The sequence below is a fragment of the Neomonachus schauinslandi genome, chromosome 16 (assembly GCF_002201575.2).
Source record: "Neomonachus schauinslandi chromosome 16, ASM220157v2, whole genome shotgun sequence".
Lineage (NCBI taxonomy): Eukaryota > Metazoa > Chordata > Mammalia > Carnivora > Phocidae > Neomonachus > Neomonachus schauinslandi.
In genome coordinates, this window is record NC_058418.1 from 4,858,522 (window position 1) to 4,925,134 (window position 66,613).

General features: G+C 42.9%; 3 protein-coding genes and 1 non-coding gene across 4 annotated transcripts; 2 read left to right on the plus strand and 2 right to left on the minus strand.

Annotated features, from left to right (window-relative positions):
* Window positions 1-26,762: 26,762 nt before the first annotated feature.
* Window positions 26,763-28,291, plus strand: LOC110573711 (protein FRG2-like-1). Its single transcript, XM_021682323.1, has 3 exons — window positions 26,763-26,943; window positions 27,216-27,287; window positions 27,804-28,291. The coding sequence occupies exons 1-3, from the start codon at window positions 26,763-26,765 to the stop codon at window positions 28,289-28,291; spliced, it is 741 nt and encodes a 246-aa protein (XP_021537998.1).
* An 8,430-nt stretch (window positions 28,292-36,721) lies between these two features.
* Window positions 36,722-37,636, minus strand: LOC110573712 (vomeronasal type-1 receptor 2). Its single transcript, XM_021682324.1, has one exon. It carries the CDS (start codon window positions 37,634-37,636, stop codon window positions 36,722-36,724), a length of 915 nt encoding a protein of 304 aa, XP_021537999.1.
* A 4,572-nt stretch (window positions 37,637-42,208) lies between these two features.
* On the plus strand, window positions 42,209-56,316 carry LOC110573778 (zinc finger protein 677). Its single transcript, XM_044921996.1, has 5 exons — window positions 42,209-42,259; window positions 43,843-43,908; window positions 48,976-49,102; window positions 53,810-55,655; window positions 56,202-56,316. The coding sequence occupies exons 2-5, from the start codon at window positions 43,894-43,896 to the stop codon at window positions 56,227-56,229; spliced, it is 2,016 nt and encodes a 671-aa protein (XP_044777931.1). The 5' UTR covers window positions 42,209-42,259; window positions 43,843-43,893; the 3' UTR covers window positions 56,230-56,316.
* LOC123323362 lies at window positions 50,169-50,299 on the minus strand. The gene has a single exon (XR_006539361.1). It is a non-coding gene; the product is annotated as a small nucleolar RNA SNORA63 (small nucleolar RNA).
* Window positions 56,317-66,613: the final 10,297 nt, after the last annotated feature.

Below are 66,613 nucleotides of genomic sequence, written 5' to 3' on the forward strand. Positions count from 1 at the left end.
TTATTTATTTGACAGAGAGATAGAGAGCACAAGTAGGCAGAGCGGCAGGCAGAGGGAGAGGGAGAAGCAGGCTCCCCACTGAGCAGGGAGCCGGACGTGGGGCTCGATCCCAGGACCCCAGGATCATGACCTGAGCCGAAGGCAGCCGCTTAACCGACTGAGCCACCCAGGCGCCCCGAAATAAAAATTTTTTAAATACAGAAAGGGGGACAAAGGTCTTCTTTCAAATGTATTCATCCCCAGGTTGGTCCAATTGACCAGCTGGGTCATAGAAGAAAAGAATATCAAATGCTGGAAATGACAATGCAAAATCAAAATGCCTACCAGGTGGATTTTTTTTTATTTTTTATTTTTTTTATTTTTTATTATTTTTTTTTTTTTAAAGATTTTATTTATTTGAGAGAGAGAATGAGACAGAGAGAGCATGAGAGCGGGGAGGGTCAGAGGGAGAAGCAGGCTCCTCGCCGAGCAGGGAGCCCGACGCGGGACTCGATCCAGGGACTCCAGGATCATGACCTGAGCCGAAGGCAGTCGCCCAACCAACTGAGCCACCCAGGCGCCCCTATTTTTTATTTTTTTTTTAAAGATTTTTATTTATTTATTTGACAGAGAGAGACACAGTGAGAGAGGGAACACAAGCAGGGGGAGTGGGAGAGGGAGAAGCAGGCTTCCCGCAGAGCAGGGAGCCCGATGCGGGACTCGATCCCGGGACTCCAGGATCACGACCTGAGCCGAAGGCAGACGCTTAACAACTGAGCCACCCAGTCGCCCCTACCAGGTGGATCTTTAAGTCAAGATTTGCCAGTGGGTTTTTCGTAGTTCTTGTCTCTAGCTCACCTGCCTCAAAAACACTCAGGACACTAACACAGATCACAGGTTCCTGGATCAACGTAATGAGAATTTCTTTTGTGGAACCTGAATTTCCCATTTATCAAAGCCCTGCTGGTGATTGTAGGACTCACGTTTCCAACTGCTCTTGGCTTTCTCCAACATGCTGAGCAAGCCCAGGGACAGAGGAGCCTGGGGACTCACTGAGACTTGGAAGCTAATGGCTGTATCATATTGTTATTCTGCAGTCCCTGATGGGGGCTCTGGAGGTGTTATTTCTGTTTCAAAGGAACCCTCATTAAAGCAACCTGGGGAGCCCCAAGTTGAAGAACCCGCACGGGTAAAGAGTCTCTTGATTTCCCTCCATCTTTTCCTGGGTTTGGGGCCCCCGACCAGGAGGCAGCCTGGACAGTCCTATCACACTGCCTGTTAGGAATATGGCCCTGGCAAGACAGAGAAGCTCTCCTGAGACAGAATCTCACAGGGAGAAAGGGGACATCTGGTTTGCTCCCCGCCCCACCGGGAAATCCCACGCTGAAGAGAATGTGAAAGTTGAAATGACATGGTGTCACTTATGCCCAGTGGTTTTCAAGTGGAGCCAGGAGGTCATTCAGGAGGCGGGCCTTATGCCCGTCCTCACCCGGTGGAACCATGAACTTTGAATGGGCCAACCCACAAATATCTCAAGGACTATGCACGAACACACCTGCAAGTTCTTACAGTAATGGACTTTAGCAACCAGTTATGGTAAGCCAAGATTCGTTTTCTGCCATCGACACCAATCAAAATTCTTTGTAAGCAACGTATTCAAGCATTCACTTTTGTCCTTAAAAACCCCTGACTTCTGCTCCCTAGTGAGACACTCTTTGGGTTGCCACCCACATCTCTGTACCCTGCATTTCAATTCTTTGATCCCAAATAAATGCTTTTGCTTCGATATTGTCTCCTGACAATTTTAAGTTGACAAGTGTCATTTGCTCTTTTTGATTCAGGACAGAGTGTTCCCCAAAAACAGTTTCATGTAGTGTTCTCTCTGTGCTCTACCTCCAGCTTCCTAACCTTTGCTGTGCATTACAAATAACCACAAAAGGGGGCGCCTGGGTGGCTCAGTCGGTCAAGCATCAAGCATCGGACTCTTGATTTCAGCTCAGGTCATGTTCTCAGGGTTGTGGGATCAAGCCCCGCTTAGGGCTCCACACTCAGTGGGGAATCTGCTTGGAATTCTCTCTCCCTCTCCCTCTGCCCCTCCCCCTGCTCACTCTGTTCTCTCTCTCTCTCCCTAAAATAAAATCTTTAAAAAACAAACAAACAAAAACCCCCAAACCACCACAGAGGGTTTGACACTCAACTTCCACACAGGTAAGGAAACAGTTTCCACCTCCTGTGTCCCCTTTACTGTCACACGGAGTCCTTCTGACACTTTTGCCCCCCCCCCCCCCCCCCGCACCAAAAGCAAGCCTCCAACCAGCTGGGTGTCCAAGAATTCAACTCAATTCTGCCACCGTCTACCCCAAGACACATCAGGTCCCACGGGTGAGGGCTCAAGTCCCCACGAGAACCCCGCCCCACACACACACATTTTGGGCTTCTGAGCGACCAGCTATAGATCAGAGGTTCCAACAACCCCCTCTTTGAGTTTGATTAATTTGCTAGAGCAGCTCACAGAACTCAGGGAAATACTCACGTTTATCAGTCTATTAAAGGACTGAGGTGTGTCACTCTCCTGGTGTGGATGTGTTCGCCAGCCTGGAAGCTCTCCAAATGCCCTGCTACTGGGATCTTATGGAGGCTTCCTCTCGTGGGCATAATTGACCATTGGCTCCATTTCCAGCCCCTCCCCTCTCTAGAGAAGGGGGATGGGGGTGGGTCTGCGAGTTCCCAAGCTTCTGATCATGGCTTGGTCTTTCTGATGACCAGCCCCACCCAGGAGCCCACCCAGAGTTGTCTCATTAGCACAAGAGATGCTCCCAGGGCCCTTATCACTTAAGAAATTGCAGGGATTTTAGGAGCTCTGTATCAGGAACCAGGGGCAGAGACCTATATTTATATTTTTTCTATTATCTCATGCCACGTTTCAAACCAAACCCGACAAATAATATCCCTGGGGGGTAGGAACCACTTGTTATGGTATTTAAAGCTCACCAGGTGATTCTGATGTGCAGACTGAGAACCAGTCTATTTTCGCACTTATCACACTTCAACCTGCATATGAAACACCTGGAATTATTAAGAACCCCAGATACTGGTTCAGTAGGACTGGCTTGTGCCTGAGAGTCTGTATTTCTTAAAAGTTACAGATCCGGGTGCCTGGGTGTCTCAGTTGGTTAAGCGACTGCCTTCCGCTCAGGTCACGATCCCGGAGTCCTGGGATCGAGTCCCACATCGGGCTCCCGGCTCGGCGGGGAGCCTGCTTCTCCCTCTGACCCTCTCCCCTCTCATGCTGTTTCTCTCTCTCTCTCTCTCTCTCTCAAATAAATAAATAAATAAAATCTTTAAAAAAAAGTTACAGATCCTTGGATTAGACTGTATGAACCTCCTCTTTACTCAGGTAAAACTGGATGAAGAAAAAATAAATGGACCCCGAGGTAATAAGGAGGAATAAAAAAAGCCGTAATACATGTTCTGTCTCAGAGAATTTTATTAATCCTGAAAGAAAGTAATCAACCATAACACTGCAACAGTTTTTTAATAACAAAATGTAAAGGTTAAAAGAACATCCCCCATTCCCCAAGGCAAAGAGAATTCCCACTGAAACACTCCCTCAAAGTGGAAAATTCTACACCCAGGAGGGGGCACTGTTCCAGGGGTGCAGCGCTTCTCCACAATCATCTCCCAGTTACCCAAGTTTTCGTCGTCTGCCCACCCGCACAGACGAATTTCATAGCTTTCTATTATTAGGGTATAACACGGTTTCCCCATGTTGACTCAGTTTCTTAAACAATACCTGATTTACAAAGGACAACAAGTGACAACTTCATAAGCTCCATTTTAAATACAACTTAAAGGCACAAAATTTAAAGGCGGTGTCTGCCTGGTGACCCCCAGTGTCACCTCCACAGGTGCCTGACTCACAGGACACAGAAAAGAGGTGCTCCTGCCTCTTTTCCCGTCTTTTAGCTACTTCCAGTGAAGGGACACTGGATGCCCAGTCTTCTCTCCACGGGGCCACCCTCAGGCATTCTCTTCAGTGGGGGAAGAGAAGATCCTCTCACTGGGACCCTGGGACCCTGTCTTTCTGACGCCTCTAAGATGTGAGGGCTCTGACCAGCAGGTGTAGACTTCTCTGGAGGGAGACAGGAGCAGTTGAAAACCTGGAGCTCCGCCATCCCGTGCCCCATCTCATGTCCCATCCTTCCCCACTGGCCTGGAACATGCCTGGGTGGTGGAGGTTAGGGCCGGCACAAGCCTGGACAGGGCTCAGACCAGGTGAGTTGGGTGGGGCTTGGGGGTCAAAGCTGGGCATCTGGGCTGGTGTCTTCCCGGTCACTTGGGGTATCTGTTTGGATCCAAGAGAAGTGTACTGGGGAGAAGCTGAAGAGCCCGGACAGCCCCCAGACCAGGTCACCGGGAACTCAGCTTGGGGGTTTAGAAGAGGCCGAATCTTGCTTTCTTTGGAGGGTTCTGGCAAGTCTGGAGAGCGACCTGAGGAGACGTCTTACCCGGCGCCTGGATGCCGGGTTTGGCCTTCTGGCCACATCTTCCCACGATAGGCTGCGGGTGGGGCCTCGAGGCCACGGGAGGATGCTTGGCTTCTGTCTGGGCCAGTGTCTTCCTGGCAGGCTGGGGAACATCAGGGGAGACAACGTCAGGCCTGCTGGCTGTCAGCTTGGCAATGAGAGGCGGGTCCTGGCAGGAGCTTTTTAGAGCTTGGCAGGGCAAGTCCACCCCACACCTTTGGGCTGGTTCACAAGCACGCACTTCCGGGGCTTTACTGAGAGGCAGTGTAGACCGCATGTCAGGTGTCACGACTGGTGGCTGACCTGTGGGGACGGGGCCCAGGACAGATGGCTTAGTATTTGTTTGGACGGGCAGTGGCCTGGTGGGGCGCTGTGGGAGAAGGAAACTCATGTTAGACCCTCAGGACTCACAACTCAACCATCCGCCACGCAGGACTGACGCATTCAGCCCTATCACAGTAGAAACTGGAAATCAGAAGCAACGGAGGACAAAGGTAAAACAGCAGACTCAGATAATAAATAGGGGGAAGTAAGTAATACTCAGGATTTTCTCTACATCAGAAGGAAAAAAAGGAGCAACCCAATTTAAGCAGACAGCACATACAAAACTAAACGTCACAGCAAAAGACGTGCAAACAGTCATCACACATTTGCAGAGATACGCTCCTCAGAGGTGGGGGGGGGGGGGACAATTACAATACCCGTCTAGTTTTTGTTGCCTATCAGATATGACAATTAAAACTTTTCTTATGCCGTTTGTTGTTAAGATCCAGGGAGCATACAACGCGCAGAGTGTAAATGACAACCATCCTTTTGAAGGGTAATTTGGGAGTATTTACAGAATTTTGAAAGATGCCTCGTCTTGATTAAGATCACAGAAGGCATCTGATAGAACCCTTCGCCTGGGCACAGAGACGCCTCCACAAACACTTGCCGGCCAGACTTGCACAAAATAGAAAAAATACGTGCTTCAAATAAAGAAACTGGAATAGGAAAAATACGGAGTCCTAGGCGGTCCCTCCAGGCCAGCGCGGGTTTGAATGTAACCCCGCACACCCGAGCGGCACAGAATGAAGCGGAACGCAGATGGAGGCCCAGAGCAGGGAAGCAGAGACTCACCCTCAGGTGGGCACCCACGTCCGTGGGCTCCTTCCCGGAGCTCTGCTGCTTCTGTGGCCGTCTGACGGGTGGTCTCAGTGGCCGAGCCTCCCTCTTCTGCTCTCCTGGCCTGCAGAGCAAATCATGTGAACTGTCCGGACACCCCTGACCTTCCTGCCCACACAGAGACCGGGAACCAGGAACACTCCTGGGGCCCAGACCTCGCCCTTGTTTAGGGGAAAGGGGGGCTCCACTGCCCACGAATCGCTCTGACCCTGTGATTCCGCACCTCTGTCTTGGTTCCCTCCTGCTGTCCGTCCTGTGGAAGGACCCTGGGATCTGTAAGTCCTGAGGCCTCTTGGGTTCCAAGTTTTCATTCTTACTGGAGCCCAAGCGCTGGGGGGCAAGGCCCCACGCCCAGCACTTCACGGGGCACCTCCTGCTGCTGGCCAGGTGCCCGAAGGCCCCACAGTTCTTGCACTTCACCTGCGGACGGAGGGAGAGAGTGCTCAGTGAGACAGCAGAAATCAGGGGCGGCTTTCAGAGGTTCATGTCAGGACAGATATTTGGAGTTGGATATTCGTTTGGGGGAGAGGACACAGACCCAGCACCCATGTTCCTGGAACACTCAAGCTCCCACTTACCCTGGTATACGCCTCTTCTGGGGAGGGATTCCTTTGCCCCACTGGTCCCCTCTGTAGCTTCTTCATGTTCTGAGCGATAGGGGGTCTTGGGGGCCGCTGGTATATGCAATCCCCTGCCAGACCCTCGGGCTTCTGGTCTTTCTCCCTCAGGGACGGATTGTTGGATTCTCTACTCACAAGAAAAGGACCAAAAAGAAAAAAAAAAAAATCATGTAGACACAGAGACAGAAGTCCCTCATACCCCTGCTTCTCTGCCTGGATTGGATGGGGGGCTCACTGATCACTAAGTACACCCACAGTGATGTGGTCTCTCATGAACTGATGTCCCATTCTGCGCCATTCTGTGACGTTTTTCCATCATTACTTACTCCCAGGATCGGACACTGCCTGAGAAAAGGCCACTTGGTCTATAAATGGTGAAATTAGATTTGCAACCTGAACGCCTGTCCAGGTCCTCCCTGAAAACATCAGTGTAACACAGGCCGGCGACCTGGGTTTTCGTCCAGCCGCTCCCTCCAAGCTTAAAGCCTTGTCCCGTATTTATCAAAACCAATAAGCTGGGGCGCCTGGGTGGCTCAGTTGGTTAAGCGACTGCCTTCGGATCAGGTCATGATCCTGGAGTCCCGGGATCGAGTCCCGCATCGGGCTCCCTGCTCGGCGGGGAGTCTGCTTCTCCCTCTGACCCTCCCCACTCTCATGTGCTCTCTCTCATTCTCTCTCTCTCTCAAATAAATAAATTAAATCTTTATTAAAAAAAAAAGAAAGATGGGGCGCCTGGGTGGCTCAGTCGGTTAAGCGACTGCCTTCGGCTCAGGTCATGATCCTGGAGTCCCCAGATCGGGTCCCACATCGGGCTCCCTGCTCGGCAGGGGGTCTGCTTCTCCCTCTGACCCTCCTCCCTCTCGTGCTGTCTCTCATTCTCTCTCTCTCTCAAATAAATAAATAAAATCTTTAAAACAAACAAACAAACAAAAACCAATAAGCAGGCCAACAACTAGTGATTCTTTCCCTACCGTTTTCCAGAAAACTCAGTTTCCACAGATCAACATCTCGCCGAGAAAACCTGCCACTTCCTCTGACAAAGGTTTGCAGGGATTTGATGCGGTGCTAAGGAACACCCGTGACACTTCATACGGGACCCCCGTCACCATGACAACAAGCGCGTTTTGCAGCAGGGGCACAAAGCCGCACGGGGACCCGCAACCTGAGGTTGCCGTGTCAGCTCACGAGGACGGGCGAAGCTCGCAAAGAAAAGCCCGGGTGACGGCGAGGGTCACGCAGGGCAGAAGCCTCCCGGCAGGTGGGCGCCCAAGTGCGCAGCCCACACCCGCGCCCCATAGGGAGGCCCCGCCCCCAGGTCCCGCCCCCGCCCCTCCGCGACGTTCGTCCCACCTCTCCTCTTGGTCTTCGTGTCTCCGCACAGCTGTGGGAGGCCGGGCCCCTGAAGGCTGACGTGTCCTGCTGGAGACACAGCGCGCACTAGGGTCCTCTCCCGGCATCAGGGGAAACCGCAGCATTACCTCCAGGGCGGCAACGACGACCCATTTCTCTGTCATCAAGTCAAGCTGACGGAGAGGAGAGAGGATCGAGATACAGTCAGAGGTCTGCACACGGCAGGAAGCCTTAGGTCGTGGAAGATCATAAACAGACTCCCAGGGATGCCTGGGTGGCTCAGTCGGTTAAGCGGCTGCCTTCGGCCCAGGTCATGAGCCCAGGGTCCTGGATCGAGTCCCACATCGGGCTCCTTGCTCAGCAGGGAACCTGCTTCTCCCTCTCTCTCCCTCTCCTTGTGCTCTCTCTGTCAAATAAATAAAATCTTAAAAAAAAAAATTAAAAAAAATAAACAGACTCCCAATTCTTCGTGCGCTCTTTTTTTTTTTTTTTTAAGATTTTATTTATTTATTTGAGAGAGAGAGAATGAGAGACAGAGAGCATGAGAGGGAGGAGGGTCAGAGGGAGAAGCAGACTCCCTGCCGAGCAGGGAGCCCGATGCGGGACTCGATCCCGGGACTCCAGGATCATGACCCGAGCCGAAGGCAGTCGCTTAACCAACTGAGCCACCCAGGCGCCCTTCGTGCGCTCTTGAACGCGGCGCTAATCAGAGAGCAAAGGCTCTTCATCCGGTTCAACAGTGAGTTTGCCGACGGCCTGCACGAGGGGGAGCTGTGGGTATAGGGAACGCCGGTGGTCCCCGGGTGGGAACCAAGGCCGCCACAGTCGCCTCTGCTTGCCATCTGATCACTGCACGTCCCTGTAATTGGCCAGCGCCCAAATATCCACGTTGCTGATCATGGGCTTTCACCCCGGGGCATGGTCATGGGAGGAGAAGCTGCCTCAGCACTAGACGGGGAGGCCACCTCCTTCCTCCTCATGTCGCCTGCCCAACCTCTCCCACACTTACGTCTCTCTGTGGAATCCCAAGCTGCTTTAAGAATTCTTTCCCCTGTTCCATCGAGAGCCTGGTGGGGTCCATCGGGGTTGGTCCGTCCCAGGGACTCTGTTGCCCTGTGGGGGACAGAAAATGAAACCACTGAATTCTGCGCATCCCTGGACTCCCCAATGCACAAGGCGGCCTGCTCCCACCTCTCTGCCCGCCGCCGTCTCCCCTTTTACCTTTTGTTCAAACTACACCTACGTAATCTTCTACTAGTAACACAGTACCAATTTGAATGAGAAATAAGGCAATGGATTTTTAAAAAATTTCTCCACTAGACTTAACATGTTTTATATATATGTGAAATGCAGATTCCATATTTAGGGACCTTATACTGTACCATAAAACACTTGGAAAAAGTGATCATATAATTGGGTTCAAAAAGAAAATTCAATATATTAGAAAACTGGATATCTTACACTCTATAGTTCCCCTTTGTCATAATTAAACAAAAGTAAATATAACTACACTATTTAACTTCTTTATAAGATTAGGTATGGTCAAACTATTCACTACATTTCCAGAAATTCTGAAATCAAATTCCTTAAAATCAAAAATGAAATTCAAATGGAAATTATAGAGAAGGAAATAAAAGATCAAGCACTTTATGCCAAAACTTAGGAGCAGGGCAAAACCTGGTTCAGGGGGAAATTCCTTAGTCTAAATGGCCATATTATATACAAATATAAAATTTATAGGAAGTGTTCATCTTAAGATCTTGTAGTGGGGGGCGCCTGGGTGGCTCAGTCCCTAAGCAGCTGCCTTCGGCTCAGGTCATGATCCCAGGATCCTGGGATCGAGCCCCACATCGGGCTCCCTGCTCAGCAGGGAGTCTGCTTCTCCCTCTCCCACTCCCCCTGCTTGTGTTCCCTCTCTCGCTGTGTCTCTCTGTCAAATAAATAAATAAAATCTTTAAAAAAAAAATATTGTAGTGGGGGGGGAAAAGAAACTGAAGCAGAAAAACAAAAGATTACAAGAGGGGGGCGCCAGGGTGGCTCAGTCATTTAAGCCTCTGCCTTTGGCTCAGTTCATGATCCCAGCCAGGGTCCTGGGATGGAACACTGGTGGGTCGGGCTCCCTGCTCAGCAGGGAGCCTGCTTATCCCTCTCCCCACACCCCACTCATGTGCTCTCTATCTCTCTCAAACAAATAAATGAAATCTTTAAAAAAAAAAAAAAAGACGAAAAAAAATGAAATTAGTTAATCAAAAACTAAATGGGATTAGGAGTACCTGGCTGGCTCAGTTCGTAGAGCATGCAACTCTTGATCTCAGGGTGGTGAATTCAAGCCCCACATTGGGGCAGAGTTTACATACATACATACATACATAAATGGGATCTAATGGGAAAATAGAGTATAATAGGAAAATACATTATTTCTTTGAAAACAGCAATAGAACACATTACCACAGACTGTCATAAAAGGATAGTAAAATTTATCATAATAGATTATATTAGAAGAAATGCCGTATGTAATCTTGAGGCAAACATATTTGAAAATCCAGTGTAAAGTACAATTTCCTCTTCAAATTTTTTTTTTTTTAAGTAAACTCTGCACCCAGTGTGGGGTTGGAACTCTCCACCTCGAGATGAAGAGCCACATACTCCAGCGACTGAGTCAGCCAGGCGCCCCTCCTTCAAACTTCAGCCAGGCGCCCCTCCTTCAAACTTCAAACTCAAAATTGAGTAGCGCGAAGCATTTCCCAAGGACAAATTAAGGTAGGATAATTCTTGCCTCTCCGTTGGACTGGGAGCTGCTCTGTTTCATTTATGGCTTCATGATCAGGGCTCTGAATTTCAACCAGCTCCAAACAAGTTCTCATGAACACACTGGCATAAAAGATAAATTAATATAAGTCACTTACACTTTTTTAAAAGCCCTGGGTCTGGGTGATCATTCTCTGCAATGATCTAAAAGGTAACACTTGTCTAAAAATTAACATTTTTGAAATAGTTTTTGAATCAGGATCTGCCCGAAGAAATTCTATTAAACGATTAATGAATCTTTAACACCTAAAATGGCCCCCTCTCCCTATTTTCTTCTATTTCTGTGAGGGGTACACAGAGGCCCCAAATAGTCGTGGAAACTAACCTGTGGTTTTGTGTCTGTTGGTGGCCACTCAGATATGTAGATCCTGGGCCAACTCCACTGGAGACAGAGGACTTTCTGGGATGACTGAGAAGGCCAGGTCTTCTGCTGGGCTTTTATACAGCTTGGAATCCCCAGGAAATCCCTTCCCACTAATGCAATCAGCCTAATCTAATCTTGTGTGAGCTCATCTTTGTGTGTGAGCTAATCTTTGCCTGCCTGCCCAGGATTGGAAAGGATATTTGCTTTATTGGAAGAAATGTTTTATTGTTTACATCCTCAGCACTTTCATTGTATCTCATGTGTATGTATCTGAAACAATACACTATAATTTGGTTTTTGCCATTCCCAGGGATTTTTAAAAGATACACATATAACTATATATTTTCTAACACTATACACAATGCTAAAAATGTTTATGCACATGTTGCCGGTGGGAGAGGTTGCGCATGCGTCGGGGCACGGGCTATGTGGGAAATCTCTGAACCTCTGCTCAATATTGTTGTGAGCCAGAAACTGCCCCAAAGAATAAAATCTATTTTTATTTATTTGTATTTATTTTAAAGATTTTGTTTATTTATTTGACAGAGAGAGACACAGCGAGAGAGGGAACCCAAGCAGGGGGAGTGGGAGAGGGAGAAGCAGGCTCCCCACTGAGCAGGGAGCCTAATGTGGGGCTCAATCCCAGGACTCCGGGATCATGACCTGAGCTGAAGGCAGAGGCTTAACGACTGAGTCACCCAGGTGCCCCTAAAATCTATTTTTAAAAAATATTTACGACTATGCCAACATACTGGCTGATTCATTCTACATCTTGCTACGGACGGGGTAACTTAGTCTCCCCAAGCCAAGGAGCTCATTGGCAACCAGGGCTTTGAAAACCGAGGTGAAGGGCGCCTGGGTGGCTCAGTTGGTTGAGCGACTGCCTTCGGCTCAGGTCATGATCCTGGAGTCCCGGGATCGAGTCCCCCATCAGGCTCCCTGCTCAGCGGGGAGTCTGCTTCTCCCTCTGACCCTCCTCCCTCTCATGCTCTCTGTCTCTCATTCTCTCTCTCTCAAATAAATAAATAAAATCTTTAAAAAAAAAAAAAAGAAAAGAAAACCGAGGTGAAGAATGGTTCTGTTTATCCACAGAATTAGAGCCCACTTCAGCTGCTGAGAATGCCAGCAGGGCCAGGGTCAGGGCCAGATTCTGTCATAGCGCAGGCAGGATGCTGCTCTTCAACCCCTAGGAGACCTGGAAGCCAGGAGGCATCCCAGGCCTGGGCAGGGAGGGAGATGCTCTGCCATGGAGAAGGATCCCAGGAGGATTTCAGTATGAGGATGGAGTGGATGAAGAAGGAGATAGGTAGAGCTCAGGAGAGTTCTCAGGGAGGGTGTTCCCTGGGTGGGGTCTGCATTCAGGTGGGTTTCTCCACCCACATGCTTCCTGACTCTCTCCTAGGACTGGGGAGAGGGAATGTTTTGCACTTGGGAGTCCTTCTGCCGGTGGGTGGGGGGGTGGCATGGAGAAAGGGTATATTGATGACTGCATTTCTCAAAACTCAGGTGTGATTTCTAAGATAATCTCATCTGAAGACAAAGCTCAGAGAATTTAGGAGGAGAAAGAGAAGGGGTAGGAGGAGGGAATGACTGGCTTTTGGGTAAATGTCCCATCCTGGACATAGAATACTGTGTTCTCTCTTCCTCTACAAACACTGTGTTTTTAGGCCTTGAAAACCTTTACTTCTCTACCTCTGATGTTCCTGCCTAATGAGTTTTTAAAACCACTTTATTCCTTTGATTTTCATTCAAGTGAAGGTCAATTCACTCAAAAAATAAAAATAGATGATTTTTGTGGTTTTATGCATTCTAATGTGAAAAGCATTTAGAATGGTTCCCAGTAAATGGTAAATGGTAAAATTCTTTGTTTTTGCTCTTCTCAAAACCACTTTAAACCCTATTATTTCTCTAAAATTTCTTGATTACAAAGTCAATCGTTAAGTCCTTCCTCAGTCTCTTAATTCCCTGTCACTCAGGGTATGAACCATAGATTGGCAATATTGGAATAATCGGAAATCTTCTGAAAATGGAGAATCTTGGGTCCCACCCAGCATCTTCTACATACATGTCTGCCATTTAACAAAATCTCCAGGTAATTATTTTGTACATGAAAATTTAAAAAGTACATTTCCGAATCACCCTGCTCTCTCCTGAGAAATAGACAACAATTACTCTGTACGATTAAAAAAAATAGCTCTTAGATACACATGTAGGTGGGCAATGAATAGGTAGATAATCTGTGTTGCTTCCATGCCTGTATGGTTTTTTGATCTCCAAAAGTATCGTACTGACAGTTTAACGAATCTCATGTTACCTTCTTTCCATCGGTATCTAAGACTGAATTAAATAATGTTATTTTCCAAAAAAAGTGATTTTTTTTATTAATTAATCAGATCGCTTGTGTCAACTGAAATGGTTCGTACAACCCTCTCCTTTTGTCTTGGGACACATTAAGTAGTCTTCTCTTGCGTCAGTGCCAAAAGTGTTTTCATTTCAGGAAATGTTGCCCTTCAGATTTTTGTGTCTATATGAAATGGAAAGTGGAAATGCCTGGACTCCGTTTAACCTTAAGCTGAGGTGGAAACACTGTGTCCGGATTTCATCCTTGAGCGCTCTGCTATGCATAGATAGATCTGGAGTTTGGGACAGAAGCCTTATCTCTGTTCTCATCGAAACTTCACCCTGCTCACACTGCTTCTTAGAAGGACGATTTTGTAATGTGTCCTGAGATTCCCCGCCTCGGTTGTCTCCTCACTGCAGCATAATTGATTGTAAAGTGGGAAAAGGAAAATTCTGGCAGCTGACAGGAGAATTGTCTTACTCGACTATTCTCCATTTTACCCAAATTCTGGTTTCTTCAAGAAGCCATTCCTCTATAGGCAGTTGGGAAACAGAAGGAGGTGCTCCACCCCACACAGGATCCATCAGGCACAGAGTCCAGCTTCAACTCAGCCATGGGCACAAGTCTCCTCAGAAAAAAAAACATAGCAGTTTTCTGTCGTGAGAAGCACATACCTTTGGGTAGAGATACACTAACAGTGCAGACTGGAAACGAAAGTCTCAGGCTTGCATCACAGAGGGATGGAACCATCATGAAGGAGTCTCAAGTATGGAGGCTGGAGCAAAAAAGAAGTGGACGCTCCCCTCACCCATCCTGGACCCACTTGACTCCTCCTCCTTCTCCAGTCTTGAAGACTCTCCACCTCCCATCTTGTCATATCGTGCATAATATTTTATATTGACTCTATTTATTCCGCATGCAACCCATGACATCACGGGGGTCTACCTTCACTCCATGGAAATCTTGCTTTATGATCTCGTCCTTTCCACAACCTTCAAGTTCAGAAGATTCACCGAGAGTTTTTTGACAATTCTCAGGGATCAACACTCTCATGATTTTCTCTGTTCCCACCTTACAGTTCCCCACAAAACCCATCTTTGCCTTATATCCACGCAGACATAGCCCTCAGCCCCCAGCATCGTCAACCCGAAACAATCCACGTGAAGACAAAATGAGTTAGTTAGCCACGGGGCCTTTATTAAAGACTCTGAAAGTGCGATGGTGGGCGAGGAATGCGGTCACTCCCAGCAGCAAGTTGTGTGATGAGTTCTCACAGAAGTTGTTTCATTCCCAAGGGCCTCCTCACTGCTCTGCCATGAGAGTCCTTCGTTCTTCTCCCCCAACTACCCAGTGCCCTCACTCACGGCCTCCTCTCCTCTATACCGGACACTCTCTTGCCCCGTCATTTTGCACTGGTCTTCCGTTTTTATTTATTTATTTACTTACTTACTTACTTAGTTATTTTTTTTTTAAGATTTTATTTATTTGTCAGAGAGAGAACAAGCAGGGGGAGAGGCAGGCAGAGGGAGAAGCAGACTCCCCACTGAGCAAGGAGCCCGATGTGGGACTTGATCCCAGGATCCTGGGATCATGACCTGAGCTGAAGACAAGACGCTTAACTGACTGAGCCACCCAGGCGTCCCTGGTCTTCCATTTTTAGAGAACAATATTCTCCCAAGGTTTTTCTGCAAACTGCTCACTAAATTCTTCCTGACTTAAGGAATGAGTGTGTTTTTTGCATTATTCAAACACTTAAGACAGCGATTTTTTTTAAAGATTTTATTTATTTATTTGAGAGAGAGGATGAGATAGAGCGAGCATGAGAGGGGGGAGGGTCAGAGGGAGAAGCAGACTCCCTGCTGAGCAGGGAGCCCGATGCGGGACTCGATCCCAGGACTCCAGGATCATGACCCGAGCCGAAGGCAGTCGCTTAACCAACTGAGCCACCCAGGCACCCAACAGCGATTTTTATAAGTTACTATATATATATATATATATATATATATATATATATATATATATACATATATACATATATATACACATCTATATATTTCAATATATACATCTACATATATGTATTTTTTGCTCATATATGTAACTTCTTACAACCTCTGGTAAGTATGAAGAATGTGAAGGGTCTTCGATTTTACCCTGCATGCAAACTAACAGCTTAAGATCCCACTGAGTCATGGTGCTACCAGGAAGACTCTGACTCTCCTGGGTGAGAAACAAGGACTTTATTACTCACAGCACAGCAGGAAACACGAACGTCATTTTCCCAGGAGTTCCTCTGTCCCTCAGGGCCCATGGGCCATGCAGAAAGGCTCAGGCAGATCCTGCACAAGCAGTTTGTTTAAGTCACATCTGAGGAAACATCAGTATTTGAAAGGGAGCACCTAAGGCCACCTGCATACTCTTAACTTTTTTTTTTTTAAGAGCGAGAGAGAGAGGTGGGGGAGGGGCAGAGGGCGAGTGAGAGAGAGAATCTTAAGCAGGCTCCATGCCTAGACAGAGTCCAGTGCAGGGCTCGATCGCACAACCCTGAGATCACACCCTGAGTGGAAATCCCGAGTTGGATGCTTAACTGACTGAGCCACCCAGGAGCCCCATACACTTAACTTTTGAGGGAGGCTTTATATATATTTTCCTGCACAGCAAATAAATCTGCTCCTTGCCCCCAAAAGAGATACTGTATTTTCCAAGTTTATGTGCTATATGGTCTAGAATGAAAGCCGTCATTGCCTCCTCCAAGAAGATATCACAAGTATGAGAAACCCAGAGAGCTTTTCAACAATGCCCACTCCTCATTTCTACACTCTCTTGGCTTCCGGTTAACTTTCCCATGAGTACAACATCCCATTGGTCACTTTGACTAATCTCACTGACAGGGGCTGAGATTAAATCCATTCCATGTTTTTCATGCAGTCTTTAAAGCATGATCCATCCACTGATGTCCCTCAGGATTCTGGACACCTTCAGCCTTACAAATTCTGTAAAAAAAAAAATCAGGGTTTAACTTTGAAGGCCAGATAACTATCCTAAATTTTACATTTTGATGTTTAAAATTAAATCCACATACAGCGTGATATATTAGTGATTGCATCTACTCCGCATATGCTAGAAAGGAGGGCATCCAGGACACATGCAACATCAGACTGCCAGCACTCCAACTTTTCACTTTGTGCCTTAACCTAGAGTAGCAACACTCACATCACTTTTTATTCATTGTACATCATGATATCCTTGTGAGTGGTTGCAAAGTGGGAAGTATAAAAGGTGGATTCATAAAGGGGCATGAATTACTACCATTCTTCCATATGTGAATATGATGGCTAGATACACAGGCTGTGTGAATGTCATTTTTGAGTGTTGATGGGACTGTGTGAGTCTGGGTGAGTGTGTGCCATAGTAAGTGTGTATGATTCTAGCAGAGAGTTTGTACGTGTGGCTGGGTGTGAGTTTGTGATAGAATATGTATGTATATGAGTATGTGACAAATGTGTACATGTGATTTATATGGCGTTGTGTGCATGTGTTTGTATGTGTGTGCTTTTGTGTGTGTGCTCACAGGCATGTGTGGTAGAGGTTGCCCACTCCTCTGCACCGTTATGGCTCTCATCCCAGGCTGGGAAATTGAGAGGCATTGGATAGTGGACCTGGATAAAATGTAGATTTGTTTGTACGAAAAACCAAAGGGTTCATTTGAAGTCCTATTTTATATTTCTTCAGGTATTACAAAAGCAACCAGTGCTCATTCCTGAAAATTCATCAAAAAGTAAGTGTGGAAGACTGTGGTGACCATCCAGTGCACTTGAACTGTGTACTCAGCATTTGCTTATTTCATAGAAAAGGAGCCATCTGGTGCTTAATCTAGACTTCCACATTAATTGGTGTTGAGTGCTTGTCTTTGGGTTCCACCTTTCACTTTGAAAATCCTCAGGTACCAACTTTTCGCTTATAACGTAATGACAGTTCACTTCAGTGGTCTGACGATTTAGGAAGAAATCACTTTTGGGTGGAAGAACTTGTTAGCAAAGCAGATCCAGGGAGACACACCTACTCACTGCCAGTCCCTCGGAGCCGTCAGACCTCTGAAATTTTCCGCTCCCCTCCATGTGAGAGCTGTCTGCCTTCAGAAATAGAAAACAGTCTCTACCAGTCATTTCAACCATCCCTTTGTAGCGATTAACTAGAGACTTATAACTGGTTTTGGTAATTACCAGCTTCAAAAAAAAAGTTCTTCGTAAATGTTCTCAGGTCCCCAGCCAGCACTGTCATTGCCTGGAAAGGTGAAATGATCATTGTTCTTCTGAGGGATGGTGAGGTCACAATCACTGCTCCATATCACAGGGTCCAGGGCTGCCTCCCCCCACAGGCACTAGCTCTTGTGACCATGTACTGTGAGCTCTATTTGATGATCCCAGTTGGTGGGTGGTGAGCATCTCTGCCTTGATCAGTGGATGTTTCCCAACTGCCTGTCCCTTTGTTCTCATGAACTGTGACTCCAGAGCATCCAGGTTCTACCTAGCCCGGATGAGGAACACATCACCCACTAAACTCATGACAAATATGTAAATTGTATGCTTTGGTACAGTGTATGGTTATTTATTCATTCAGCCCCCAAATTGCAAGCATAATTATGTAACAATCACACCACAAGAGAGAGGTCAGCAAGCCAGAATGAGCTTCTTACTCATAAGAAACAATAAATAGTAATAGTAAATGTAAATGAAACATTATGGGATTGTTATGAAAATACTTATATAATTGAAATTTTATTCACACTTCTAGTGAAGTAATTTGGAATCTGTGCAATTAAAAAATTGTTCCTGAAACAATCCAGAGATTGTGAGGAGATCTTTGAGTGTGTAACTTTTAATGTGACAAATTAAATATATCCAGAAATTGACTAAGCTTCGAATTTTTGGAAAAGATTCAAGAGAAGTTAACATGTGAGATGGCCATTCAAGAAAGTGAAGAAGAAAATGTTCTTGGGGCGCCTGGGTGGCTCAGTTGGTTAAGCATCTGCCTTCAGCTCAGGTCATGATCCTGGGGTCCTGGGATCGAACCCCACATTGGGCTCCCTGCTGAGCGGGCAGCCTGCTTCTCCCTCTCCCTCTGCTGTTCCCCCTGCTTGTGCTCTCTCGCACTTTCTGTCAAATAAATACAGATAACACTGTACCACTTTACAGATAGTGAAGGTGCCTCAGGACAGAATATTTACAATTCCCCCCTCCCATTCCTTACAATATTGCTGTCATTTATTTTGCTTATCCATAAGCTGTAATCACCCAGTACCTTGTTGCTATATTGAGTTTGAACAGTTATCTATTACATCAGTTAAGAATAAGAAAAAAATAAAAATAAAAATAAATAAAATCTTTTTAAAAAGAAAAGAACATGTTCTCAAGTAGCATGGGGTGAAGGTGGAGTGCAAATTCAGGTTCAGTTAGGAACATTTTGTAGGTCACAACCTTAGAGAGATAGTAGTTTTAAAAATATGATTACATGGAGGGATATTAGCATATTTAAAACATTTTAATGTAGAAATAGACAAAGGACCTGGGTTAGGACAAAGGAGAGCACAAAAACTTATTTTCACTGATTAAAAAAAAATTAGATGAGTGGTGACAATTAAAAAAAAAAACGCATCAGGCAACCAACTATGGGAGAAGATATTTGCAAATGATATACCTAATAAGGAGTTAATACCCAAAATATATAAGAACTCACACAACTCAACCAAAAAAAAAAATTCTGATTTAAAAATGCACAGAGGGGGACGCCTGGGTGGCTCAGTCGTTAAGCATCTGACTTCGGCTCAGGTCATGATCCCAGGGGCCTGGGATCGAGCCCCGCATCGGGCTCCCTTCTCGGCGGAGAGACTGCTTCTCCCTCTCCCACTCCCCCTGCTTGTGTTCCCTCTCTTGCTGTCTCTCTCTCTGTCAAATAAATAAATAAAATCTTTAAAAATAAATAAATAAAAATAAAAATGCACAGAGGACCTGAATAGACATTTTTCTAAAAATGACATACAGATGGCCAACAGACACATGAAAAGATGTTCATCATCACTTACCATCAGGGAAATGCAAATCAAAACCACAATGAGATATCGCCTCACACCATTCAGAATGGCTAGTATCAAAAATATAAGAAAGAACAAGTGTTGGCAAGGAGGTAGAGAAAAGGGAACCCTTGTGCACCATTGGTAGAAATGTCAATTGGTGCAGCCACTCTGGAAAACAGTATGGAGATTCCTCAAAATATTAAAAATAGAAACATGATACAACCCAGCAATTCTACCTTTGAGTATTTACCCAAGGAAAATGAAGACACTAATTAAAAAAGATACACCCATGCCTATGTCCACTGATAGGCAAATAGATAAAGATGTGATAATACAGGGGCGCCTGGGTGGCTCAGTCAGCATCTGCCTTCGGCTCAGGTCATGATCCCAGGGTCCTGGGATAGAGCCCTGCATCAGGCTCCTTGCTCTGCAGGAAGCCCGCTTCTCCCTCTCCTCCCTGCTTGCACTCTCACTGTCCCTCCTTCTCTCTCAAATAAATAAAATCTTTAAAAAAAAAGATGTGATATACATACATGATGGAATATTACTCAACCATAACAAAGAATAAAATCATGTCATTTGTGACAACAGGAATAGACCTAGAGGGCATTATGCTATGTGAAATAAGTCAGAGAGAGAAAGACAAATACCATATGATTTCACTTATTTGCAGAATCTAAAAAACAAAACCAATGAACAAACAACAACAAAAAAGAAACAGACTCACAAATATAGAGAATGAACTAGTGGTTGCCAGTGGGGGTGAGGGTAAAGGGATAGGTGAAACAGATGAAGGAGACTAAGAGGTACACACTTCCAGTTATAAAATAAGTCACAAGGATGAAAAGTATGGCATAGGGAATATAGTCAATAACATTGTTAATAACTTTGTGTGGTGACAGATGGTAACTATACCTATCATGGTGAGCATATCCTAATGTACATAGTTGTCAAATCACTATGTTTTACACCTGAAACTAATATAATATTATGTGTCAACTCTACTTCAATAAAAAAATTTTTAGAAATTTTAAGAACACATGCCATCTGGGATAAAATCCCATGAATTTTTGGAAGGTAGATTTTTCTTTAAAGTGTGAAGGTACCAGTCGGCCACATTGGAATGAGGAGATTTGGGGGGAGCACTCTCAAATCTCTAAAGTGAGGAAGTAAGTGGAGCCTTCTACTTTATTGAAATTCACTTCAGTGGATAAAGAAAATGTGGTATATATACACAATGGAATATTATCCAGCCATACAAAATAAGGAAATCCTGCCATTTGCAACAACATGGATGAATCTTCAGGACATTCTACTAAGTGAGACAAGTCAGAGAGAGAAAGACAAATAAATACATGATATATATATATGATATTGCTTACATGTGGAATCTAAATAAAACCAAACTTCCAGAGAGTTGAATGGTCATTGTCAGGGATGGGTGGCAGGTGAAATGGGGAGATGTTTGTCAAAGGATACAACCTTCCAGTTACAAGATGAACAAGTTCTTGGGTTCTAATGTATAGCAAGTATAGTAAGTATAAGATGGATCCACATGGATGGATCTCATCCCAGATTTCTTGACAGGTGGGTGACTTGTGAGAACAGATCCAGTATAGATCTATTCTTGGATAGGTGAATGGACATCAGCCTTGCAGGATGTTGTAGAAAAGACACCATTCAAATAAAATATGTTTTACTCTCAATGAAGAGTAAAAAGACAACTCAAAAAGAAGAAAAAAAGACATAGGACCTATGGAAACATTTCACAGTAAAAGAAATGCAAATGGGCATTTCACATATAAAGAGAGGTCTTCAACGGAGGTCAGAGAAAAGTAAATTAAAAAATATCATGTTTGTTGTGTGACCACCAGCTTGTTAAGTTAAAAGGTTGCTGGGGCACCTGGGGGGCTCTGTTGGTTAAGTGTCTGACTCTTGATTTTGGCTGAGGTCTTGATCTCAGGGTCATGAGGTCTAGCCCCACATTGGGCTCCATGCTGGGTATGGAGCCTACTTATAAATAGATAGATAGATAGATAGATAGATAGATAGATAGATAGATAGATGATAGATAAAAGTTTGCTGATATGGTCTTTCTGAGATTAGTAGAAACACACCACTTCATACATGAATGTAGGGAATATCAATGATCAGTGATTTTGAGAGACAATTAGGGATTCTTTATCAAGAGTTGAAAGATACATATTCTTGCATATGATTCTACCCGCTGGAAGACATTTGAACATGTACTCAGAAATGCCTCCACGGCTGTTACTGGTGGGCATGCAAATAATAGCACAAAAACAAAGAAAAATACATATAAATCAGGGATCCCTTTGATTATCCTAGACTTTGAAGATAATCCCCTTACACGGGTGCCTGGGTGGCTCAGTCTGTTAAGTGTCTGCCCTCGGCTCAGGTCATGATCATGGAGTCCTGGGATCGAGTCCTGCATTGGGCTCCCTGCTCAGAGGAGAGCCTGCTTCTCCCTCTACCCCTTGCCCCGCTTGTGCTCTCTCTCTCAAATAAATAAATAAAATCTTAAAAAAGAAAGATAATCCCCTTACATGAGGGACATGGAAGTAAAGCAAATCAGGAGGCCTGTGAAGGGCAACAGAACAGGGCAAAAGAAGGGGAAACACCCTCAGAGTCACAAGGTTCTGTCATTTCCTTCCTTGTTGCTTCTCTGGAAGTCTCCGGGGAATCTTCTGGAGTCAAATCATCCTCTTCACCTCTTCTTGCTTACAGAAGAAACCATGTTAAGTGTCTGGACCTGCCCCAGCTTCCTGTCCCTATCTGGGCACTGGGAAGCAAGGGCACAGTCCTTACTCATTTTATGGGGTGAGAGAGGCACTGAAGGTTCTATGAACTTTGTCAAGGATTCTTCTTCCCTCATGTCAGATCCAGCCCCCAATTCCAGGCAGCTCCCCATGGTTTCTTGAGGTACAATGAAGAGATGATGTACTTCCATTTAGACTCTTTTGCTATTCTGCCCGATGTATGCAGTTTCAAGACTTCCCTATACATCTCCACCCAGATGACCCTCCAGGACTACAATGAATGAATGTTTGTCTCTCCCAAGCATTTAAGAAATTTTAACATAGGGGCGCCTGGGTGGCTCAGATGGTTAAGCGTCTGCCTTCAGCTCAGGTCATGATCCCAGAGTCCTGGGATCGAGCCCCACATCGGGCTCCTGGCTCAGCCGGGAGTCTGCTTCTCCCTCTCCCTCTGCCTCTCCCACTGCTCATGCTCTCTCTCTCTCTGTATCTCTGTGTCTCAAATGAATAAATAAAATCTTTAAAAAAAAAAAAAGAAATTTTAACATACATATATTTTTTTTAATTTTAGAATTTTATTTTATATTTTTATATATTATATATAATATAAAATTTAAAATATATAATACACAATAATATATAAAATTTCAAACATGTTAAATATATATAACATATAAAATATATACTATAAAATTTAAAATGTTATATTTTATATAATTTTATAACATATATTTACATATATAATATCTAAATTTTATATATTATATTGTATATTATATATACTATTATTATATATCATTTTATGCTCCTGAGTGAGGAACCCTGAAAGATATTGAGCTCTTTGTATGTTTCTGTTGCATTTCTCTGTCTGAGCTTGGAGATGGCTGTGCATGCAGGATAAAGAAAAAGTGTCCTTGGATTCCAGTTCTAAGGATGGTTTCCAGTACCCACATTCCTCACCTCACCTGATCCTGCTGTCAGTCTTGCTAAAAGGCCTGTGGTCTGGAGTTGCTGAGGCTTCCTTAGTTCCAGATTCTCTTCCTCATTTGAGCCCGAGGGCTGGGAAACAAATGCCCCACGCCCCACACATCACGGGACACCTCCTGGTCCTCTCCGTATGTCCAAAGGCCTGACAACAGTTCTTGCACATTATCTGTGGGTCGAAGAGAAGGGTGGTCAGTGAGTCAGCATCAATCACGGGCAGCTTTCAAAGGTTATCATCAAGACATATTTTTTGATTTGGGAATTGGTTTTTCTGGAGGGGACACAGACACGTGGCTTGTGAAATTCATGATGCAATCAACAGTCATATCCACAACCCATTTTATATAGGGACACAAGGGAGGCACCTGGGTGACTCAGTCAGTTAAGCGTCTGCCTTCGGCTCAGGCCATGATCCCAGGGGTCCTGGGATGGAGCCCCACGTCAGGCTCCTTGGGAGCCTGCTTCTTTCTCTCCCTCTTCCTGCCACTCCCCCTGCTTGTGCTCTCTCTCAAATAAAAAATCTTAAATAGGGACACACGGAGAAAAGATCAAAAGGTCTCAAGATGATGATAATGATTCAGCTGTCCATATCAGCTCAGATCGTGGATGCTGAGCAAATTCCACGGGGCACAATGTAGCTTCCAGGATCACTGAGGAAGGATGAGGATGAAGGGGAGCCTCAGTTGGTCTTTATGTTGCCGAAGGAGGCCCCTCTCAAGCACCAGCGCTAACCTAATCAGCTCAACACAATCAACTTTGATCTAATCATCCCCCAAGATATAAAGGGATTATTTACTTCCTGTTTACTTTTCCTCCGCCTTTTTATTTTACCACGCCTGTATGTATCTGATATCATAAACCATAATTTGATAAGTCTAATTTCCAAGCATTTAAGAAATTTTAACATATACGCATATACGTTTAAAGCTAGAAATTACTTCCTGCAAGTGCAAGATAGGTACACACGTCAATAGACTGTTTAATTCTGTATCATGACTTTTCTCTCAATTGTTTCTGGAAAATCCCCTTTTTACACATACACCTCTAGTTCACCCCATTTCACCACTGTTGGTCATTTATTTGTGTCGACGAACTGGACTTTTTGGTTTTAATCTCTGATCCTAGTCATTGGGCATTTGTTGTTTCTAATATTTTCCTTCCACTGGCAATGCTGCCATGAACATACTTGGGCTATGTTCTTGTTTGCTATGATCTTCCCTGTTGCTATGAACAGAAAGTAAGGAACTAAATTTCTGCATCATCGTGCTCATGAATCTTCATGTTTAAACAGATTTTTAAATTTTTTTTTAAGATTGTATTTATTTTGAGAGAATGAGAGAGTGAGAGAGAGCATGAGAGCAGGGTGAGGGGCAGCGGGAGAAGCAGACTCCTCGCTGAGCAAGAAGCCCAATGCAGGGCTCAATCCCAGGACCCCGGGATCATGACCTGAGCCGAAGGCAGACTTAACCGACTGAGCCACCCAGGCGCCCCCATGCATCTTCACGTGTAGCGACCATATTGTCCCTGGGGTGGTTAAGCCAATCACACCCACTCTAACCCTGGAGGAGAGTCTTCAATTCCCCACATCATTGCTACACCCAGTAATGTCTGAATTTTCACTGCTTGTATGTATGTGAAATAGTGGTGGTTTTATTTCCATTTGTTTTATTATCAGCAATGCTGTATGTAACATAATATAATATCCATTACAGGTGAATTGTCTTTTTGAATTTCTTTTCCAATTTATTGTGGATTGTTTTCCTTTAGTTTTAATGGGTAGATATTAGTTTTTATATATTCTGGATATATTTCTGAGTGATGGGAATTGCAAGTATGTGCTTCCATTTTGTAACTGGTCTTAAATTATATTTTCAGACAGAAGGTACCAGTTTTAGTGATATAATAAGTGACAGTAATGTAGGAACTTTGTTTAGATCCTGGTTCAAAAAAATAATTTAGAGAATGTGTTTGAAAAAAAAGTGTGGTGGTGCGCCTGGGTTGCTCAGTTGTTAAGCGTCTGCCTTCGGCTCAGGTCATGATCCCAGGGTCCTGGGATCGAGCCCCGCATCGGGCTCCCTGCTCTACGGGAAGCCTGCTTCTCCCTCTCCCACCCCCCCGCTTGTGTTCCTGCTCTCGCTATCTCTCTCTCTGTGTCAAGTAGATAAATAAAATCTTTAAAAAAAAAATTTTTTTTAAGTGTGTTGGAGTAATTTGGGAGAATGGATTATGAACTGGGTATTAGATGATATTAAGCAATTTAAAAATAGGAGCACCTGGCTGGCTCAGTCAGTAGAGCATGTGACTCTTGATCTCAGGGTTGTAAGTTTGAGCCCCACATTGGGTGCAGAGAGAACTTAAAAATAAAATCTTTAAAATAAAAAATAAATTAAAAAAATAATTTTGTGTTGTGATAGCCTGGGAGTCTTTTTTATTATCTTTTAAAAAAAGATTTTATTTATTTACTTGAGACAGAAGGAGAGAGAGCACGAGCAGGGGGTGGGGCAGAGGGAGAATCAGACTCCCTGCTGAGCAAGGAGCCAGATGCAGGACTCGATCCCAGCACCCTGGGATCATGACCTGAGCCGAAGGCAGATGCTTAACCAACTGAGCGACCCAGGTGCCCTTTTTATTATCTTTTATATACTTGAATAATTATTTATTAGAGATGAATCTTATGGCTCATAACTTGTTTATTAGAGAAATACAGAATTCTAGGATTCCATCAAAGTATTCCAGCTCCATTTCCCACCCAACCCCCATCCCAAAGGAAAAGTTTGGAGTGGTTGATACAAGACTGGCAAAATGCTGACATATCTTGAAGTGATCTTAAGGGTAAATAGAGATTGAATTTATTTTCTTTAATTGTGTGAATGCTTGAAATTTTCATATTAAAAGCTTTAAAGAAAATAAATCAATATTGGGAAACTATCTTCACCATTAATTATTTTTAGTTCGTGCTGGCTTCATTTTTATATAAAGATGTATGTCAGATGTACTCATGGGTAAGATTGACTTGTAAATTTACCTACAGAGACATCCAGTCCTTAAAGATCCAGGGCCGAGTTCCTGCTCTCTTTTGCCAAGAATGGGAAGACGGGAGAGAAATTCTCCACTTGGGTAATGGGTGAGTTTCTCTCACCTCTTCGGCCTCCCACCTGCAGGACTGAGGCCACAGGCCTGGGGTAACATTCTGTGGGGAGAGATGGCTGTATTGTTCAGTTTGATGAAATCAGAACTCATTTTTTTTTAAGGTCTGATTCTCCTGTGACTCATAATGAAATTATCAGTGAGAAGAATACTGAAAACATGTTTTTCATTGATACGGAAGAAACCCTTCTGATGAGCCTACGTAATCCTTGTACCCTTCCTTGGGCAGCACTCACTTCTCATTTCACGGTGGAAGAAGCAACAGAAATCTCGCAGGGTCTTAAATAGTTGTGGGTGGGAGCTGGGCCAGAAATAAGATAGGGAGGAGTCCCCTGTCTTCCAGTCCCTCTGCCCCCTGGCTTTGCTGTCCCGCTTTTTGACACCATGACAGGACCCTGCGAAAGTCTCCCCTTAGCTAAGTGTGGGGCGCCGCACTGGAAACACAGCCACCAACATCACTTCCCTCAGACCAGCCCAGGTTCTGATGAGCGGCAGGAAGATGGAATTTTTCCAGCCAATAGGAGTGAACCACGCCCTGCGAGGGGCCTATAAAAGGCAGGTCCTAGAGGCCAGTCCACACTTCGGAGTCTGAGCGTCGTAGAGAGAGGATCGTCCCTGTGGGTTTCAAGATGGACCTGGGAACTGAAGGCTCAGACCCGCGCAGCCCCGCCATGCGACACCCCACTGACCAGCCGCCCTGCCAACAGAATTCCTTTAAAGAAACGGGCTCAGATGTGGCAGAGAAACCACTCGAAGGAAAAGAGGAGACGTTCTCTTCCGTGTTAAGAGAGAGCTGCACCCAGCGGCAAGGTAGGGATCTGGGCAGTTTGTGTATGGAGGCTGGAAGGAGGGGTAGGGGTCGGGGGTTTTTTTGAGATAGGTGATAGGAAATGTCACCCAGTCCTCAGAGGGGCTTTGAGAAATATGGCAACGATCCCCTGGAACCACATTGCCCTGGTCCACCTCTGACACTGGCTGACAACCTCAGTTGAGAGAACTGTCCACAAAGTCGATCAGGGATGGACTAGGGAGTTCTGTGGGCTTCGAGGGAGGCCAGTCACCGAAACTCCCTTTTCCTCCAGGGTCAGTGCCCAAGACCGATGAGAATTCCAAGGAAACTGAGCTCAAAAGAGACAGCGGCGTCTCTGGATCAGGTAAGAGTTTATATTCCTGGGGAGGAGGGACAGGACATAGGGTAACTCAGTCTCCCCGGTCAGAGAACTGGGAGCTCTAGGAACAGCTGGGAACCTAGTTTTGGTTGCCAGCTTTGGTCCTTGTGTGTCCAGGATGGACTGGGGTGTTGAGGGTGTCCTGTTGGAGGCAGTCACAAGACTCTCTTTATCCACAGAATCGGAAGGCTGCTCCAGTTCGGAGGGCTCCAGGAAGAGGGAAATCCCCTCCAGGCTCTTGCTCTGGGCCTGGAGTGCCGACAGAAAAGCAGGTGAAACATGCAGGGCGTGGGCACGGAGGGGGTATGTTGAGTTGCTGAAGCGAGTTAGGAGGCTCTGGAATCCAGGGAGCATTTGGGGACCCTGGATGGGCCCGGCGGCGCCTCATCCCATCAAAGGATGGGGCGGGACGGAGTAGGAGACAGGTGGAGTTCACCCGAGGGAGTGGGGGGTCCTGGGAATCCATCTGGCAGGGGGTTCACCCACGTGCTTCCTCGGCAGGGGCCTCTCTAGCAGCTGAGCGCAGTGTGACCCCGGGGAAGAAGAGACCGAGGGCGCCGGACGAGGACCACGGCAGCGAGGGCGAGGAGACCGCGGACGCCCGCCCCAGGAGACGCCGGGCGCGGCGCGGCGGGCGCGGCGGGCGCGGCTGGCGGAGCAGACACAGGTCCCCGGGACACCGGCCGCCTCCACTTCGGAAGAGGCTGGTGACCACCCTGCGCGCCCTGTCTGAGGCCATCTATCAGGACGTGGCTCAGGCGTGCGAGCAGCAGGAGCACTCCCCGCTGACCTGGGAGCAGCGCTCGGGGCTCGGGGAGCTCTGGGGACCTCTGGACGCGGCCTTGCAGACCGTCTACGCCATGGCCAAGCAGGCGGCCTACGTCTTCCCGGCCGAGAGCTGGCTCGTCCCAGGCCCGCCGCCGGGCCCCGGGGCTCCCGCTCGGGGTGGGGGAGAAGCCCGGGGCTCCCCGGGGCCCGAGCTGGGTTAGGCCCGCGCGCGTCCGCAGAGCAGGGCGCGCAGCTCCGGGGGTGAGAACAGAACCCCGCTACGGCTCAGAGTCTCCCCCCAAACGAGCAGGGCGTGTTTTAGACACAGTGTGTCAATAAGTGCTAGAGGACCCGGGGGTGGTCCGAGGAAAGGTACTCCCAACATGGACTCAGAATGGGGAGATAGACATTTTCGTGTATTTTGAGTATCTTGGGACAGCCCTGCGTTATTTTATAATGAGAACACGTATCAGGGTGCAATTCATACGTCTTTGCGTATTTTAACGTGTGGCGAAGTAAGCATACTTATATCCTCCCCTTTGATCCTGAAACGGCTCTAAGTCTTCGGCCTCCCGCCTGCAGGACTGAGGCCACAGGCCTGGGGTATCATTCTGTGGGGAGAGATGGCTGTATTGTTCAGTTTGATGAAATCATAAAACCTGAGTCAAGATGTATTCATGTTATTGACCGTATGTATTTATTCTTACAGCTGTCTCATATTATATGCCTAATTTTAAATTTTCTTCTATTTTATAGATTTCAAGTTATCCTATTTATGAGAGGATATTAAAACTAACGTAGATAGTCATATTTTATATATTTTCTTTTATATAGTTTCCTATTTGTATTTTATACTGGGATCACAGAGTCTTTCATCATATAAATGTATATAATTTTCTGTAAGAAAAATAAACATTTTTGGGTATTGTCTTATATTTGGTTCATAATTTCCATATTACATGTGATGAAATAAAAATTAATACCTCTCATGTATTCTACTTATCGAGATGGAGTTTGTTTTATGGCAGGTGTGGGTTAGGAGGCTGCTTCCTTTTCACCTCTACTACATTTCCACCTTGACTTTCCTCCACCTAGAAGCTCTTATTGTAGGTAGGGGATAGCAGTTAATCATCCTAATGAATGCGGCAATTCAATGATAATATATTACAAATCAATTTGAACCCATGACATGGCTTCAAATTATATAAAACAAATGCCTGCATATGTACAAAAATTACAATTTGCAAGTTATATTTGGGGATTGAGGATGCAATTACAAAAGGATCAAAAAATAAAATTTTAAAATAGTAATACAACAAAATAAGATAAAATATCAGAATAAATCAATGAAAATGTATCAAATGTATATGAGAAACTAACTAAAATTTCTGAAATATATGAAAGTAGACATCAACAAATATAAAATCACATCAGTGAAAATTCCATATTATCAAACATCAATACCTAAACTAATTACACAAATTTAATTTGGTCTATCAGTTACTCATTGGAGCTAGGCAGCTTATTGCAAAAAAATCCTACAGATGAAAATACAAATAAGGATAGGCAAGAAAACTCTGAAAAAGAAAAAAAAATGAGGATAAAGTTTTAGTTAAGCAAGATGAATAAGCTCCAGAGATCTGTATAATATTGCACATATAGTCATCAATGTATTGTACACTTAAAAATCCATTAAGAGGATAGATTTCATGTTAAGTGTTCTGAAGGATAAAGAAAAAAGAGGAAAAAATAAGGCTAGCTAGCTCTCTGAAACATGTTTCTTGAACGAGACAGGTCAGTGGAGATAAAAATTCAAAAATTGACCAAAGTATTTGAGAAAGTTAATAAGCAAGAAAATATTGGGGATGGCATCATTCCTACTTGGGGTTTGGGAACTTGATATTACCATCACAAAGGTAAGAAATTGATTTACTCTTCACATTCTATAACAACGAAAAATACAACCGCATGGCCAAAAACCCCCCCCAAAAAACAAACAAAAAAACCTCTTTTCAATACAGACTCTGCCTATTAAATTGAAATAGAAAATACACACTGACTCCCTCCTGCTGCCAGGACAGTGGGCTCCGTGAAGGTCATGGCAGCCAGGACACGTGGGAGAGAGGCAGCCAGATCCTAAGATATGGGTGTGTGGTTCTGTGACCTCCCCTCCCCTCAGAACTGCAGTGAGAGGTCAGGCTTGGGGAACTGAGAATATCATTGGAAAACTTTTTTTTCCCCCCAATTGTTACTTGCCAAAAAAGAATTACAAATTCCCAGTTAGCATCTCTCAAATGTTTGGGAGAGGCTTTCTCTTTTCCACAAGCCCTGGAGGTAGACAAGTGTTCAGGGGGAGGGCAGGAAATGCTGAGGTCTGATAGTTGAGGGACTGTTAGTGAAACACCTGAATTTCCCTGGATTCTCTGCTCTGCTGAGAAATTCTACCCAAAATAGAGTTCTTTCTAATACTCAGACCACTGAGATGCCGTATCATTTAAGTTATAAGCATAGACATGAAATCAGATAAAGTGCCCGAAAAGGATTTGCAGAGTTATAATCACAAAGAGAAGAATATGCAGATGAGGGGCGCCTGGGTGGCTCAGTTGGTTAAGCGACTGCCTTCGGCTCAGGTCATGATCCTGGAGTCCCTGGATCGAGTCCTGCATCGGGCTCCCTGCTCGGCGGGGAGTCTGCTTCTCCCTCTGACCCTCCCCCCTCCTCTCATGTGCTCTCTTTCTCTCTCTCAGATAAATGAATAAATAAAATCTTAAAAAAAAAAAAGAATATGCAGATGATAATTTACATTGGGACTCATTGAACTTATTTGCCAATATATTTGAAAGTGTAGATGATACCGAAATTTGTTAGGAAAATATGCTTTGTCAATATTGATCTCCCTAGTGGTAACAGAAAGTCTGAACAGAGTAATAACTACCCAAAGGGAGAAGTTTATGAGACCCTCACAAATGAAAGCACCAGGATCAGATGGTTATTTTTTTTTTTAAGATTTTATGTATTTATTTATGAGAGATAGAGGCAGAGGGAGAAGCAGGCTCCCCACAGAGCAGGGAGCCGACACGTGACTAGATCCCAGGACACCCTGGGATCATGACCTGAGCCGAAGGCAGACTCTTAACCGACTAAAGCCACTCAGGCGCCCCAGGATCAGATGGTTAAATGGGCAGATTCTATCATTCCTTTAACTCTCATATGAGCCAATACTCATTTAAATAGCATTGGGTGGTTACCACATCCTTCCACAGCTATATTTTTGCCGAGTTTTCAGTAATCAGCTCTGATTGCTTTTATAATTAATTAAGAAACCTGAGTTCAAAGTAATCATTTGTTTTCCCTACACACAATCAAATACTCCGATACCCAAGTCGGAGATCAGAGCCATAGTGGTGGACAACCCTTAGTTCCCAGACACACAAATACACAAACATTACACGCAGGTGCAAACACCCACACATACGTACAACACTCAAATGCACAGCCGTATACCCTCACACAGGTATACACACTCACAAACACTCCACAGCAAACCCACACTCATGCACATATTCATCAAATACAAGCATACACTCACATTTACACACCCTCGCCCCTGCGCTCACGTTTCCAGTCCCACGTACGGGATCGCATTCGTAGTCAGCGTGCACATGTGTATCTCAATGTGCTCAGATGTGGGAGAATACAGAAATCTCCTGAACTTGGATGCCTGAAGATGGGGGAGAGGAGCACTTTCCACCTTTTTCACTCCTTCCATCCCTGCAACAACCCACAAAGATGATACTTACCAGGTGCAATATTTTAGAGTGCTGTGAGCATTGCCCGGGCAGAGCTGGCACGTGCAGGCATGTTGTAGAGCAGGGTACAAATGAGGACAGAGGGAGGGGCTTAGAGGTGGTGTGCAGAGAGCATGGGAGTGTGGAGGATGCAAAACTTCATAGGCATGTCGTGCCATAACACTCGATAAATGCAGATAGGTACAGAAAAGCAAGGCGGAGGGCTAAATGAACCCTGAAGTCCTGGATCAGAGTCAAGGACATATGAACACACACTTAGCTGTGGGGACACGAGTAGACAGGTAGATAAAGAGAACTACAGATGTATGTGTAAAGAGATCTCGTAGGTCGGTCTACTCAGAGGGCCTAACAGCAATGAAATGCCAGGAGAAAGGAGCACACCCAGCACCCACATCTTTTATCTAACACTGTTCTCTAATCAAAGCCTCCTTGGAGATATGGCTGAATCTATGACAGGAGCAGGGAAAATACAAGATGAGCCTGGAGCATCTTGCAGTGACAAAATATAAGAGTAAGGGGCGCCTGGGTGGCTCAGTTGGTTAAGCGACTGCCTTCGGCTCAGGTCATGATCTTGGAGTCCTTGGATCAAGTCCCGCATCAGGCTCCCTGCTCGGCAGGGAGTCTGCTTCTCCCTCTCCCACTCCCCCTGCTTGTGTTCCCTCTCTCGCTGTGTCTTTCTCTGTCAAATAAATAAATAAATAAATCTTAAAAAAAAAATGTAAGAGTAAGGAAGTGCTCAAAAAACAAAAAACTGGGGGCCGCCTGGGTGGTCAGTTGGTTAAGCCATTAAGGGTCTGCCTTCTGCTCAGGTCATGATCTCAGGTTCCTGGGATGGAGCCCCGCATTGGGCTCCCTGCTAGCGGGGAGCCTGCTTCTCCCTCTCCCGCTCCCCCTGCTTGTGCGCTCACGGGCACACTCTTATTCTCTCTCAAATAAATAAAATCTTGAAAAAAAAAAAAAACTGGGGACATAGCAAAGGGACACAGTAGCGAAACCTGAAAGGACTCTGCACTGCACCCTGTCAACAATTCTCTGATACCAGCTGGGTGTCCTGCAATTCCACGTCATTCTGACATTCTTTGCTTAGTACAGACCGCACAAGTTAAGGGCAAGGTCCTTCCCGAGACTGCCCCCAGTCACAAGTCACCACCTACAAGGCAGGCATTCCCAAACCCGGGCATCTGCCAGGCAGCTACAAATTTAAGGCTTCCCACAATCCCCTCTGGCTGGATATTTGCTGGGAAGACTCACAGAACTCAGGAAAGTACTGTATGTATGATGATCCTCGATAAAGTTAATTTGTCTATCGGGACCCCTAAAACAGAGGCCACCCCAGTAGCCCGACCCGCATCACAAATCTAAACCTAAGTTAGACTGCTCTTACTTACGTGAAACACCCTGCAAGGAAACCTAACATACTCCAATGACAATCCTCCAACTCAGCTTCAGCTAGCTGACCTTACCATGGAAAACAGTGCCTGCTGGCTTTATAAGGACATCCCTGACTTTCTAGTCAGTCATGCCAGGTTTCTGCATCACCTCTTCTAAAATTCGCTCTCGCCCCAAATCCCTCAGGAAGAGCGCTCCACCCTTGTGAGGCTCTGTCCTCCCCCAGATCAAGGGTTGTCTTTCCTTGAATAAAAGACAGCAAACTCGTTACTAAATTGTTTTAGTTTTGTCGTTTGACATCATCTTATTATAAAGGACAGCAATAAAAAGCCAAATGAAGACATCCGTAGAGCAAGATCTGGGAGGGCTGCCCACATAGTAGCTTCTGTTCCCCACCAAGAAGCTCCCTGGAGCTTCTCCAGATTTTTAAATTAAGGTCTCATTACCTAAGCATGGTTGGTTAAATCACTGGCCGTATGACTGAACTCAGTCTCCAGTCAGCCTCCTTCCCCTCCCCAGAGGTTGGGCAGCTGACTGTTCCAATCCAATCATGCAGTTGGTCTTTCAAAGGTGTTCAGTCCCCTGTTCTGAAGCTATGTGGGGAACCCCTGCCCACAGTTGCCTCCTTAATATAATACAGACACTCCTACCACTCAGAAAATCTCAAAGGTTTTTGGAGCTCTGAGCCAGGAACCTGAGACAAAGACCAGATGTACATGTGTATACATATTTTATTATACCATGGCTCCCAGTGACCAACGCTGGAAAAATTTAAGCAACAAAATAAATTACATAGCATTGAATTATAGCACAAAGTATAAAATACATATAAATGAGTTGAAGAAACAAATAAACAAGGGAGAAGTGACACAGCTTCCACACAGAAGAATGGCAAATAATATATGGGGCTACTTTGCCCTCCAGGAGGAGGTGCTTAACTCAACACCCCACCCCCACCCTCAAGCACCCTCCCTCCCTCCCCGGACTCCACACTTGACTGTGGGCTGTGCTTAGAGTCTCGCAAAGAATAGAATATGGAAAGGCATGCAGAGTAATTTCACAGTGGAGAAGCCTGGTAAACACTACCTTTGCTAACTGATCAAGATTAACATCATCCAAGATAACTCATGTTAATTGCATGAACTTCTCAGGCCAGATGCTGTGATGAGATGTGATATTCTTCTCAAAAACCCATAAACCCAGTCTATCCATGAGAAACACTGCAGACAAATTCAACTTTAGAGGCATTCTAAAATGTATGGGACCAGTACTCCTCAAACCTGTCATGATAAACAAGGGAAGTCTGAGAAAATGTCACAGAGCAGAAGAGACTGACGACATATAATGTGATGTCCTGGACTGGATCCTGACAGAGAAAAATGACAGTGTTAAAACAACTGGAATGTAAATAAAGTCTGGAGTTTAGGCAATAGTAACATACCAATGTTGGTTCCTTAGTTTTGACAAATGAACCATGGTAAAGTTAAGATGGTAACATTTGGGGTACTGGGTGAGAGATATTTTGGAACTCAGTGTTATCTTTACAAACTTTCTGCAAATCTAAAGTTATTCCAAAATAAAATGTTTACTTTAAAAAACTGCAAATGTTTATGATTTAATAACAGAATTATATTAAGGTATTTCTTTTTAAAAAGATTTTATTTTTTAAAATTTTTTTTTAAAGATTTTATTTATTTATTTGAGACAGAGAGAATGAGAGACAGAGAGCATGAGAGGGAGGAAGGTCAGAGGGAGAAGCAGACTCCCCGCCGAGCAGGGAGCCCGATGCGGGACTCGATCCCGGGACTCCAGGATCATGACCTGAGCCGAAGGCAGTCGCTTAACCAACTGAGCCACCCAGGTGCCCTAAAAAGATTTTATTTTTAAGTAATCTCTACACCCAATGTGGGGCTTGAACTCACGATCCCAAGATTAAGAGTCGCATGCTCTACCCCCTGACCCAGCCAGGCGCCCCTAAAGTATTTCTTTCTTTTTTTAAAAAAAATATTTTTTATTTATTTGACAGAGAGAGACAGTGAGAGAGGGAACACAAGCAGGGGGAGTGGGAGAGGAAGAAGCAGGTTTCCTGTTGAGCAGGGAGCCCGACTCGGGGGCTCGATCCCAGAACCCTGGGATCATGACCCAAGCCGAAGGCAGAGATTTAACGACTGAGCCACCCAGGCACCCCGCCCTAAAGTATTTCTATGTTTGAGTTAATACCCTTTTATTTTTCCTTTCAAAGGTGTCCATTTTGCTCCGGTGGGGATTTCAAAAGGGATAATACTCCTCGTTAAACAAAATATATTCACATCTTCCAGCTTCAGATTGCTACTTATCTACTGCCCCAAGCTTGGTGAAATGCTCCTCTGTAACCTCTTTTAACCTCAAGTTGGAAAAGCAGAAGTCCATCTTGAAATGTCTTTTTTGCCAACATAGCCAACTGCCACCAAGATTTAACACAGAACAATCTACCTTCTAAACATCCCCAAAGTCCATTCAATCTTTTCCTATACACCCAATCTGTTTACTGGCTGCCTACCACCTGCACCCTTTGTTTTTTTTTTTTTTAAAGATTTTATTTATTTATTCATGTGAGAGAGAGAGAGAGAGGCAGAGGCAGAGGGAGAAGCAGGCTCCCCACGGGGCAGGGAGCCCGATGCGGGACTCGATCCCAGGACCCTGGGATCATGACCTGAGCTGAAGGCAGACGCTTAACCGACTGAGCCACCCAGGCGTCCCTTCCACCTGCACCCTTTGTAAAATTCAACTGACACATCTTCCTATGTTCCTCTTTGTCCCCTGCAGTTTACTCTTCAAATGTTGACCTGAAAATATTTTAATATGCTCATCTTTCTCCATTAGCGTTATCGTATTTCAAATGTCCCCAGTTTCTCTTAGGATATAAAGCACAGTATTTGCAACACAGCCTCCAAAGCCAGCAATAGGTAAAACCTGATTTTTCCCTCCAGCTTCACCCCAGGCCATTTGCATCACAAATCAGGTGATTTGTGATGCAAATCACAAATTTGCTCCCATCCCTAGTTTCTGGAAAGACTACCCACATGCTATTCCCTCTTATCCGACTGTCTTTACAGTTCCAAGCTCAGGTACATCTTGGGAAATTTTAATATATCTCAATTTGAAAGTTCCACATTCAAAGATATTTCCAGTATCCTCACATTATTTCAGGACTGTTCTATGGAATCTTAACTTCTGCACTGTAACTGTTAATAAAAAAACAACTAAGTATACACATGTTAATTACAGAAGAGTTCATGTACTGTGCTGTTGTTATTTACTATTTCATATCAGGCCATTGTCAGTCTGTCTTGCTCACCCATCTCTCTGCAATGAAACTGGTTCATAATTGTTCTTAACATGCTTTGAGGTCTGAGTGCATCCACGATTGAACAGGAGGAAGACAATTCATATTTCTCTGATGAGATGAGGGAATTATGTATTTCTTCCACAGCAGACACAGTAGAGCCCGGATACGCTGGGGTCATGGCTCAGGAGAACAAAGGGACTAACGGTTGGAAAACATGCAGTGATGAGTACAGTGGCGTTCACCAGCCACCAACTGGAATCATCAAAGAGAGCCAAGTAAACATAAATGATGGAGGAGAGGGCAAAAAATGATACAAAGGTAGCCACCAAAACAAGGATGTTTTGAGTGGCTCTGGACTCAGGGGAGGGTCTGGGGGAGAGACTGTTCCTATGGATGTGTTGGAGCCTCTGCTTGTGCCTGGAAAGGAGGAAAACCATGGAGCTGCTGGCCACGGTCATGAGTCCCAAACCCAAACTGTCATGGAAAGATGTCACTGCTGCATACACTGAGTCTGCGATCTTGGCACGATGCTGTGAAGAACAATATCCCAAATCTCTTTTCTTTGTAATATTTTTGTTGTTCCATTTACCAGTCACATAAATAGGAAAAAACATATTTACCCCCATGTGCAGCACCCAGCACAGGATACTGGAGGAGCCAATGTACTTTGGAGCTTTCGCTTTAAGCTCTACCCACCTGGAGTTGCCAGGGTGGATCATGATAACCTGGAAGACACTCAAGAGGCAGGTGGAACAAATGGACATACCTCTGGCTACTCTGTGAGCATATAAAAGAATGTAGCATTCATAATTGGTGAAATGTTTCAACCCTAAAGCTGCCATGGTCTCTGGGACTCCTCTAGAGAGAATGACCAAGGAGTTGGCTACAGTCAGGTGCCTGAGAATCAAATTTGTGGATCTTGGCTTGCATCCCCTGAAGTAAAGGGACGTGTGATGATAGAAGAGTGAGAAATTCCCCAGGATTCCAACGACTATCTGGAATAGCACGATCATTGATATACTCAAATCCACCGAGGCCATTCTGTCATTCTCCAGAACTCAATATTCAAATTCACAGGCAGAGGGTTCTGCAAGAAAACATGAGTTTTGGGCTGCATTTTCACAGGAAATAAAATCATATCCAAAGGACCATTGGAGTGTTTGAGAGAGACTCTTCCTTTTCCATTATTCCTTCCCCCTGAAAATTAATATCTAAAATATATTCTCTTTTATTAAGAGACTTCCCATTTTGTGTGTTTCTTTTTATAGCACTTACAACGTGTGGGTAACTGTTATTAATGCTCTACCTATTCTAACTTATTTAATATTCACAACCCTATGAGTAAGGAACTAATATAACTCTCAGTTTATAGGCGAGGAGAATTTAACCATGGGCAGTAAAGTGACTCATCTAAATAAAAGTAGAGGTGCGGGGCGCCTGGGTGGCTCAGTCGTTAAGCGTCTGCCTTCAGCTCAGGTCATGATCTCAGGGTCCTGGGATCGAGCCCCACATCGGGCTCCCTGCTCTGCGGGAAGCCTGCTTCTCCCTCTCCCACTCCCCCTGCTTGTGTTCCCTCTCTCACTGTCTCTCTCTGTCAAATAAATAAATAAATAAATAAATAAAAAAGTAGAGGGGCGTCTGGGTGGCTCAGTTGGTTAGGCCGCTGCCTTCGGCTCGGGTCGTGATCCCAGGGTCCTGGGATTAAGCCCCGCGTCGGGCTCCCTGCTCAGCGGGGAGTCTGCTTCTCCCTCTGCCTGCCGCTCTCCTTGCTTGTGCTCTCTCTGTGTCAAATACATAAATAAAATCTTTAAAAAATAAATAAATAAATAAATAAAATAAAAAAATAAAAGTAGAATCAGGATTTGAACCTGGGTAGCCTAGTTGCAATGACATCAGTGTTTACTACTATACTATACTATGCCAAGTACCTAGTTATGGGTGCACACACACACACACTTTCTCATATTTTAAATTTATTTTACTATATAAACTTGGTTTGACAGTTTCCCATTTTTGTCTAAGTATTTCTTTTATAACCAATATACTTAAGGAGTGAGGATTCAGAGGCCTTAATAAATTATGGATGCACTGAGTAATTTTATATGAGCCAGTTTGATTTATTTAATGTAGACAAATGTTAAGATGGCAGCAGAAAAACTCATTTCATTTTTTGCCTGAACCAAAAAAACAATGGCACCCATAAAAGAAATTATTGCACAAAACTACTGCTAAAATATGGGACATGAAACATAAACAGTGATAAAGTATATAGGGCAGGAAATAAATTAATCCCATAAAGATCACATCACTGTATGCTTATTATTTTAGAATAAACAAACTGAAACTCAAACTGATATTTGATTCGGAAAAGCTATTAAAATACAATACAAACATGCAAAATGGAATTTGAAGACTTGGAACCTTGAGCATTTAATAACTGAAAAGCAAGAGAGGTGAATAGTGAGCTGGTAATAATATTGAAATGATTTTTTAAAAGATTTATTTACTTATTTCAGAGAGAGGGAGAGAGAGTACAAGCAGGGAGAGGAGCAGAGGGAGAGGGAGACAAGCAGACTCCCCTCTGAGTAGGGGGCCCGTCGCGGGGCTGGATCCCAGGACCCTGAGACCACAACCTGAGCTGAAGTCAGGAGTCGGACACTCAACCAAATGAGCCACCCAGGTGCCCCTGAAATGATTTTAAACCAGAGAAAATACAGGAAGAAACATTTGAACCTTAAAATTGCTTTTTTTTCTGATGAGATTGTATTTTTAAATTAATTCCTTATTTTAAAATTAAATTAATGATCCCAGAGTCCTGGGATCGAGCCCCGCATCGGGCTCCCTGCTCTGCAGGAAGCCTGCTTCTCCCTCTCCCACTCCCCCTGCTTGTGTTCTTGCTCTCGCTATCTCTCTCTGTCAAAAAAATAAATAAAATCTTTAAAAATAAATAAATAAATAAAATAAAATAAATTAAATTAAAATATAAAAATAAAGTCCTTAAGTTTTTGCTCTTTGCAACCCTCTATTATGATGCTAACTTTTCTTAAGGGACCTTTCCTAATTTCAGGGAAGAAAATTGTCTCACAGAACAATAGACCACAGATATTTTCCGTAGAGACACATTTACTGTCTCCATTAAGCTCGTCACACTCAAGTTACAGAAGAATAAATTTCAGCAATTCCCATTCAGTCACACCTTTTCTGCTGTGAATCAGGTAATTTAATCCGTTCCATCATATTCGTTATCACACGTACATGCCTTTATAGAAATCACAATATTGCTCCTGAAAATGTCCCTGTGACTCTCGCACACTATACTGAATAGCAGACTAATTCTGAAGTTACAATCTTGAAGCATCTTAAAATTCAGACTCTGAAAGCACTTGGATCAAACACCAAGAACCCCTTTAAAGGAGGATACTGTTAAATTACATTAGCAGCAGTCATGCATTGACTTAGTGGCCTCTCCCCACAAGTTCAGCCTGTGCCTCAGGACTGCTTTCCCAGACCTGCTCACCTACCCAGATTCCTGCTGCATCTCCTCCTAACCTTCGAGACTCTAGTCTCAGACTAAACTAGGAGATACTCACAGACTCCCTCCTGCTGCCAGCACTGTGAGCCGGGTGTAAAGTATCAGCCAAAGCATGTGTGGACGGGAGGAAGCCAGACCCTGAGACATGGGTTAGTGATTCTGTGACCTCACCTCCCCCAAGTTGTTAGGCGTCTGCCTTCGGCTCAGGTCATGATCCCAGGGTCCTGGAATCGAGCCCCGCATCGGGCTCCCTGCTCAGCGGGAAGCCTGCTTCTCCCTCTCCCACTCCCCCTGTTTGTGTTCCCTCTCTCGCTGTGTCTCTCTCTGTCAAATAAATAAATAAAATCTTTAAAAAAAAAAAAAACAAAAACTGATATTAAGTGGCGCCTGGGTGGCTCAAAGCGGCTGCGTCAGCACAGGTCATGATCCCAGGGTCCTGGGATCGAGCCCCGCATCGGGCTCCCCGCTCAGCGGGAAGCCTGCTTCTCCCTCTCCTACTCCCCCTGCTTGTGTTCCCTCTCTTGCGCTCTGTCAAATAAATAAATAAAATTTTTTTAAAAAGCATTTAGAAACTGAAAAAAAAAGGTCGGTTAAAATACCTAATCTTCAAGTTAAAAATACTCTTCCAAATAACTGAGAATAAAGATTTTAGAAACTTGAAATTGCAACGGTATTCAGTAATTAATGCCGTAAATAAAATACAGGATGCCACCCGGTAGGTCTCAAAGGCGTTTGGATTTGTAATTCATCTTGAGAGGTGTGGATTCCGATATCAAGTTTAAAGAGAGAGAAATTAATTTACATCCATACAGGCAGAAGGTTTGGTTCTTTTAAAGGAACGTGCCAGCCCTCCGTCCCCCAGCCCAAGGTCTGGCCGGAAGTCCCAGGAGCGCAGCCCAGCAAATGGGGGAGCAGAAGTGACAATTCCGTGAAAAAGAAGAGCTTTGGTGGACGTTAGTACAAAACCGCACGTTCCCCACAGAGCAGTTCCGCATTGCTCATCCTAGCTTCCCTCACCCACACTCACCACTCCGGCTTTTGCTCAGTTAAATGAGGAGCTGCCGCTGTCAGCTCGGTCGCTCCACAAGGACCCCCGTCCCGCCCCAGGTCCCCGCGCTGCTCGGCCTCCCTCGCAGGAGGCGCGTCTCCACCACTCGCCAAAGTTTGAACGGGCACCGTGCTCCACTTGACAAATACCGCCGCTTCAAATAAAAGCGGCCCACACTTCCCTAAGGTCGGACCCAGCCTCGCTCCCAAAGACAGCAGCGGAACGCGAAGGAACCCAAGAGCTGAAACTGAAACCGCCGGGCGGGAGAGACAAACAGACGCGAAAACTGCGGGACCCCGCGCGTTCCAGGCCCCGCCCCCAGCCCCGCCCCGCGGCGCACGCGCGCTTGCCTGCAGACCCGGAAGCGGATCGCGCGGAGCGACGGGCGCGCCCGGGAGAGGGAGTCTCCATTTTTCTGGTTCGTGCCGCCGGCGCGCTCTTCAGGCCCCTCCTCCACACCCAGTTTCGGGGGTCGCCTGGTAAGGTAAAATCCTTGAGCCCCCTCGTCCCTCTCGCTGGGAGGTCGTCCCTATCGCCTCTCGCGGCGTCGCCGTGTGACGTTCCGAGTCCTGGCGCTCGGTGCGGGAGCCGGGAGTTTGCGATTCCGGTTAAAATCGCTCTGAGGCGGGTGCGGGCGCCAACATTGCTGCCTTCGGCCCTCGTAGACACCGATCGCGCTGCCGGTCGCTTTCCTGCTCAGAACCTTTCTCGGACTCCCGACTCTGCCCCCACCCCCACCCGCGTCGGTACAGGGGTGCCTCGGTCCAGAGGATGCAGGCCCCTCGCTCCGCTCCAGGGAGGGCAGGGGGGCAACAGAGATGGCGGGGAGGACGCAGGACTCTGCGCAGTTAGGGGGCCAGCAGAAAGTCTGGGGAGAAAGGACGGCAGGGATTGAAACAGGTTGCCGCAGAGCGGGGTCAAAGTGTTGGAGGAGGAATAGCGAGAGGGGGGAAACAGAAGGATGCGGAAACAGAGAGGGAAACACAGATGGACAAAAGGAGAGAAGAGAAACGAGGACAAAGAGACATACACGGAGACCAAAACACATAGTGGTCTCGGAGAAAGCACAGGACCCAAACCCAGGTGAGTATTGAGTTGACTGGATGTGGAATACTGAGTTGTGAAGTACTGATTTGTGGCTCTGTAATTAAAATTTGTTGAATTGTTTCAGTTATGCGGAAGAGAATGAGAGTTGTGAAACCAGGTGTTTGAGGCATCTGCACGTTCTAATTACTGCATCAGAAGATGATTCCATTTGCAGCCCCTATTCATTTAGAGGGCAGAGGCCTAGTTTAGTCAGTTCCAGGTCATCCTCTTCCCTTCCAAGAAATGGGGGAAGACTTTCTGTCACCACATGGTGCTTTCCAAAATGGCCATTATTAACAGTACCGTTTCTCTTTCCCCCTTTTTTCTGTGGCTCGTGTCATTCTTTTCTAAATTTGATGTATCTTCACACTTGTTTAACTTTAATCTCAGAATCCACCGGATATCTTTTAATTTCCAAATTATTTTCCTTCTTAATTTTTTGTTCAGATTATGAATTCTGTGTGCTTTCTACTTTACCGGGTAGTGGAATTATTGTTTGATGTCTGGTAAATAATTTTATAGTATTTCATTATGCATCCGTTAAGGATGTGGGTAACTTTTTTTTTTGACACTCAAAATCTAGTTTAGCCAATTTCATATTCAGTAGTTCCCTTCCCTTAAGTGATCTGATGAAATTACTGAACTCTGAGCAGAAGCTTCCAACTAAGTAAATGTTCCCCTCAAGTCCCCTTTGTCTTTTCTGTGCAGATGTTGGGAGGATGGGCTGGATTGATGTGGAACTTTATTCCAACAGAGCCCATCTGTTTATGATGCAGAGATTGCTCAGATCTCATCTCCACAGGTGACCCTTCTTCATGTTTTTCAGGACTAGTAACTATTTTCAATTTCATACATTTTTTATTATATTTTTTCTGGAAAAGAGGAATTAAATTAACTTGGGTTTGATTAAACCCATTAAAGAGAATCTTCTCTTGTTCAGGAACATGAAAGGTAATCTGGAATTAGGACAAGTCCTTTCCACTTAAACTTGTCTGGGCTACCATTTCAGGATTTACTTACACCCAGGTCTGCTCACTCAATTCAGACCTCTTAAAGGTAACTTGGTAAAAATATTCCCCCTCTGAGACTCAGTGCACCCGCCTGTGAAATGGAGACGATAGACCAGGAATTCTGAATCTGAGCTAGTAAGATCCCTGAAATGATTTTGGGAGGAGCTCTGGAGCTGGGGTGGCCCTTAAGATTAAGAGTTGGTCCAAATTGATGGAAGACAGGCTTCTGTATCCTGCATCAACCATTCATTGGATGCTGGCTGCCTAGGGAGGAGCCAAGAACTTGAATGCGGCAGTTCCTTTGGCCAAGTGCCAAGGGGACAAAAGACGGTGCAGTTTCAGTAGAATGTGTGGGTTTCAGCAGGAGGGGAGGGCTTTCTGAAGACATGGGTGAAAAATGTACTTGTTACCCTCCATATAGGAGTTACTGTCCCTGTCTCCCTCCTGTTGCAGTTAGCAGCAAAGGATTTGTCTTTCCACCATATTAAGGTTCTCCCATCATGTATATTGTGGCAGAGGAAGGGGTTATGTTGATTCTGAGCATTAAACAACATACTTTTTGTCACACAGAATAACCTTATCTGAGAAAGAAGCCCAGAAGAAGAGGGAAAAAAAGGAGGAATGGCTCTTTCCCAGGTAAAAGTCATATTTTTAGTTGATTGTTCTCCTGCCTAAAGTATTCACTCACACTTTCTCCCAATCTCCTCTCATCTCCATGCAGATTCCATCTCACTGTGACCCAGTGACATGGAACTTGGGAAGAGGCTCCTTTTAGGTGGTCATCCTGTGAAGGATTTTCTGTGCAGGCATTGACTGGAGATAGGGAGTAGGCTCTGTGGTTTCAGTGAGGTTGGACATTAAGGATTCTTCAGAGACCCCTTCTGGATGCCCTTTCAGCTCATATAAATAAAGATTAAAGAGATTACATATGTAAGTGATGTATTAATGTGCACAAATACTTGAGAAACTCTGGAAAAGAAGACTGACGGGGGATGTTTGCTTTTTCTAATTTTATAAATGTCTTCTGACGTTAAACAAGGAAACCAGTATATTTCTGACTTCAAAATACTAATACTTTGGAAGAGAATGGGAAATTCAAAGTAGGAATAAGGAATAGAGAGGGTGTTTTGTTTTATTAACATAATTAGTTTTAAAACTTAGAATCAACCAACTTGTGTAACAGTAAGTGTTCTTTAAATTATTCATTGCATACCCATCTCGTAAAGACCATGAGGTCTTTATGGAACTCTTGAGGTCTTAGGAACTCTTACACAGCAGATCTTTTAGATAAAAATGTTTATAATTTAGCCAACACATAAGAGCAGAACTTTCTGTCATTAGAGAGGCTGGGGCTAAATTTTGATTTTACTCATTATTGTTAAATGTTGTTTTTTTGTTTGTTTTTTGTTTTTTTGTATTAAACCTCTCTGGTATATATTTCTGTGGTTCAATTCCATACATTGATGGAGTTTAGAAACTAAGAAGTAAAATATCCCCTTCCCATCTTATCTTCCACCATCACTGATTGTCTTCACGAGGAACCAATATTCTCTTTAGTAACTATTATAAAAATCTTATAAAAATGCATTTATATATTGTAATGTGATTTGAGAAAATACATTTTTTTTTTCTTAAGATTTTATTTATTTGCGAGAATGAGAGAGAGAGCATGAGAGGGAGGAGGGTCAGAGGGAGAAGCAGACTCCCCGCTGAGCAGGGAGCCTGATGCGGGACTCGATCCCGGGATTCCAGGATCATGACCTGAGCCGAAGGCAGTCGCTTAACCAACTGAGCCACCCAGGCGCCCCGAGAAAATATTCTTCAGTAAATGTTTAATCATCATATTTTCTAAATTTAAATATTTACATACCATGTGTCTTGGAGTTGTTTTCATGTTAGTAAACATAGAGATAGCTGCTTTTTTAGATCCTCATTGGACTAGTCTCTAAATGAAGATACATGGGTCCTCTACAATTTCTTACTGTTACAAAGAATGCCTGCTTCTGAGCAGGCTGACTTCACTACAGATATCTAAGGATATCTCCAGATTGTATATCTTAAGCATGATTACCAGGTTAACCTGATAATGATAGTGTTCCTGAGGAGGCCAGACATTCCACTTACTAAGTAAAGATTTTAAATCAACTGTCTTAAACATATTCGGCTAAAGGAAGCCGTGGAAGAGAACTAAGAAGTAGGAGAACAATGTTTCAACAAATAGAAAATACTAATAAAGAGAGAGAAATTATGGTAAAGGGATAGAATAGAAATTCTGGAGCTAAAAAGTAAAATAGCCAAAATTGAAGCAGATTGACAAGAAGAATAAAGAATCAGCAAACTTAAACATAGGTTAATTGAAATTATCCAGTGTGAGCAGAAGAAAAGGGGAAAAAAAGAAGAAAGGGGAAAAAAGAAAAATGAACAGAGACTAAGAAACCTTTGGGACACCATAGACACTATCAAGAATACTGATATAGGGGCACCTCGGTGGCTCAGTCAGTTGAGCAGCTGACTCTTGATTGCGGCTCAGGTCATGATCTTGGGGTCCTGGGATCGAGTCCTGCGTCGGGCTCCACACTCAGTGGGGAGTCTGCTTGACAATTCTCTCTCTCCCTCTCCCTCCCACCCCATCCCCGCACACATACCCTCTCTCTAAAATAAATAAATAAAACTTAAAAAACGGGGCATCTGGGTGGCTCAGATGGTTAAGCATCTGCCTTCGGCTCAGGTCATGATCCCAGGGTCCTGGGATCGAGCCCCACGTCTGGCTCCTGGCTCAGCCGGGAGCCTGCTTCTCCCTCTCCCTCCGCCTCTCCCCCTGCTCATGCTCACTCTCTGTATCTCTGTGTCTCGAATGAATAAATAAAATCTTAAAAAACAAAAAGAATACTGATATACATATAATAGGAGTCCTAGAAGGAAAGGACAAAGAAGAAAGAGCAGAAAGAATATTTGAAGAAATAAGATCTGAAAACCACCCAAATTTATCGAAAACATTAACCTTACACATCCAAGAAACTCAATGAACTTCAACTATGATAAATGCATGGAGATCCCTGGCAAGCATATAATCAACTTCTCTAAGACAAAAAGAATGTGGAGAGTAGCAAGACAGAAACAACTTCTGATGGATTCTCAAGAAGTTTAAGAGCTTATTTCTCATCAGAAACTGAAGGAAGCAATCTCATGAGATATTTAAAGTTTGAAAGATTAAAAATAAAATCTACCAGGAATTCATTATCAGGCAAACTATGCTTCAGAATTGATAGTGAAATTAAGAGACTCCTAGATAAACAAAAGCTGAGGAAGTTCACACTAATATCCTTAGCCTACATGAAATACCAGATGGAGTTTTTCAGACTGAAATGAATGGAAACTAGCAATACCTCTAAGCCATAGGAACAAATAAAGAACACTAGTAAAGGTAACTATATAGGTAAATATAAAAGCCAGTGTTACTATATTTTTGTTTTCTAACTCATTTTTTTCTATGTGACCTAAAAGACAAATGTAGAAAACAATAATAAAAATCTGCTTTTGAGTGTATTAAACATCTGTCCATCTGTTTATAAAGAAGTAGTTTTTGAAAATAAGAACATAAAGGAAGACTGTATAGGAGCAGTTATATGCTCTTAAAGCTAAGTTAATATCAACTGAAATTCAGATATTATTAGTTCAATATGTAAACTGTAATCCCCAGAGTAACCACTCAAAAAATAACTTAAAAATATACAGAAAAATGACAAAGGCAATCAAAATGGTATGCACACAAAGACATACAAAGAAGGAATTATGAAACAAAATATTAGACATACAGAAAGCAAATAGCTAAATAGGCAGAAGTCATACTTAGCAGTAGTAACTTGAAATGTAAATTGATTAAACTCTTCAATAAAAGACAAAGGAGTTAATTTTTAAAAATGATTTCACTCTAGATCTACAAAAGCCTCACTTTAGATACATAAATAGGTTGAAAGTGAAAGGATGGGGGCGCCTGGGTGGCTCAGTCGTTAAGCGTCTGCCTTTGGCTCAGGTCATGATCCCAGGTTCCTGAGATCAAGCCCTGCATCAATCAGGCTCCCTGCTCCGCGGGAAGCCTGCTTCTCCCTCTCCTACTCCCCCTGCTTGTGTTCCCTCTCTCGCTGTGTCTCTGTCAGATAAATAAATAAAATCTTAAAAAAAAAAAGTGGAAGGATGGAAAAAGATACTCCATGCAAATAGTAATGAAACCTAGGTGGGTAGCTATACAGATGATAGATCAAATAGACTAAGTTGTTAAATTGTTACCAGAGATGTTGAAGGACATTACATTTTGAAAAAAGGGTCAATCCATCAGGAAGATAAAACAACTATGAACAATATGTACATAACAACAAAGCCCCCAGTTTTTTGAAGCAAAAATTGAGGAGCTCTACTATAATAGTTGGAGACCTCAATACTCCCCTTTTAATAATGGAAAGAACAACCAGACATAATATCAGTAAGGAAATAAAGGACTGAGCAACACTAAATCAACTAGACTTAGCAGACATAAACAGAACACTCCCAACAAAAACAATGCACTAAAAAATTAGGAATAGAAGGGAACTTCATCAGTCTGAAAAAAAGGGTATTACTAAAATTCCACAGCTAACATTATACTCGATGGTAAAAGACTGAAAACTTACACCCTAATACTAAGAACAAAATAAGAGTGCCCCATTTTGTCACCATACTTTAACACTGTACTGAAGTTCTAACCAGAGAAAATAGGAAAGATAAATAAAATGTGTCAAAACTGGAAAAGAAATCAAACTATGTCTATTCACAGAATACATGATCTTATATTTAGAAATAATCCTCAAAAGAACTATTAGAGATACTACAGTGAATTAGTACAATATCAGCACTCAAAATTCAGTTGTATTTCTGTACACTAGCAATCAACAAATTGAAAGTAAGGAAACAATTCCATTTACAAGAGCATCAAAATGGATGGGAGTAAGTTTAACCAAGGAAATGGAAGATTTATACACACTGAAAACTACAAAGTTGCAGAGAAAAATTGAAACCTAAGTAAATGTCAAGATAGCCTGTGTTTGTGGATCAGAAGACATTAAGATGGCAGTACTCCCCAGAGTGAGATAAAGAGTAATGCAATCCCCAGCAAAATCTCAACAGCCTTTTTTGCACAAATGGGAAACCTGATTCTAAAACTCATCGATTTGGTTAAGGACCCCAAATAACCAAAATTAACATGAACCCCAAACATTATTCCAAGTCCAAGTAGCCAGATGCAAAAAAGTCACATTTTATACCATTCCATTTACATGAAAAATCCAAAATAGGTAAATCCATAGAGACAAGCATTAGTGGTTGCCAGGGACTGGGGAAGAAAGGGGGAATAGGAAGCACTTGCTTAATGGGTAAAGGATTTCCATTGGGAATGATAAAAATGTTTTTGATCTAGACTGAGGTGATGTTTGTTCAACACTGTGAATGTACTAAATGCCACCAAATGGTACTTAAAAATGGCTAATTTTGTTATGTTGAGTTTCACTTAAGAAAATTAGAGAATTATAACTTGCTCAGAATTATCTTACACAGATCATTCGGAACACTCACTCCAGTCAAGTCAGCCTTTACACATCTCTGCTGCTTTTATTTTGTGTCAAAATCAGAACACTCTGCCTGTCTGCTTGGTGAAATGTGTTTTCATTTCAGGGACAGGTGACCTTCAGGGATGTGGCCATAGAATTCTCTCAGGAGGAGTGGGAGTGCCTGAACCCTGCTCAGAGGGCCTTGTACAGGGACGTGATGGTGGAGAACTACAGGAACCTGGTCTCCCTGGGTGAGGATAGTTTCCCTCCAGAAGTCGGTAATTACTTTTGTATATTTTTGCATTTTCTCTTGAGAGCCCCTGACTTGATTGTATGAGTTTCAAATCCCTGTTCTTAAGGGAGTGATTGAAGCTGTTTTGATTGAGAATGGAAAGGCTTCAAAATGTCAAGTGGACTCTAACTTTCCTTTTCTTCAGAAGTTCTGCATTTTCATGCTTCATTAGGTGGTTGCAGAACATTAATGTCAGAAAACCGGGCGCCTGGATGGCTCAGTCGTTGAACGTCTGCCTTCGGCTCAGGTCATGATCCCAGAGTCCTGGGATCGGGGCCCGCATCATGTCTCCTTTGTCATAAATTAATTGACCATGTGTGTGGGTTTATTTCTGGGTTCTCTTCTCTTGATCTCTGTGTCTGTTTTTATGCTAATACCATATTGTTTTAATTACCACAGCTTTGTAATGAAGGAGTTTGAAATCAGGGAATGTGATGCCTCTAACTTTGTTCTTCTTTCTCAAGATGCTTTGGCCATTCAGGGTCCTTTGTGGTTCCATACAGATTGTAGGATTTCTCTATTTTGTGTCCAGGTTTTTACATGGACATAAATTTTCAACTTATTTGTGTAAATACCAAAGAGTTTGATTACTAGATCGTATTTAAGAGTATATTTAATTCTGTAAGAAAGTGGTATAGCATTTTGCATTCCCACCAGCAGTGAATGAGAGTTCTTATTATTCCACATCCTCAGTAGTATTTGGTATTTCAGTGTTTGGATTTTGGCTATTCATAAATGTGTAGTGGTATCTCATTGTTTTAACACACATTTTCCTCAGTTAAATATATGACATTCTTTTTTTTTTTTTTTAAAGATTTTATTTATTTATTTGACAGAGAGAGACACAGCGAGAGAGGGAACACAAGCAGGGGGAGTGGGAGAGGGAGAAGTAGACTCCCCACTGAGCAGGGAGCCCGATGCGGGGCTCGATCCCAGGACCCTGGGATCATGACCTGAGCCAAAGGCAGACGCTTAATGACTGAGCCACCCAGGCACCCCTCAAGTCAGTGTTTTACTTGGTAAACATGTCTGAGACCATGCATCCCTGGCTGCTAAGCACCATGGCGGACAGGGCTAGAAAGGTAACAGGTTTATTTTGAGCAGGGGGCAAAGACAAAGCAGCACTTTATAGCTACATTGTAACTAGATCCTGCATCAATATATGACATTCTTTAAGCTGATAATTTGTCATATCTTGAGGATATACTTTTTAAGTTACTGCCTTAGTCACAGAAATACCATTCAATTGACTTGCCTTAGCTTTTTGTATAAGATACATTATTTTTTCCCTTTATATGTAGTTTTCTAAAAATAACTTTTGAATTTAATTTTCATTTTTTTCTTGCTACAAATAATTTATTCTAATATTCTTGTTTAGATTCATCATGTACATCTTGGTATACTAATGTAATATTTAAATATCTCATTTTATTTAAGGAAACAAAGGAAGTTTTTTTTATACTCCACGGTTTCCTTATTACTGCTGCTCCTAATACTTGGGTTTCCCAGAAAATTTCTTAAGCTCTTGAAATTACATATTTCAGTTAACCCATGAAGCCTGCTTTGTTCCTGTCCTCATTTTCAACTGAACTCCATAAAAAAAGTCACCTGGTCCTTGTTGACACACATCCCATTGCTGTCCTGTTTTTCTATGATTGGCTGCTTATGTTGCTAACCCCATCTATGCACACAGACCTGTGCTGTGGACCACAGTGACACAGCCAAAGATTGTTTCTATGTTTAAATACTGCTATTAACACTGTCCTTCCATATAAACATTCTGTGTTCTAGATCATTTAGTAATGCTCCTTAGGGGCACTAATTTCTGATGATGTTTTTGAAGTCAGATTATGTAACTATGTACACACACAACACACACATCTAGTTAAAAGCACTTCTCACCTGATGTCTCTTGAATGTTTGGGATTGTAATGTTAAAAGAAGATACGATTTCAGATAATTTACAAATTCCAGGAAAAGACATTGTTATTTTTCTATAACAAGCAAGGACATTTGGATTAAAAATCTTATCTAAATTGATGTTTCTCTTGTGCTCGCTTCGGCAGCACATATACTAAATTGATGTTTCTCTTTTTAAAAATATGTAATTTAGTTAATATGTTACTTTTTTACCAAATAAAATAACATCCCCAAAGAATTTAAACCTTGGCAAAAGCTTCCTGCTAACTTATTTTCCACCATATAACTTTTGTGCCCCTAGCCAGAAGATTGTCAGTCATCCAGTACCCATGATCATCTTCCATTGCTGTACCATTGAGAGTGTTTTATTGTATCTGCATGTGTTTATACAGTGAGTTTATCCATTCTCCTCTTGATAGCCATATCCAGGTTTTTGTTAAGAACATTCTTAAATGTGTCTGGAATATATCTATATATATCTCATATAATGTGTGTGTATACATATATATGTGTATATATATAATATGTGTAACTCTCTTGACTGTATACCTAGAAATGGAATTTGTGGGATAGTCAGTTTGATTTTTTGAGAGAGGTGTGAGCTGGGGTGGAGAGATAGGGGGAGGAGCAGAGGAAGAGGGAGAGAATCCCAGGCGGACTCCATGCTGAGCATGGAGCCCAACATGGGGCTCAATCCCATGACCCTGAGATCATGACCTGAGCCGAAATCAAGGGTCAGGTGCTTAACTGACTGAGCCACTCAGGTGCTCCAGAGTTTGATAGTTTTTGGAGCCAATACTGAAATAAATGCAAGCCTACAATCTTCCTGTAACACCATACTGTCTCCCTGTTGAATGTCTTCCACTTTCACCTCATACCCATGGTGTCAGTTCTTACAGAATGAGTCCGTATTCTTCCTGTTGCTAAATCGGCTCCTCTCTTTTTTCAAGGTCAGGCTTTTAACTGTTATAACACAATCATATCACCATAGATGTGTAAGCACAAGCACTGCTCCCACTTTTCCTGTTACTCTTTGTGCTTCACTCTTGCTTTTCTGAACCCAAATCCTGGCCGTTGCTCAGATTTTTCATTGATCTAAACAAACTACTGGTATCTCCTGGTATATTAATTTTGAGCACCAACGCACCTGAGTGTCCACAGGACTTGCCCCTCCCCACACTGCATTACCTACATAAGGAAAGACCCCTATTCATACGCAGTACAGCTTGCTCAATACAGCAGTGTGATCTGGTGTTTAATAATAATGTATGCGGATATGAAGAAAGAAAAAAGATACTTTAAGAAATCTGTGTGTAGGGGCGCCTGGGTGGCTCAGTTGGTTAAGCAACTGCCTTCGGCTCAGGTCATGATCCTGGAGTCCCGGGATCGAGTCCCGCATCGGGCTCCCTGCTCGGCAGGGAGCCTGCTTCTCCCTCTGACCCTCCCCCCTCTCATGTGCTCTCTCTCTCTCATTCTCTCTCTCTCAAATAAATAAATAAAATCTTTGGGAAAAAAAAAAAAGCTTAAAAAAAAAAAAAAAGAAATCTGTGTGTTACAATTAAACAGTTGATAAATCTAGCAGGTTAAGTAACCAGTTACACAAAATAACAGTCTCTGGAATTCTAAAGAATTCTTCCCTGAGAACTAAAGAAAGAATTTACATTCCATAAGGAACACACAGTAGGAGTAATGAAAGACATGTTGAGAATCACTGAATTACGAAATATCAGGTTCAGGTAAACACATTTTTATAAAGATTAAGAATTAGGGAAGGGCGCCTGGGTGGCTCAGTTGGTTAAGCGACTGCCTTCGGCTCAGGTCATGATCCTGGAGTCCCGGGATCGAGTCCCACATCGGGCTCCCTGCTCGGCAGGGAGTCTGCTTCTCTCTCTGACCCTCCCCACTCTCGTGTGCTCTCTCTCATTCTCTCTCTCTCAAATAAATAAACAAAATCTTTAAAAAAAAAAAAAAAGAATTAGGGAAGACAGGGGCGCCTGGGTGGCTCAGTCGTTAAGTGTCTGCCTTCGGCTCAGGTCATGATCCCGGGGTCCTGGGATCGAGCCCCGCATCGGGCTCCCTGCTCGGCGGGAAGCCTGCTTCTCCCTCTCCCACTCCCCCTGCTTGTGTTCCTGCTCTCGCTCTCTCTCTGTCAAATAAATAAATATAAAAAATAAAAAAATAAAAAAAAGAATTAGGGAAGACAGAAACCTCAATTATGATCTCATGTACAGTTATATAATAGCCAGTATATAGGTCAGCTCCCTAATCATGAAGTATCAATTATCCAGGTATCTGGCCAAAAAATATGTATAGTATATAATGTATGTTTTGAAAACTTATCTTAAGATCAGAGAAAATAGGGCGCCTGGGTGGCTCAGTTGGTTAAGCGACTGCCTTCGGCTCAGGTCATGATCCTGGAGTCCCTGGATCGAGTCCCGCATTGGGCTCCCTGCTCGGCGGGGAGTCTGCTTCTCCCTCTCCCACTCCCCCTGCTTGTGTTCCCTCTCTCGCTGTGTCTTTCTCTGTCAAATAAATAAATAAAAAATCTTAAAAAAAAAAAAAGATCAGAGAAAATAATATGGAAAAATTTATAAAAAGAAAACTTAAAAACATTATATATTACAGTAGTGTTTGTATATTACAATAGTGTTTGAAGACTGCTTGAGAAATTTCTTAGGTTCATTATAAGCATTTTTTTTGTATGAGTATGTAATTCAGTATAAAATATTTACCTTCTATTTGATAGGAAGCCTTTCTGCTGGATTTGCAATCAAGGACTTATCACCAATAGAGGACATTAATAAAGGAGAGTTATACCACTTAGTGATATTGGAGAGAAATGAAAGCCATAGCATCAAGGATTTTGATCTCAAGGAAGTCTGGGAAAATATGCATGAGTTTGAGAGTCACTGGAGATATGATGCAAGAAATTACAAAGAAGTGCCTTTGACACATAACAAAAATCTCATTCATAGAAAAGATCAACAGCTTAATAAATCCTCAATTACTTTTCCTCAAAAGCAGAGTATTACTGTAAAAAATAATACATACCAATATTTCATGCATGACGAGCCATTTGTAAGGCATTTGTTAAAACTGGAAAATAACATAAGTGGTGCTGGAAACTGGTACATAAACTGTTTGGAAAATAGAATTGGATTAAGTTTGCAGGGACACCTGGCTGAACTGCAGAGATTTCATACGGAGGAAGAAATGCATGAATGTAATCAAGTTGAGAAATCTGTCAACAATGGTTCCCCTGTTTCACCACTTCAGAGAATCCCATCTAGTATCAAAAACATTTGGAATAAATACAGGAAGATTTTAAAATATCCTTTGTTACCTGCACAATACAGAAGAGCATACACTAGAGGAAAATCTTACAACTGTAATGACTGTGGGAAGGCTTTTAGCAAAAGCTCAAATCTCATGAGTCATGAGAGAATTCATTCAGGACAGAGACCTTACAAATGTAATGAGTGTGGCAAAGCCTTTACGGAGCGTTCACATCTTACTCAACATAAGAAAATCCATACTGGAGAGAAACCTTACAAATGTAATGAGTGTGGCAAAGCCTTTAACCAGTGTTCGAACCTCACTAGACATCAGAGAGTCCATACAGGAGAGAAACCATATAAATGTAACATATGTGGCAAGGTCTGTAGTCAAAATTCAAACCTTGCAAATCATCAGAGAATGCATACTGGAGAGAAACCTTACAAATGTAATGAATGTGGTAAGGCCTTTATCCAACGTTCACACCTTTGGAGTCATGAGAGAATTCATACTGGAGAGAAACCTTACAAATGTAATGAATGCAGCAAAGCCTTTGCTGAACGTTCAGGCCTTACTCAGCATAAGAAGATCCATACCGGAGAGAAACCTTACAAATGTAATGAGTGTGGCAAAGCTTTTAAGCAGTGCTCACACCTCATTAGACATCAGAATACACATCCTGGAGAGAAACCACACAAATGTAATGTATGTGGCAAGGCCTTTATCCAAAGCTCTAGCCTTATGGAACATCAGAGAATTCATACAGGAGAAAAACCTTATAAATGTAATAAATGTGATAAGGCTTTTATCAGACGGTCACACCTATGGGGTCATGAGAGAACTCATACTGGAGAGAAACCTTACGAATGTATTGAGTGTGGCAAAGCCTTTGCTGAGCGTTCAAATCTTACTCAACATAGAAAAATCCATACTGGAGAGAAACCTTACAAATGTAATGAGTGTGGCAAAGCTTTCACCCAATTTGCAAACCTTAATAGGCATGAGAAAATACACACTGGAGAGAAACCACACAAATGTGATGTTTGTGACAAGGCTTTTATCCAAAGTTCAAGCCTTATGGAACATCAAAGAATTCACACAGGAGAAAAACCTTATAAATGTAATAAATGTGATAAGGCTTTTATTAAACGTTCTCACCTTTGGGGTCATGAGAGAACTCATACTGGAGAGAAACCTTATAAATGTAATGAGTGTGGCAAAGCCTTTATGGAGCGTTCACATCTTACTCAGCATAAGAAAATCCACACTGGAGAGAAACCTTATACATGTAATGAGTGTGGCAAAGCTTTTACCCAGTTTGCAAAACTTACTAGGCATCAGAAAATACATGGTGAAAAGAAACATTATAAATCTAGTATGTGTGGTAGTGGTTTTATTCAAAGCTCAAGCTTTGGGGATCATCAAAGAACTCACAGTAGAAAAACCTTACAAATAAAATGATTAAGCAAGTGTTCAAGCCTTATTCAACATCAGAATTCCATTATGGAGAGGAACCATATGAAACTAATGTGGCAAAGCCTGTAACCAGGGGTTTACACCTCACTTGATATCAGAATATAAATCTCTAAAAGAAAGCACACAAATGTAATGTATGGCAAGGTTTATCCAAAGTTTATACCTTGTGGAACATAACAGTTCTTACTAGATAGAAACCTTACAAATGTAGTGAGTGTGATCAGCTTTATAAAAAATGTACAATTTGTGGGGGGGGGGGGAAATAGGGGAATGTGATTAAGAGGTACAAATTTCCAGTGATTAAAAAAAAAAAGTACAACTTTGTGGTCATGAAAGAATTCATATGAGATGGAAACCATATAAATGTGTCAAGGTCCTTACCTCAGGAAACACCAAAGAATTCATACTGGATAGAAACATTACAAATATAATGAAGGTGATAATTTATTTAGCCAATTCTCTCAATGGACTACAATAAGAAGATTCATCCTAGGGGAAGTAAGTAAGTCTATTTTGAGGATTAACCAATCTTAGATGTTAAATTCCACAGAAAATTTAAATTATTTAAAACTAATGAGATGATGTGTATCAGTAGAACAAGGATATCTGTGGAAAGACCACTAATTATCTTCAGCTTACCATTTTTAAAAATATTTTAAGTAATATCAACACCCAATGTGGAATTCAAACTCACAACCCCAAGATCAAGAGTCACATGCTCTTCTGACTGAGCCAGCCAGAAGCCACTGTAAATTTTTTTTACTCAATTACTTGAGGTTTCCTGAGGCTGCATTATTATTGATGACTTACAACCTGAAGTTTGGAACCCACTGATGTTATACTTTAATTACATGCATTTCATGTGTCACCATAATGGTCTCAGAAGGGATCAGTAAGGTGAAAGGACCTAGTTCATTAGCTGGGGCTTATTCATACCTATGTACCCTGGAAAAACTAGACACTAATTTTAAGATACAGTAGGGTGTAAGTTTGAGAGCATAGGGAGTGGCAGGGAATAGTGTAAAACTTATCTAAATTGCCATGTTTTCTGTGATCACAGCCTCCTCTAGATTTGTTGGTATGACTGAGGGCCTTTGTTGATGAAGATTACAGGAAAGGATGATGATGAAACAGTAGGCCAGGACATTGAGAGAATGAGACTTTCATGTGAGTAGAAGGACAAGTTACTAGGATGGCATATGTGGTAGAAAAAATGGAGGGGGAATGATCTCTCCCTCTTTTGAAAGGTAATAGTTGTGTATCATAGATTAGTAGAAATTAGTCTTATTTTTGGAAACTGAAGAGAAAGTTCTAGAGGACATTTTAATCAAAAGAACCAGAGTAGTATGCTTGTGAAGGATTCAAATTTGGCCACTGAAATTGCGTTTTGATACCATTTTATTTAGGATATTATAAATTCTCATATCTAAATAAGTAAAATAGAAACCTTTTTTTGTAACACTGAATGAACCACGTGCCTTTTATTAGCCCAAGTGTATCCCACACCTCATCGGGGCATTTCATAATGAACACTAACAATACATCCTTGGGCTCCATAGGTTGAATGTCATCCCTAACAACTTTTTTCCATGTTAGATTCACACAACTTACAGTCTTGGAAATACATATTCATAATTTCAATTTGAAAGTTACACAATTTCAAACTCTCACCCTCTAAAACCTGCCTCCCTGTTCATGAACACACTGTATGATGATTACATTTCTACATGCCTTTCTTTTGTGCTGAAATGAGACCCATGGGTTGCACCTTTACATTAAATGAAAATAGAAAAATAGTAAGCATATGAAAAGTATTAGGAAATAAAATTTCAGAAATAAGGATAAAGATAATCTCTTTTGTGCTGGAGTGCTCAGGGAAATAAGTTGAAAAGATCAGTGTTTGTTGAGTTTACTCTCAAGAACAAATATTGACACAATGGGAATCTTGATAACTAGCAATCTCAGATATTTACCCTCTAAAACATTTTTTGCTCGTTTGCACTTGTGCTTACTTCGCTGGAAGAGGATGTTTGGATGTCATGAATGAGGACTTCATACAATAAAGTGTTATGAGAACGTTTATTACATAATGATGCTTTCTGGGGAGAGGAGGATAGACCTCAGGTTGTTCTAAAAATGGCTAGAGAACGCAGGGAATGACGACTGGTTTGTTATGATGGTTACTATGTGGGGCTGGGGTGATGGCACTCACGGTGTGCACTTTCAACTAATGCCAAGGGAAGGGGCACTCGGGCTTTATTAGCTTGCCCTGCCTGGATGGGCAGCATAGTAAGAGGTTATAATGAGGCTTAACAGGTATTGTTCGTCAGACATCAAAAATGGAGTCAGACTAACTGAATGTTTACTCCTGACTTGGTAGGGAAAAGACCACAATGTTCCTCATGCTAACACACTACCTTCGTTTCCCTGGTACACATACAGACCCCGCTGCACAATATGATTGTTGAAAATGGTGAAATACTGTTTAGATAAATTATCTAAGGTATTTTTATACTTAACGATGTCACAATTACATTGCTATTAAGTTACAGTCTAATATTAAAATACATGTGGAAGTGATAGAATATGTCCCAACTACAAGCCTGTTGTAGATCTCTCACTTTAAGGTAGAATGGAATGAATGGAATCTCAAAATCAGTCCTTTCATTTCTCTACCAAGATACTAGAATCAGAATATCTGTATTGAAACTTGGCAAATTATTTTAGTTTTAGGTTCAGATAAAGTAAGTTTCAAAGGAAATAAATCTTTAAGTTAGAAAACGCTGAACTAATAATTTTTGAATCTCATTTGGAACACCTATCAAGTCATGGGTTGCATGGAACATACTCAGGATAAAGAACAAAGTCCGCTGATAAAATCTGTCTCTCCCCACAGTTACTCTTGACTACCTTGTCATTTAATATTAGTAAGGGGTATTTTTAATTTGGTCTGCAAAATGTTTTCTCTAACACCTTTTTCTTTTACCTTCTGTTGTTTAGGCGTGAATATGAAATTTGAAAAATCCCTAATATCCTTATTAAAATTGCATTATTAAAATTTCTAGCTGATTGGAAAAACTTACTGGGATTATCATTTCCACGTAAGCAAGACAAAACCTAATGACGAAAAGGGCTTTGCCCCTCACCATTCACCCTTGGTCATACAGTGGCCGTCCCGCTGTAAGGAGAGAGGGCTGCTAATGGAGGTAGAGCAGGCAGGGAACTGCCCAGGGGACCTGTCACATCCAGCACTACAACGAACACTACAACTCTGGGCTTCCTGTTACTTGGGAAATGATAAACCACCTACTTGTTTCAGCCACTGTTTTCCAGGAGGTCTGTCACTCACAAAAACTGTCCTACCTGACAAATAAGATTCATATTTTGTATTGAGAGTAGAATGGAACATTTGAGAGGGGTTCCTGAATTTAAAATTTTGTAGCTTAGAAAAGCTTTATTAAAGCATCCCTTCAGGGGCGCCTGGGTGGCTCAGTCAGTTAAGTGTCTGGCTTTTGATTTTGGCTCAGGTCATGATCTCAGGGTCACAAGAAAGAGTCCCACATCGGGCTCTGCACTCATCAGGGAGTGTGCCCAAGATTCGCCCCCTCTCTCTGCCCTTCCCCCCCCCCATCAAATAAACAAATCTTAAAAAAAAAAAAAATCCCTTCACTGATGAGTTAGAGCTGTTTGGAACGTGTTGCCTAAAATTCACAATGTGAACAAAATAGAGCATGAGAATTCATGACAAAATGTTCAGAACACTAAGTTATAGGGAATAGGGAATTTGGTCCCACAAACACAATTACATGTTTACTTATATTCCATAAGGGATAAGTCTATAAGGATAAAATATGATAATGCTAAGTTCATAAGTATGTTCATGTACAGTGATAGACTTGTAGGGTTTCCTAATTTAAACAGTCTTCTGGCAATGCCCATATGATGAGGTGATATTTGAGCAGAATCACTGAAAGTGTATCATGCAAATACAAATAAGGGCAAGTGGGTAGAGGAAACAGAAGGAGAAGATTGTCAGAATGGGAACATATTTACCACAATTAGTATGTGGCTTGGTGAAATATTAAGTTTCTACTGGAGACATTTAAAATCTGGGACTCCTTATAGTTACAATTTTAAAAATTTTAACAAAATTCCCCAGAGTACATAAGATGATATGTAACAGGTCCAAAATAATGATGACCTGTTTGGAGAATGCACGTATTTCTTTATGGCAGCCTTACCATTACCAAGAGAACGCAGGGGTGGGGTGGGGTAATGAATTAAAGGAAAGATAGTAAATACCATTTGTCAAAACTATCTGAGGACGGGTTGCCTGGGTGGCTCAGTCATTAAGCATCTGCCTTCAGCTCAGGTCATGAACCCAGGGTCTTGGGATCAAGCCCCACATCGGGCTCCCTGCTCGGCAGCAAGCCTGCTTCTCCCTCTCCCACTCACCCTGCTTGTGTTCTCTCTCTCGCTATCAAATAAATAAAATCTTAAAAAAAAAAAAACACAAAAAAACACTGAGAGGTTTGATCCCAGGACTTCTTAAGATACACACTTTTCGTTTTGTCTACACCCCTGTAGCCAGCCAGGGGTATATTGTTAACTTCCACTTACGAATGTGTATCAAGTAAAACTGGTGGGTCTTTTACACCTCAGTTATATCTTCAATGTCCATATCATAAATTTTTTTTACCATATAATAAAATATTATACTTTCAAACTGAATAGTAACAAAACACATATTTCATATGTTTTCCTCATGAGTACAAGACCTACTGACTCCCATTTATTCCTAGTTTTACTCTTCAAATTGAGACCAGTCTTGTGTTACCAGTGCCTAATATTTGACTACGAAATTGACTTTTCAGTTATGTTTCAGATACCAAATTTTATACGAATTCAGATGTGATGAGAATGTGACTGTGTGTGCAAGGTTGGCAAACTTTTTATGTAAGGAACAGATAGTAAATATTTTATTCTTTGTAGGCCATACTGTTTCTGTTACAGCTATTCCAATATGTCCTTGTTGGATCAAAAGTACCTAAATATAGGTGTGGCTGCATTCCTATTATACTTCATCTAAAAACAGATGGTAGGCTGTATTTGGCTCATGTTCTGTAGGTTGGAGACTCCTGATCTACACAAAGGAATTAAGAGCACCAGAATAAGTACATGTGTAAATTAAAAATGACTTCCTATTTGCAAATCTCTTTAAAATACAGTGGGCTGTTTAAGAAACTAACAGTCTAGTACATATGTTTATAGCATATGTAATAGTAAACCTATAATAATGATAGCAAAGGGCAGGAGTGGAGAAATGGAAGCACACATGGAAAGGAAGGGTCTGATGCTCTATATGAGTTAAGTGTCAAGTCACATGAAGGTAGACTGGTAAGTTGTGTAGTAGCACTTAAAAAACAGCTATAGCTAACACCAGTAAACCAAAAAAGGTTTCAAATAAAACCATTTCTAAAAATTCAGTTATTTCAAAGTAGAGAGAAAAAGGGGAAAGAACAAAGGAGACATGATGAAACCAATAGCAAGATAATTTAAATCTATATAATACCTGTAAAAGGAAATGGTCTAAAGACCCCAATGAAAAGCTAAAATTGTCAACTGTAATTTTCAAAGACCAACAACAATATGTTTCCTACAAGAAATTCAGTTAGAAAATTAAAGGACACAGGGGGTGGAGCAAGATGGCAGAGGAATAGGAGACCTGGATTTCGTTTGGTCTCAGGAATTCAGCTGGATAGGGATCAAACCATTCTGAACACCTACGAACTCAACAGGAGATTGAAGAAAAGAATAGCAACAGCTCTCTCACCAGAAAAGTGACCACTTTCTGGAAGGTAGGACGTGCAGAGAAGTGAATCCGAGGCGAGATTCGGGAGGATAGACGGCGGGGGAGGGGCCTCCGGCGGCCGCTTCTGGCAAGTGATAGAGCCGCGGAGCGCAAAATCGGAACTTTTAAAAGTCTGCTCCACCGAGGGAGGTCACTCTGGTGGCTAAGCGGGGGGTGGAACCCTCCGGGACAGTGTGGTCTCAGGACCCACGGGTCACAGAAAGACCGGGGGTGCCTGAGTGTGGCAGAGCTCCCAGGTATCGGAGCAGGGAAGCCGGCTGCAGAGGTGGAGCCCAGGCGCGGGCTCTCAGCTCGGGGTGGCCATCAACCGTGATCCGCGGCACAGTCGGGCCCCTGCTCCTCCAGCAGGGACCCAACAAGCGGCAGATCGGGGAGACTCACCTTCCTCCCCTGGGAGGAGAGGTGCGGGAGCGCACCGCAGGGATCTGCTGGGTTTGGAGACTCCACCCGGGGTCGGGTGCCAGAGATAGAAACCCTCGGTCACAGGTCGGGTGAGCACGGAGTGCGGCCGGAGACCGGGAGATGGGAGTGACTGACGGCTTTTCTCTGGGGGCTCACTGAGAAGCGGGACCCCGAGTTCTCGGCTCCTCCGGGGCGGAGATTGGGAGGCCGCCATTTTCACTCTCCGCCTCCAAAGCTGTACGGAAAGCTCGCAGGGAACAAAAGCCCCGGAGAGCAAACCCGAGCAGGTTACTTAGCCGGGAGGGGGCAAGGGCGGGGCAATTCTGCCTCCAGCAAAGACATTTGGAAACCACGGCAACAGGCCCCTCCCCAGAAGATCAGCAAGAACAGCCAGCCAAGACCAAGTTTACCCATCAATGAGAACGGCAGAACTCCAGCGCTAGGGGAATACTACACATAGAATTCATGGCTTTTTCCCCATGATTCTGTAGTCTTTCAATTTTTTTTTTTTTGAATTTTTCTTTTTCCCTTTTTTTTTTTTTTTAAAGATTTTATTTATTTGACAGAGAGAGACAGCGAGAGCAGGAACACAAGCAGGGGGAGTGGGAGAGGGAGAAGCAGGCTTCCCGCCGAGCAGGGAGCCTGATGTGGGACTCGATCCTGGGACCCCAGGATCATGACCTGAGCCGAAGGCAGACGCTTAACGACTGAGCCACCCAGGCGCCCTTCTTTTTCCCTTTTTCAACCAACATCTTATCAATCCCTTTTTTAAAAAAAAATTTTTATTTTTCATTTTTATTTTTCATTTTTAGAGTCATATTCTATCCCTTCATAGTAGTTACCCGTATTTTTGGCATATATATATAAGTTGTTCTCTCTTTAAAATTTTGAGATAGTTTCTTCTAACAGATCAAAATATACCCTAAATCTCTATTGTATGTTTTTTTCCTACTCCCCTGCTTGATCACATTCTCTCCCTTTTCTTTTTCTTTTTTTTTTAAATCCTCTTCTTTCTTTTTTCAAACAACTTCTTATCAATTCCTTTTATAAAATTTTTTATAATTTCCATCTTTACATATTCCATCCCTTCATCATATCAATCCTTATTTTTGTACATATATAAGTTTTTCTTTCTTTAAAATTTTGGGAGGCACTTTCTTCTAACAGACCAAATACACCCAAAATCTAGTGTGTGGCACTGATCTATATACCAGCCTGATCATATTTGATCATATTCTGGGTTTTTTTTTTTTCTGTTTTTGTTTGTTTTTATCTTTTTTTCTTTTCCTTTTTTTTTTTTCTTTTTCTTTTTTCTCTCTTTCCCTTTCTTTTCCCACTGCTTCAGGTCTTTTCTGATTTGTTTAGAGTGTATTTTCTGGGAACGTTGTTACCCTGTTAGCATTTTGTTCTCTCATTAATCTATTCTCCTCTGGACAAAATGACAAGACGGAAAAAATCACCTCAACAAAAAGAACAAGAGGTAGTACCGACTGCCAGGGACCTACTCAATACGGACATTAGTATGATGTCAGATCTAGAGTTCAGAATCATCACTTTAAAGATACTAGCTGGGCTTGAAAAAAGCATGGAAGTTATTAGAGAAACCCTTTCTGGAGAAGTAAAAGAACTAAAATCTAAACAAGTTGAAATCAAAAAGGCTATTAATGAGGTGCAATCAAATACGGGGCGCTAACTGCTAGGATAAATGAGGCGGAAGAGAGAATCAGTGATATAGAAGACCAAATGATGGAAAATAAAGAAGCTGAGAAAAAGAGAGATAAACAACTACTGGATCACGAGGGCAGAATTCGAGAGATAAGCGATACCATAAGACGAAACAACATTAGAATAATTGGGATCCCAGAAGAAGAAGAAAGAGAGAGAGGGGCAGAAGGTATAATGGAGCAAATTATAGCAGAGAACCTCCCTAATTTGGTGAAGGAAACAGGCATCAAAATCCAGGAAGCACAAAGAACCCCTCTCAAAATCAATAAAAATAGGTCAACACCCCGACATCTAATAGTAAAACTTACGAGTCTCAGAGACAAAGAGAAAATCCTGAAAGCAGCTCAGGAGAAGAGATATGTAACCTACAATGGTAGAAACATTAGATTGACAACAGACCTATCCACAGAGACCTGGCAGGCCAGAAAGGACTGGCAGGATATATTCAGAGCACTAAATGGGAAAAAATATGCAGCCAAGAATACTATATCCAGCTAGGCCGTCATTGAAAATAGAAGGAGAGATCAAAAGCTTCCAGGACAAACAAAAACTAAAGGAATTTGCAAACACAAAACCAGCCCTACAAGAAATATTGAAAGGGGTCCTCTAAGCGAAGAGAGAGCCTGAAAGCAACATAGACCAGAAAGGAACACAGACAATATACAGTAACAGTCACCTTACAGGCAATACAGTGGCACGAAATTCATATCTTTCAATAGTTACCCTGAATGTAAATGGGCTAAATGCCCCAATCAAAAGACACAGGCTGTCAGATTGGATTAAAAAACAAGACCCATCGATATGCTGTCTGCAAGAGACTCATTTTAGACCCAAAGACACCCCCAGATTGAAAGTGAGGGGGTGGAAAACTATTTACCATGCTAATGGACACCAAAAGAAAGCTGGGGTGGCAATCCTTATATCAGACTAATTAGATTTTAAACCAAAGACTGTAATAAGAGATGAGGAAGGACACTATATCCTACTTAAAGGGTCTATCCAACAAGAAGATCTAACAATTATAAATATCTATGCCCCTAACATGGGAGCAGCCAATTATATAAGGCAATTAAAAACAAAAGCAAAGAAACACATCGACAACAATACAATAATAGTGGGGGACTTTAACACCCCCCTCACTGAAATGGACAGATCGTCTAAGCAAAAGATCAACAAGGAAATAAAGACAATTTAAATGACATACTGGACCAAATGGACTTAACAGACATATTCAGAACATTCCATCCCAAAGCAACAGAATACACATTCTTCTCTAGTGCCCATGGAACATTCTCCAGAATCGATCACATCCTAGGTCATAAATCAGGTCTCAACCAGTACCAAAAGATTGGGATCATTCCCTGCCTATTTTCAGACCACAATGCTTTGAAACTAGAACTCAATCACAAGAGGAAAGTTGGAAAGAACTCAAATACATGGAGGCTAAAGAGCATCCTACTAAAGAATGAATGGGTCAACCAGGAAATTAAAGAAGAATTAAAAAAATTTTTAAAATGCATGGAAACCAATGAAAATGAAAACACAACTGTTCAAAATCTTTGGGATGCAGCAAAGGCAGTCCTAAAAGGAAAGTATATAGCAATACAAGCCTTTCTCAAGAAACAAGAAAGGTCTCAAGTACACAACCTAACCCTACACCTAAAGGAGCTGGAGAAAGAACAGCAAATAAAGCCTAAACCCAGCAGGAGAAGAGAAATGATAAAGATCAGAGCAGAAATCAATGAAATAGAAACCAAAAAAACAGTAGAACAGATCAACGAAACTAGGAGCTGGTTCTTTGAAAGAATTAACAAGATTGATAAACCCCTGGCCAGACTTATCAAAAAGAAAAGAGAAATGACCCAAATTAACAAAATCATGAATGAAAGAGGAGAGATCACAACCAACACCAAAGAAATACAAACAATTATGAAGAACATATTATGAGCAACTCTATGCCAGCAAATTAGATAACCTGGAAGAAATGGATGCATTCCTAGAGATGTATCAACTACCAAAACTGAACCAGGAAGAAATAGAAAACCTGAACAGACCTATAACCACTAAGGAAATTGAAGCAGTCATCAAAAATCTCCCAAAAAACAAAAGCCCAGGGCCAGATGGCTTCCCAGGGGAATTCTACCAAACATTTCAAGAAGAATTAATACCTATTCTTCTGAAACTGTTCCAAAAAATAGAAATGGAAGGAAAAGTTCCAAACCCATTTTATGAGGCCATCATTACCTTGATCCCAAAACCAGACAGAGACCCCATCAAAAAGGAGAACTACAGACCAATATCCCTGATGAACATGGATGCAAAAATTCTCACCAAAATACTAGCCAATAGGATCCAACAGTACATTGAAAGGATTATTCACCACGATCAAGTGGGATTTATCCCTGGGCTGCAAGGTTGGTTCAACATCCGCAAATCAATCAACGTGATACAATACCTTAACAAAAGAAAGAACAAGAATCATATGATCCTCTCAATAGATGCAGAAAAAGCATTTGACAAAGTACAGCATCCTTTCTTGATCAAAACTCTTCAGAGTATAGGCATAGAGGGTACATACCTCAATATTATAAAAGCCATCTATGAAAAACCTACAGCAAATATCATTCTCAATGGGGAAAAACTGAGAGCTTTCCCCCTAAGGTCAGGAACGCGGCAGGGATGTCACTATCACCACTGCTATTCAACATAGTATTAAGTCCTAGCCACAGCAATCAGACAACAAAAAGAAATAAAAGGCATCCAAATCGGCAAAGAAGAAGTCAAACTCTCACTCTTTGC

Excerpts from the sequence above, each read along its gene's own strand:
- LOC110573711 (XM_021682323.1), top strand. The coding sequence starts at position 26,763 with ATGGACCTGGGAACTGAAGGCTCAGACCCGCGCAGCCCCGCCATGCGA. Across the intron at positions 26,944-27,215 it reads GAGCTGCACCCAGCGGCAAG|GGTCAGTGCCCAAGACCGAT; the intron begins GTAGGGATCTGG and ends CTTTTCCTCCAG. Across the intron at positions 27,288-27,803 it reads CAGCGGCGTCTCTGGATCAG|GGGCCTCTCTAGCAGCTGAG; the intron begins GTAAGAGTTTAT and ends CTTCCTCGGCAG.
- LOC110573712 (XM_021682324.1), bottom strand. The coding sequence starts at position 37,636 with ATGGCCTCGGTGGATTTGAGTATATCAATGATCGTGCTATTCCAGATA.
- LOC110573778 (XM_044921996.1), top strand. Across the intron at positions 49,103-53,809 it reads CAGGAACCTGGTCTCCCTGG|GAAGCCTTTCTGCTGGATTT; the intron begins GTGAGGATAGTT and ends TCTATTTGATAG. Across the intron at positions 55,656-56,201 it reads TGTGGCAAAGCTTTTACCCA|GAAACACCAAAGAATTCATA; the intron begins GTTTGCAAAACT and ends TCCTTACCTCAG.